The sequence below is a fragment of the Puntigrus tetrazona genome, chromosome 6, assembly GCF_018831695.1.
Source record: "Puntigrus tetrazona isolate hp1 chromosome 6, ASM1883169v1, whole genome shotgun sequence".
Classification (NCBI taxonomy): Eukaryota; Metazoa; Chordata; class Actinopteri; order Cypriniformes; family Cyprinidae; genus Puntigrus; species Puntigrus tetrazona.
The window spans coordinates 11654361-11719933 of record NC_056704.1 but is presented as its reverse complement, the minus strand read 5'-3'; the positions used below and the strand labels follow the sequence as shown (position 1 = coordinate 11719933).

The following is a 65573-nucleotide window of genomic DNA, read 5'->3' as shown; positions in this document are numbered from 1 at the left end:
GTGTTTAATGCATTGGATTTAGTCTTCCTAACAAAACCACAATCCTTGAATGTTTGCATCAACATGCTTAACCCCGAAGCGTTCCTTTCGCTCTTCCAGAACAACGTGAGTTATTAGGCCCACTGCGGAGGATGTTTTCAGCAGTGGTTGATAGCCGCACCGTTGCTGTCAGTAAGCGATGCTGGGCAGTGGTGCTTTGCGGCAGTAAATGGGATGCTTGATTGAAAGATTGGGGCATCTGGCTGGGAGTGGCAGGCCAGAGCTGAGTGGACTCATCTGAAGCCAGGCATCCAAAAGCTTTAGACATCCCTGGTCGGCCAAATGACCCAGGATAGACCCGTATCCAAGAAGATTGCTTTCGGGATGCTCGGGCACGGCCTATGAGGGAGGGAGAGCGCTTATCTGTGGCCAATTACGGTCCCGCACACAATGAACAAAATGAAAGATAGCTCAACAATCTGAGGTCTGGCAAAGTGTAGATAAGCGTGAGCGGATCAGATATTACCAGTCGAGATAGATCTATCTGCAAATATGATGCATGAGGTGTGCGATATTCGTCCTGGTTTAAGGCTTGACAGCTCTTAGATTGAGCTATCTCGGTATAGTCTATGTTTAATTAAGCACTTCAAATCACCTTGGGTAGAATCAGCACCGCTCCTCGCGTGTTTAATCAGGACTACTTGAGGGACGACTTCTGCGATTCAGCCATGTTTGACTGCCGTCTGGCAGTTAAAGCTGCATCTAATCTAATATCTATACAGCATGTGAGGTTCCTAATGGCCACGGGGTCTTTGCGGGCATGACTTCCTCTCTCTGAGGTTGGACATTGTTATTAACTGTACGCCTCAAACAAAAGCCGCCAGTTAAGAGACTGAGATGAGGAACCGGCGTGACCTGAGTGTTTCATTTCAGGATGAGCTTAATTAGAATCGCTCCACGTTTCCCTAAGGGCCAGAATTAGAGCCTATTCCTTTTCATTTTTTGTTGTTGTCTTTGTTATGTTCACATTGTCTCGGTTCATTATTTCCACAGGCATTTAAATTTGTGGTAATGACAGTTTGTGTCCACCGAGAGAGACGGTAGTTTAGGCCAAAATACCACCCTCTCAGTTTAAAAAGGGCAAATGAAAGACACCTATTCTTCAATTTTTTAGATTCATGCCGGAAGCAATTAAAATGAAAAATTCTATAGAGAGCCTTTTCCTAATGTGGATGATGGCGAACGCTGTTATGCGAGCCCAAGGTGTACTGCATTAATGAAAGCATTTGAATTTAATAAAGAAAACACCTTTATCCACCCAATTTAAACATTCCTGTAACAGTTAACTATATCGCTTCATTAGCTGATACCATGTTAAATGCTCGATATCTCATGAAATCGTGAGTTCCTTTTCTAAACCCAAATTACAGAGACTCTGGAGCCATTCAGCAGCGTATCAAAGATGGCAGAGGCAGGGGGGCCTTCTCCACAGGAAGTTCCTGCAAACAGAGTGCACCCACTTTTTAAACCCCATTTGTCTTGTTAATGGGCCCCACTGATTACCTGATTGCACTGGATGACTGTGGAGAAATCTGATTGCGTGAAATTATACAGAGCAAAAACTTTTGATTGGGGAATGGATCTGGGATGCTCGTTGCTACCATTTGACAGGGCCCCTGTGAAATTTGGCCTCATTGATTTCAAATCAGCAAAGTGTAGCGCATAATTGTAATCAGAGCCCATGTTCACTGAGCGGTCTATTTTAAAACCCAACTTCCTTGCTGTGCAAACTTTTGAGCCTTAACAGTATGACAATGGCATTAGACCTTGTTAATTACGTGCCCTTTAAAGAACTATTATGAGGTCTAAACCCTTTCTGCCTGGAAGAACATAGAAAGGATTTTAGCCACGAGGGTCACTGCCTTATACAATACGCTTTTATTAATCATAAGTCAAGCTGATACTTCATATCTATTACCTCAATGTCTAATCAAGCCAGTTCAATCTTTTTAAAATCAGGTAGCCATGGCAAATACAGGGGATTGTCCAAATCCTGCGCCTTTCGTGTCTGACATTTGAATGACAAGCCGTTTTTTCAACCTTAAGCAGTGTTCACTGATCAGATATGGTTATTTTTTTATCAAAAATAGTTATATAGTTATTATATATTTTATATATATATATATATATATATATATATATATATATATATATATATATTTGGGTTTGGCACAGCCAATGAAAATGAATGACCATGACTCTTTTATAAAGGCAATACAATACCCTTTAATTAACTATGATGTAGCAAATGCTTAGTAAAAAGACTATTTGAAAATTGGAGCTTTATTCTCTAATGTGTCCTTTTCTGGTGTAGGCTTGATTGAAAACCCTCTACTAATTTCACATGTGGTATTGCCAAAAACTTGAAAGAGATCATAAATGTTAAGAACAGGCCCATCTCTACTCTTCCTACTCATTTGAATGTCTTTAAAAATATGAAACAAGTTTATCCTGTGCCTCCATTGCGAGTCCATTCCACCAAATGGCTTTAAACTATTCACAAAGAGATACTAATCTCATTTGAAAAATGGGTCTTTACCTAAAGTTTTTAAACAACTTTTATTAATTTTCACACAAATTATTTCACAAGCAGTAAATTTTTGATTCATTAAAAAAAAAAAAATTCTAGTTTTAAATCTTGTTTGTTTTTGTTATTAATATTGGTTAGGATTAAGGTACGATTTAGTGTAGGTGATACATTATTTAAAAAAATGAAACCATTAATATTTTTATTACATTTCATTGTCACAAAATAAGCAATGTATTATAATTTTGTTGACATAACGGTCACCACAGGCAAGTTTCTCAGTTAGCCTGGGTTGGATCTCTCAGGTTTGTCTTTATTTGTATATTAGAGATGAACAAGTCCTATGGGTTTGGACACGAGGTTGATAAATTAATGACAAAATTTGAGCTGAGAGTCATATTCCAGCGTACAGTGCCTTAGCATAAGCTCCAATGAGAGGTGACAAACATGAATTTAACTATGTTGAAGCGTCCCGGATATAATCACAAACCCACCATTTTAAGGCTAAGAAAACCTACAGTATACCTACAGCGTACAGAACTTATCCTATGTTCTACCTCATCCGCTGCAATTATGTTTTATAAAGTTTTATATAATAATATTTTTCTTACACACATTCATCACTTCACTTCAGAGGGCCTTCACCCCAAGCGAAGTACTTTTTACGATGGACGGATGGATTTTTTTGGGCTTCAAAATCTTGGCACCCATTCACTGCTATTATAAAGGAAGAGCCAGGACATTTTTAATATAACTCTCATTGTGTTTATCTTAAAGAAGAAAGTCATATGCACCCAGGATGGCTTGAGGGTGAGTAAATCATGGGAAAATGTTCATTTTTGGGTAAGATATCTTTTAAAGGCTACTTATTTCATCTTTTTATAGCTGCAGTACCTTTTACCTTCTGGTCTAGATGCTTATTTTTTCCTCTGTTCTTTTTTTTAATTAATAAAAGCATGATATTAAAAGAGGTGCAAGCCATAGAGAATCGTGAAAAGAAGCCTCCCTTTGTGCGTTGCAGCAGTATGAAGAACATGTGCTCCATAGGAATCAAGAGCATCTGGCAGTTCTGCTCACTTCATTAATTAACTTTCCATTGATCTGACATTCTGTGCTTTCAAGTCATTGTTTTTGTGCACACTGTTTGCAGTGTCTTTCCTTCGCCACGGTCAAGTTCAGCATCACCATGGTTACAACACTATATGGACATGAATGCATTCACCAAATCAAAACTGACATTTGAATCATGCATTTTATGAATAAAATATAAAGTAGTATACACACATAAAATGTTTTATATAAAAGCATTTTTTGTAAGAGAGTGAAGCTGTACGCATCTTTAATTAAGCATGTTGACTCAGTCACCGCACAAGGAAATTCAGGCCAGTTGGCGTCATCATATTCCCGTCCCACCAAACTTTCAACCACCTGCAAAAACTTCTAATGAAACCATCACCAGTCGGGCAGAGTTTATGAGGGAGGGGAGGAATCGGGGGGGAAAATGTTAACACAGATGTCCAAATAAGAGCGTGAATGATTCATTCTGCCGAGATTAGCCTCCGTCTCCAACAGCAACTTTCCCAGGACTCAGGAACTCTCTGCCTTTCAGTGCAGCACACAGGATTGTCATCAGAAATTGATTTTCCTCCTGAAAGACAAATTGAATCGCATATGAAATACAACAGAAAGAACAAGAAAGCCCTGTCTCCACGTCCTGTCTTTCCTCATTCCCAGTATACCTCTCACCTCCTCTCGCGCCCTTGTTCCTTTCTGTCCATCCCCCTCGTCTCTTGTATCTAAGTGATCTGGAGTGTTCAAACCTAAATTAAGATCTGCGGTGAGATACACGGTTCCCATAGCTACCTCTCAAACAGTGTTGTGATTGCATTATAATCCGACAGTAATCAAATCTAAATGAAACAGGGATGATAAGGATGCTGTTTTCAGTCTGTGTTTGTGAGAGCGAGTGTGTGCATTGCCTTTTCACTTTGTCCTTTTTCACTTTTTATTACCTTCCAATCAGCTCAGCCTTGCAGCGGCTTTTTTCATTACTTTGGGCCATTGTTTTGGACAAACATAGTTGTAATGAGCTGTAAGAAGAGGAGATTAGCTTGGTCAAATGATACGGTCTGACTGAAGGGATTTCACACACAAACACAACGAACGCCCAACATCCTCTGAAATACAACTCCTCTACTAGAACTTAACCACGTTAACCGCACATTTCATATTGGCGCCAAGGAAAACTGGAGGATTTGTGAGAATATACGCTTTCAAATGTTTGTTTCTACGGATGGTGTTGTTTGGAATGGCAAACTAATAATGAGGGGTTGATATATTTTTATGTTGAGGAATTTGGCTTTCATAAGGACACACTTTAAAGACAAAGTCGTTGAAAATGTAAAATATTTAGTGTTGCTCATCCTTTGCGTAGTTACTAGTCATTGGCTTTACTGTAGGAAAACAGCGGTATCGGTTTCATGGATTCATCTCTTCGCTGGCCTTGACCGAGCTGTATAGTAACTGGAGTCCTTTGAACTCTGACAGCACTGTTTCTCAGCAATTCATTTGCAATTAATCTCAATTCAAGTGTGTTCTTACACAAAATGTAACACTCAACAGGCATACGTTTTTGTTTGTTTACATGGCTTTCTTTATGGCAATTATTTTGGACTTGTTTTGCTGACACCTACTGGTGTGGATGTATGAAATAATGTTAATTTATGTTTTCTTCTGTTTTATGTCATATTCTACAGATTTAGGCATTCTCATATTTGATCTTTACAAACATATTGACAGTAAAGACTTTTACGTAGTAAATATAGTTCAGAGAATTTATTATTATTATTATTATTTTTACTTTCTATTCCTTCAAAAATTCTAAACACGTCCACAAAAATATTAAGCAACACAGCTGTTGATGATGATAATAAATGTATGTATTATTTATTTTTTGATGATCGCTTGAAACTGAAAGAAGACTTGAGAAATCATCGCTGAAAATTTCACTTTGGCTAAAGTTTTTGTCAACGATAATAGTAGTAATTTTTACTGTACTTTTTTTTTGTCATGTGAGACTTAATAGAACTACAGTAATTGCTCCTGAAAATTCGGCTTCACTATCACTCAAATAAATTGTATTTTAAAATATATTTTAAGAAACACGTCGCGTTGATCTCTAATAATATTACACATTTTTACTGTATTTTTGTTTAAATAAATGCAGCCTTGGTGAGAATAAGAGACGCCTTTCAAAAACATAAAAAAAATGGTCAAGCATCACAAGCATTGCATCACAAGGTTGGTCATGTGATATAAGCTGCTCAGTGCACACTTCTTTCTTACTGTACACCTGAATGAGCAACATGGTAGTACTGATTCTGAAAGGCCCTTTTTTTTTTTTAAACGTGAGCTTCATTCCGGTGATTTATGGACTAATGTGTGAGTGACTCAGCAAGTCCGGTTCTGTTGGTTTGACATGTCTGCAGGTTGTGTGCATGAGTGGGAGAGGAATCCCGCCGAGCGCACGCCCTTAGGCAGTCGAAAGAACAAACAAGGCTGGTGTGTGTGAGGGGCGCCCTAATGTCCATCATCTTGGCGAAATTATCCCTCCTGTTACAGCCACTGATCTACAGACACATACGCTTGCAGCTAAACCCCCTCACCCCACACGCACACAATGAGACAATACCCTCTTTCATACTGTCCTCATTTTAATCAGCATTAGAGAACTGGGGAAATCACATTTTCTCATCTTTTCCTGAGGTAGAAGCTCCTAATGACAGAAAGAATGGTAATTAGAGTGGATGAGAGGTGAAGCCTGTTGAAGATGTCTTACATGAAAAGGAAGAGAATAGGCATGGAAAATACTTGAGACTTGATACTTTGAGCTTGTTTTAGTTTTTTTTTAAACACCTTAATGTTTTGTTGTGATTGATTGTGACTTTTGAGAATTAATTAACTTAAATGTTTTAATTATTATACATTTAATTTTTAAAGCATGCCTTCAAAAGCTTGTTGTAGACAAGTATATATATATATATATATATATATATATATGTATATGTTTATATAAATATGAACTGCAGTCACTCATGAGTAATTCCACCTATTGGTTTTTACATATACTTTTTAATTGCGTTAATATGTTCAAAATGTTTTTGAACCTTTACGTTTCTTGAGGTCTTCATGTGTCAGCCTATGATAATACGATGGGAACATGACCGAAACGCGATAACCAAGTAAAGCTTCAAACCCAGGTAACCCTTGCTGATCTACAAGCTTTGGTCGCCTTTCTTTTCTCAAAAACCGTGAAATGCTCAGATTCTTGCAGGTATGAGCCGCAAAACATTTTAGACATAAAGGGAGTCTGTGTAAATAAAAGGATAAAAGCAGTCCTTGAATGAAGTGGGGGTACAGCCAAGTGAAATATGCTCCCAATTACTGCGATGGCTGTAGAGGCCTAATAAAGTGAACGTCTCTACAAGACGCTGCACTATAATGGAGCCGGGCTAATTTGCTTTGACTGATGAATTTTCGTCTCCCGTCGCGCTGGGTTGAATAATTATGAAATTTATCACAAGACATAGCGACTCATTAAGGATTAGCGAGCTTTCATTAGAGTGATGTTGTTCGAGGGCCGTGGCTGTTCTGATCAGCATAATTATGGGCCCTACGGAGGGAGGGCCAGGCAATGTGTCTTTTGTGTGTGTGGTCAAGAGGACGTGAACAAGCTGCACCTACACAACACCGTATGGCTCGTAATGAAATATCTCACCAAAAACCATTGTTTTATTTAACTCTGACCCCCTTGGGGATCCCTGCACGTGATCAGTCCTTTTATGAGCTTGTTACTCTTTAAAAAAAAGTTGTAACACAAAAAGGACGCTGAACGCACGTAATAAAAAAAAAAACTTTTGACAATCACGATACTGATAAACATATACATATACACAGAATTGCAAAGTATTCATGCAAACATAATCCGTTATGTCTTAAAGGGATAGTTTACCCAAAAATAAAAATTCTGTCATTAATTGCATTAATTTTTACCAGTTAGCAGTGTTGCCACGGGTTGTTTTTCATGTCCATGGATTGAAGAGACCCCAATAACATGATATGTAGCCCCCGAAATGTGAATTTTACCAGGGGAACCCCACCAAAAACATGTATTTCATTCTGCAAAGCGCGATTGCTACCGAGGGATGCCCCTCAAAACACAGTCGGGCTAGTCTTGAGTAGCAATTGTACAGGTTTTCTCGCGAAAACCTGGCAACCCTGCTGCGGCTCAGCAGTTAGCAACACTTGTTAAGCTACTGTGCTCATATGGGAGTTTGTGTCTTCCTGTCTGTGCAAATAAAAAAGACTCAAATTAAAACCCACACACACGCTACGTTACAAATCACCCATAAGTATGTGTTTCTCCATTACATCAGCTACCAATGACTGGAAATTAAGACACAGTGGGCATCTTACAGCCAGTTTCCCAGATATGATTGTATAATAGTTTTAGTCTAATCTACTAAATGTGTTGTGAGTAGCCAATTATCCAATTGCATGCATGAGGACACAGTTTTATCATTGTTTACAACAATGTAATTACAAAAAAGCTTTGGCAAATAAATTAAAGAGATTAACATATTAGGACCTCTAATTGCATTTAAATGACATGCATAATGTATAAATGTTCGCCAAAGATGGAGAGCTGAATTCTTGATGAAGTTTCCCAAACGTTTAGCTACACAAATGCTCCCCAATTAATTCAGCCGGGTCTGTTTCTCAAGTCCATGCGCTATTTGTTAAGGAATTATCGATTCGTATTTAATTAAGCTCACTTACTTGCTCGCCGCTGACACAAGATTGATCAAAGCAGTCAATAACAGCATATTAAAGAAATGACTTTGAGATTTTTTTTTTTTTATGAGCGCATAGAGCAAACAATCCGTCTCGAAATATGCAATTCAATATTTCTCGGTGTCACGCCACCCATCTAGCCGCTGCAGGCAGGCTACACTCACCTGGGTAAAGTACACATAATGGAAAACGGAGAAGGGTTAGCAACATATCCTCACATAGATGATATGAGAGCAAAGACCTCGGGCACAGTTGAATTCGCATTTGAAAAACCATTTCCAGCCAGTTGACTTTTCATTTCATTTGGCCTCAGATCAGCCCTCAACGAAGGGCAGTCTGCTGATTGGCAACTCCAACATTTTATAAAAGGCATTTGTATTTACCAATCAATAATCCATTATCTCTGTATTAATGCAAGGCCTTGACACGAACGCGTGCGTGTGGGAATGCCGTCTTAGAACGGGACTAACACAGGGTTTCGTCCTATTCCGGTTCCCGTTTCGTATCCGAATCATATCACGTTGTGTTTTATGGATCTAAAATGTCTTAAAGGCCCGTTCGGCCTTTTTTCCCCCCCATTGCTGCGTGATGGAGAGCCTCTAGGTTTAACGGCGTAATAATGTAATATCACGAGGGGTACATTTCTTATTTGAAATGAAGCATCACGGTGAATACTCCACATCTCTTACCGGCTTCAATTGGTTTCCCCCAGAGGATACAAACTTCATTATGAGCTCTTTCTCTCCCTCTGTGGGGGTATCGATACTTCGTACCATCGCTTGCTCCCTCTCTCTGAACGCCGCCGCTCCTCCATTCTGTTTGTAATCGCAACATAGATGCGGAGGATCCGCGATAGGACATCGGGAGATCGGAAACAGGGGCTTGGTGTTGCTCTTTTCCACGGGATCCCCTAAGCACCCCCTCCTCATTATTGTGCGCGACTATCATATTGCAAAAGGAGAAAAGAAAGAAGTATTTTTTCTTGGCCATTTGTGAAAAGCTCATTAAAACAGCCCAAGAACAAACAAAGCTTTTCCTCCGAGGCCCCCATTCAGAGTCATCCCATAATTTCCCACTAGTTTTAATAGTTGAGATAAATTAATTATTCCTTCGTGGAAAATACATTCTTTGCCATCTTTGGCTCATTGTTCTTGTTGGAGAGAATTGAGCCCAATCCTGGGAGAAATAGAGTTGCCTTTCCTGCAGGGAAATCAAACTGCTCGCTGCAATCAGCCAGGACCAACGACAATTAAACCATTAGTATCTGGTATAGGAGACTCTTTGCACAATGTACATCTTACTAATGAATCCAGAGGCAACTCATAATTACACAGTTTTGTCTCGTAAAGATTAGCTGCCCACCGAAACTCAGTAGAACGTCACATAACGTTTCACCCCTTGCTCCTTCTGGCTGGGACGCCGAACGCGGTTTTCAGCGTGACACATGAAAATCAATCGGAAACCATTAGAAAAATATCATTTAAAAAAAACAATAATTAATTTCGTGACAGAAAACAATAGCACACTGCCTTTACACCGTGCAGAGTTACCGTGCGCTTATAAGTAAATATTTAAAGAAATTTACTCTCACTGAGACGAATAGGCCTTTTGGCGGAAAAAAAAAGGATGTTAGGTGGTTTCAGGTTCTTTAATTGTGAAACTACAAACATTTAATCACTTCTATGCAGGAACATGAGCGATATTCGGCCCTAGGTGAGCTAATTAATCTCTGGGTATCTGTGCCCACTGAAATATACAAACAGCCATTTCTCTTATCTGCCTTAGTTGAAAAGGATCTTTTTTTCGTGCTAAATCTGTGGGTGTTGGTGAATTCATATCCTGTAATTAACAGAATATCTCTTTTGTGTTTTAAAATGATGTGACGTATTGTGACGTCTGTCGGTCAGTTAAATTAATGACATTTTTATGGATTTTTTTCAGAGTTTATTCCGGTTACGTGCATCAAGTCTCAGTACAGGAGGAAATCTATTAGTTGTACCAAACTAAATCTATTGTTGTCGTTCTTATTTTGACCAGTGGATGGCGCCACTGTAATAAGGAACATAAGCGTGACTGGCTTATAGTGAATTTTTACCTTGTCCATGAAACCAAATGGACTACTGTATAGTTAGTGCACTGTAGTCAGTAGTATAGTTTCTGCACTGTAGTAAATGAAGCAGGTTATTATTATTATTATTATTATTAGTAGTAGTAGTAGTAGTATTTTTATATGGAAAAACATGTAGATATTATATGTCACTTATACATAAACATAAACAGGTTATGCCATTTCCGTATATCAGTAATTCTAAGGTCCCCCCCTTTTTTGTATTTTTAATTTTTTTATTCCGTCCTGTACGGAATAAAACAATCTAGTAATAGAGTAATAGATTTTATTTATTTTTTTTGCTTTGTTTTATTCCGTCCTGTACGTCTGCTGTTATGAACCAAGGGCTGTCAGCGCATTAAAAATATTCATATTTACTCTCATGATTTCCCTGTAACATGAGACAAACAACATATGCAAGCAACATCTGTTTTGTAGATATTAGAAAAGTTCTCCAGATGCACAATTTGTTTCTGCAGACATTCTTCGTGCCTTAATCTCACTGACTCTCTATTATAGATCAGTGTATTGTTCTCTATTAGTTAAAACTTCAGTTAAAATAGCTTTTTTCCCCCTAAGTAAGAAATATTAATTACATTACTTTTTAGCGGACTTTGCGTTTTAAGCGTGTTGTTGTTTCTTTGTAGTTAATAAAGGCATTTTGTGGTCCTTTGAAAGTTTGCTGAGGCCCCCTAGTGGGACCCGGCCCTCCCGGTTGAGGACCACTGCCCTATCCAACCACAGAAAGCAGAAAGAGCCCACTCAACCGCAATCTTTCCTCCTTTGAACAGTGTGCGTCTAAGTCAATCTCGCCGCCTTCCGATTGGCCGGATTTGTCATTCCGCTTGAATGGGGAGCGCCGCGATTGGTCGCAGCCCGATTGACGTCATCCTGCGAGAGGAGGTTTACTCCGGGTTTTTTTCTGTCACTGACACATGTAGAGCACAAGCGACAGGCAGCGGCGAGACACCAGCTCGGAGGACGGTTACAAACTGAGGCTCTCGCTACATCTATGGAAATTACGGAAGACGTTCCCGAACGCTCGTTTGACAAAACCGCAGCCGATCTTTCCAGTGATAGCCAGAACATCTGAAAAGGTGACGGCAACAGTGGAAATATAATCTGAAAACTCCATTTGCTTCACTCTTTCGCAGCAGTGAGAAGTATTCATGCACGCGCTCCGTCTCTGAGTTTGTTGGACTGACCGCGCGCCTTATTTTTACTGCCTACCGACCAAACAGACTGCTGCACGCTTTTCATTAACCATCAACCATTGCATTTCAAATAGGTGAGTGCATTTTTAACAACACTTTTTTTTTTTTTTATTTCAGGAATGATAGTAATTTCGTATAGCGAGAGGGAGACGGATTTGTGACGGGTGGACGCAAATAATGTCCTGGATTAGCGAAATGTAAGCACGAAGATGTCAGTGATTTTTTTTTTTTTTTTTTTTTTTTTTTTTTTTTTTTTGTGCTGTAAATGCGATTTGCGATTTGCGTTGTCACGCGCGTATCGAATAACGCAATAACCGGACGCCGTGATGTAGTGCGTTTACTCGCGTCAAGACCACACGTTTATCTCTCGATGAGAAAGGCAGGCGTTTTGAGTTTATAATATCAAAACGGTGCAGCAGAAGTGTTCGCGCGCTGTGCACACGGTCAACAAACCATAACATAAGTGCTATTCTGCATCTTCCGCGGCGCGTTGTAGTAAGGAGCAAGCTGTATTTAGGCTCCAGAACTGCGATCTGTATCGCTGGCCACAGGCTGCTGATCTGTTTTATATTTCTGCACATCCCCTCGCTTAAATTGCCTGTCCGTGTAATTACTTGAGTTTGCCCATTTGACTTAAAAGCCACCCCCCCTCTCTTCAAATCTCCCCTCTTCCCTCTTACTGGGAATGAAACTTGACGATGGTCCGATCTTATTTATCTGGGGGAGTCACTTTCGGTCTCTGATTCATCTCCCTTTAGATTTAATCAGCACTAAGGTATTGCTTGTCCCTAAGAGCCTCCACTAATGGGGTTACTGAATGCCTCTCTCTCTCTCTCTCTCTCTCTCTCTCTCTCTCTCTCTCTCTCTCTCTCTCAGTGCAATGTTTTCTACCCCCGCCTCTCTCTTCTCCTCTAATTACCTTTCAACAAAGATTTGGCTTACAGCCTTCCACGAATATATCTTAAATTTTAATCTTTCCCACTTCGGTCCAGCAGTCCTTCTTATGAAACCTGGGAAAGATTAAAATTTCAGATGTATTAGTGGAAGGATGGAGCAGAAGCGCATGCATGCGGTGCTGATGGATCAACAGAGCAAAGTACAGAACTGCAATCATAAATGAGGGTTCGTGGTTAATGTGATTTCTGTCGGAAGCAGATTTTTCTGTGGGCCGGCATTAACTGATTCTCGCATATGCCGAATGATCCGGCGTACCGGGGGTAATTTCACGCGGCAGTGACCAGTCCCCAAAGCGAATGCTGCTGAATGTTCTTCGTGATGTTGGCTGGAAATCCGTCATCTGATAACCTTAGTGAAAGCGAGTGGAATATGTCGACCTCTGAATGGTTCGCACAACTTCAAGGTTCCTCAATTAACTGCCCCAGTTCTGGCCACAGTAGCGCTTGGATTTTTCTCTCTCTCTCTCTCTCTCTCTCTCTCTCGTGTTAACTATCATGAAGGTTGAGGTAAATGTAGTTTAAAAGCAATGTAGACAACCTAACAAAAGCCAGCACCTCTTTAATTGTTCCAGCGGCTTTAATGTTATCAGAGAACAGACATTTATCACAAATGGACCAAAGGAGCTGACTTCAGCACTTAGATAAAGATCAAGGACAGCCTGCCACTTAAAACAATTCTCAGACTTGCTTGCAGGCATTATATGCATTTCAATTATTTCAAAAGAGCTTTTAGGAAGCGTGCCTCTGAAAACATTCGGTGTTTTGGGTCACCGTTCAGGCTCCAGGTGTTTTAGATATTGCTAGGACAAAACTTCTGTCAGAAGTTCAGGAAACTCGAGTGTGCTGACTTTGAAAGATAGGGAGTATTGCTGATGGTATTTGACTACTTTCAGGGGCGCTGTTCCTATTTTTCGTTTTGTATATGCGGGTTGTAGTTATACGGCGTATTTTTGAAGGGTTAAGCAAAAAAACAACTTGTATAAACTTCTTAAGCCTCAATCGACTAGCCGCTTCTAAGCGCTTATCTCGGCTGTCTATTTCTGTTTCTGCAGACACAATGGTGAACCCTGGAGGAAGTGCCCAGCCCCCACCTGTCGGAGCGGGATCTCTGTCGTGGAAGCGCTGCGCGGGATGTGGGGGAAAGATCGCAGACCGTTTTCTCCTGTATGCCATGGACAGCTATTGGCACAGCCGCTGTCTGAAATGTTCCTGCTGCCAGGCCCAGCTCGGAGAGATCGGCACATCCTGCTACACCAAGAGCGGCATGATCCTGTGTAGAAATGACTACATCAGGTTAGCTGCATTTATTAATCACCGAGTCACAATCAGAACCGCCTTCACGTGTCTGAGGGGTGTCTTTTTGTGTTTGTGAAAGGCATTCTTTGAAGTTCCTTCAGATTTCCGTCGCGCTTGTGAAATTCGTTTCAAAAGGGGTCTTTAGTAATATGTTTTGAGGATAGTGTAGTTTTGCTCAGCTCCTTTTTCGTGGTCTTTTGAAGCCAAACTTCAGATAGTTCACACATCTGGACATTATGACAGTCCAAAGAGCACATGAAATGACATTAGGCATGTAATGATTAGATGAAGTGATGGTTGTCAAGAAAAAAAAAGATATTAAGGAAAAAGTTACAAGCCGTCAAGCTTCTCACGGAGCGGAGCGTATTTTCCATTGAGAACATGTGTCTCGGATTGTGCCGTCAGCGGCCCTCGTTAAAACGCGCTGGTTAAACCCTCAACGGGACACTCTTAAAAAAGAGGTCAAGCCACTGACATGTTGACAGAGCAGAAGACGAAGGAGATTCTTTCTCCAGAACATCTGCAAGTCTGTGGCTCGCGCAATATTTCATCCTTAAGCAAAAGGAGCCGCGCTGCTAGGACCGCGTGTGTTTTCTTTACGAGATGCTAGAAAACTCGACTGGTAAGGCAGAGCTGACCTTCGACTCTGCAGGAATTTAAAAGAGTTTTCACATCCTCTCCAGCATGTTTTGTTTATCACAAAGAGACCATTTAATTAGTGAAAAGACCCTTTTTAAATATTTATGCAAGTAAGTCTGACACCCAAAGCGGTGGCGGGGTGACGGCACGGCAAGTCTCGCTGATGTGGATGGCCTGATTTGACAGGCTGATCCTTCAGCGCCTTGACCTCCGCAAGGGCAAACAGAAACTTCTCGCATTGAGATGTTTGCGGTCTTCTTGGATTATTTCTCTGGTTTTTGAGGAATGGAAAAACACTGCGAGAGCGTCACTGATAATGGAACGCCTGTATTTTTCTTATTAAAACAGGCAGAGCAATTTAAAAGTTAATTCATAAAGTGGAGAATCCATGATATATTCGGCTCTTCCTGCCGGAAAAGAGTGTTTTTTGGCAGAAGCGCAGTCATTAGTGAGTATTTACCTTGGCATGTGCTTCGCCCTGGATAATTCAGCGAAGCCTCGCACTGACACTGCTGCTGGCAGGCTGGAACAACAGGTGTCAACCAGAGCAAACCTGAGACGACCAGTCCAAATGTGAAGAGTGCCTTCACTCTTTCCACTCCACCTGATCTGAAGGGATCAAGTCCACAAGACCGGCCTCTAGAATCGGGCCTGGCGAGCCTAATTAAAACGAGCGGGGAGGGAAAAGTAGCTACACCTTTCTCCTTGTAATGAGAGCGCGTCGGGCGGGAGAACGGAGCTAAAACACAGCTCGCGCGAGCCTGTGATCTGAGGAGAGATAAGAGAGAGGGGAAAAATAACATCTGACAGTGAGTCCACACAATTAAAAGCTTTAATTAGAGTCCCCCTCCATTTTCCTTTAGTCCTGATGGGTTTTATCTAATGAGATCTAGTGCCTGGCTCCTATCCGCTTCCAATGACGTGTCCGAAATGAATGAGAGCCACATTGCAAACAAAACATTTAATTAACCAAATTGGCTTTTGAGAGAGCGGGAGAGCAAGGGAGAGCGAGAGAGAGAGAGAAGAGGGGATTATTGCGAAGGCCAGTCCCCTTAGGGGATTTTAAAGGGGCCTCCCTTATTTTTGTAATGGATTATTAAATTGCCCTTGCTGTGTAAATAATGAAGTTACATATCCAGAATTATATTAATACCACTGATGCAAAAAGGCTTAGCGATTGATTGGGATGGCGCGAGCGAAAACGCATCCCATTTTCCCTAATGGCAGATGGGGGGGGAAACGACATGGGATGATAGGTTTCTGATACCGCTCCGCTCGAGGCCGCCAGCGCCGAGCACAAGGGCAACCGCCACGAGTTGTAGATTTCAGCAGTTTTAGCCTCAGAGAAGCAGGAGGGACTCATTGGAAATCATGTTGTCCCTAAGCCATCGCTGATATTTGTGTGAGCCGGAGAGAACTGAGACAGAGAGAGAGAGAGAGGGAATTAATTTGGGGAGAGAGCAATCATGTGACCATTAGGTCGGGGGGAAAAACACTGTCCTTTTAATTGAATAGAGCCAGGTAATTAAATGGCACTTTTCCAATAGAACGTGCTAGGTAAATCTAATAGTTGGTTATTTAATATCACTTTGAAGTCTGCCCACTCAAGCACTATGACAGCACGGGAGCATGTGAACTATTAAGCCAGGAAATACTTGGATCTCAGAAATTAATTAAATCGCATGCAATTTAGGGGAAACGTTTATCTTGATTTGTCATAACAGAATTAATTCAAGGCCTTCAATCCACTTGGGACTAGATCTGTTACTCTGAATTAACCGAGTGTCATTTGGCTGCTTTCAGCCCCCTCCGCCTGCTCGCCCGCTCGCCCGCCGCTCTCTCTGCTGTGAAATCTCCCCCTACTCTTCCCTTCCACCCCACCCACCTTTTCTCTCTCTTTCTCTTTCCCTCTCTCTCTTTCTTTCTCTCTGTTTCTCTCTCACACACACTCCCCCTCTCTCTCTCTCTCTCTCTCTCTCTCTCTAATGTAACATTGCCATTATGCAAAGCCCTGCTTAAGTATCAATATGGCCTGGTGCTTTTAAGGTGCTTTGGCTGCTAATGTTGAGAGGCATTTTTATAATGCACTGTGTTGCAGAAATCATTGTTGTACCAACTTACATCACTCCACTCAAAAGGTTCCGCTTAAGAGGCCGAGCTTCTGCCAGATGGCCCAAAACAGCCCTGCTAGGTTGTATTTTACCTCACAGTCGGTATCCAAATTAAATCCTCTAGACATCGCCTATGGAGCGCAGACAGATTTCTTGTCTTGCTTTCGTAATGAAAGACAGTCGTAGATTGTAGCCCCTCTTTATTCCGAGACGGAGCGAGTCAATAAATCAGCATTCCGCGATGTTTCCGCTGACAAAATCCTCCTCCTCTGATTGATCAAGGGGCTGAATACCTAGAAAGTGGGAAAACAACAAAAGAGAGGGCTGATTTGCGGAGAAGGAAGCCAAAACCGGTGGTGTCATTGCAATTAAAGAGTCCCTTGGCCTTAATTATGGTGACCCGTGATATCGCTCCTCTACGCTCCCCTCGTCAGCACAGAAGTTCAATGGTGAGAGAGACCATTAGAGGTGAGGAGCAGACTGATAGCAACTTAATTGAGCACCTAAAGCCTTCAGGCCTTTAAATCAAATGCTATCAGCAGCCATCCACTGCTAAAATAATTAACCTGCTACGCTACGTATAGAGAGGCAAGAAAATAAAAAAAGGTTGCCTGGAGATTCTTTGCGCCTTTCCTCTGAAAGACACCGGGACAATTAAAAGGGCCCGGATCCCAAATAATGTGTGCTTGTAGGCGAATTCAGGTGCGAGTGCTCGGGGATTGTCGAATCAAGAGCACGTCGTGGCGAGGCAGATTGCTTTCTCAAGGCCGGGGGAAGATGTCATTTTCCAGGTGAATCAAACTGCAGCGTTTAAAGACCTTCCCCCCTGACATTTGCCTAGCATGACTGGCCCATCGACGCCATTGAAGCCGCGCTGTTGTCACAAGCCTACAGCTAATTACGTTTGAAATTGAGTTTTGATTGAGCTGCTCCAATCGATGCCACAGCCAAATTTGTTTTCCCCTCCCCCGCCTCACCCCGCAGCCGCCGCTGAAGAGAAACTCTAAAGCTTCGCTCGCTCGGTAAACGGCACGCGTGTATGCGAGATGTCGCAGGTGACAGCTGTTTCGATGTCGGAACGCGCAGGTTCACGTGCATGCCGTGATGTTATATCGGAATCCGCACAACGCGCGTTTATCGTTTTACAAGTTGGAAGTATCTTGGGGGACGAAATCATCCGTGAACTCTCGGGTTAATCTGTAACTGTGTACACGAGGAACACGCTGTGACACCCAACGTTCCCTTCATTACTTTCCTCTCTATCCTTTTGTGGTCGTTCCCCATTTCCCTCTCTCGATCCTTCTAACGGTCTCTTTCTTTCTTGCTTCCTTCCTCATATTTCCCTCTCTCTCTCTCTCTCTCTCTCTCTCTCTCTCTCTCTCTGGAGCTTGTCAGATGCTGTGGTCTTATTTGATTGCATAGGAAAAGTGCAGTGATAGAGCAAACAGCCAGTGAGATATGATGACAAATGGGTCCAGATCCCAGTAAATTACTTTCTGCTCAAATCGAAATTTCATTCAGTTTGTTGCTCGGCAAGATGAAGTAATCTAAATTGTGGACTCAGAAGGCAGATAGAAAGGAAGCAGGAGCAAGCATTTCATTATCAAGAGACTGAGAGAGAGAGGGAGAGAGAGGGAAGGTTAGAGACGAAAGAGATGAGCAGAAGCAAATCTAAAGTGTTGACACCATGATTGAAAAGGTTAACCCATGCACATTATATATCAACCCGGGTAGCCGAGGGTTTCTAATGGAAAGGCGGCAGTGACTGAGCACTCGCTTGAGTCCTAATGGCAAAAGCGCTGTGTCTCCGCCTAGATGTACAATCAAATATTCTTAGGCCCTGATTGCTTATGTTCTAGGTTATTATTAGGTTGCAAAAAATGAACACCAAAGGTAATACTTAGTCCCAGTGGCAGAGGCTTTTGGAGGACAGGATGCAGGATTTTTTCATTTGGTTTGCCGATATTACTATGATTTTATTTTTCCTACATCAGAATATTGAAGATGTAATTTGTTCTGCATGTGTGCATTTGAGAGAGAGAGACTGAGAGAGAGAGAGAGAGAGAGAAAAGGAGACCCGGGCATGGGATTGGAACGATTTAACCTGTACTTGCAAGGATTTCATTGTTACAGTAAAAGAGGTTAACAAACCTTTTTGAAGCGCAAAAAAGTATTCATTAGTGTCAGTGTTAATAATTACCTTGTGTGATGCATGTCTGTGGTGTTTGCTTTCAAATCGATCTCATTTGCTACCATGCCCCTGCCCTAGTGCTTTAAAGCCTTGAGAATTAAATGTGGAACGCAGATGGAGAAGTTTTGAAAAATGTTACGGACGCTCTCTTCTATACAAAGAGAGTGGACGGTGACCGTGACTGTAAAGCTCCAGGAAGTGTAATAAAACACTATAAAGCATTGTTAAATCAGTCCACATTGCCAATGCACTATATGCAGCACCTTTTAAGGGTTAGGAGTAGTTAGGGTTATTTGTTGTTGTTGTTGAACGAAATGTGTGCTTTAGTTCAGTAAGGACACATTAAATTCATCAACGTTCTTTGAACTTCAGAACATATTCCAGTTTCCACAAAAATGTAAGCAGTTAGTTTACAGATGTGGTCATAAGAAGAAATCGGCTGCAAATCAGCGTACTTCAGAATCATTTTGAAGGATCATTTGACACTGAAGACTTAAATAATGACTGCAATAAATTCAGCATTGCCATTATAGAATTAAATTACATTTTAAAATACGATAAACAGAAAACGATTAAATGGTGACCAAACATTCTGAAGCCATAAAACAGAAGTTTGTTTAAAAATATATTTCATAAACTGCCATTGACTGAAAAAAAAAGTTTAGGGCTTTAGTTATTAATGCGGAAGGATTTTATTTGTTGTCACAGGTCATACAGTGTGAATGAAAATAAATCATGTCAGGGGTCTTCTTTCACGTAATCGTTTCTGCATCTTAAATCATTTTTTTGTTCATGATATTTTCTGCAAGTTTTCGCTGACGATAGTTTCTTTCGTGCTGTAATATTAAGTGTTTTGATTCACCTCTTATTTTGTCGATACTAACACGTCTCTGTTTCTTTTCACAGGTTATTCGGCAACAGTGGGGCGTGCAGTGCGTGTGGTCAGTCCATCCCAGCCAGTGAACTGGTTATGAGGGCACAGGGAAACGTGTACCATCTCAAGGTACCCACAGCTGCTTCATTGGACTACAGAATCCTTACACGCTCTACAGAGTCTGCTTTTGAATGATTGTTTGATGAAAGCCTATTATCGATACCAAATTCAATACCAAAAATATTGTCAGTCTTTTTATCCGTGTTAAATGCCCGTGTAGAACCCCTGTAGGAAATAATGATAATGGGTAATGATTTAACCTGTCTAGAGATTGATCAGAGATTGGATGTATTTGCTGAGAATTGTGGGTAATGGAGTCCTTTCCATTGTCTCCTGCAGTGTTTCACATGTTCTACCTGCCGGAACCGGCTGGTCCCTGGTGACCGGTTTCACTACATCAACGGCAGCTTGTTCTGCGAACACGACAGACCCACAGCACTCATCAACGGCCATTTGAGTTCACTGCAGACTAACCCTCTACTGCCTGACCAGAAAGTGAGTGCCATCAAAGCGTCACACTTTAAATACTATAGGTCCAGGGACACTCTATTCGGTAATCGCTAAACAAAATATTACTTATAACATCAGTTTTATTTAGATTTGTAAAATAACTGTACATCTAATTCTGTGCTCCTAACCCATAGTAAGGTCCAGAGTGCTGGCTGGAATCTTATACATCACAATTAAATGAGTTTATCGCAATTATCGCATGCTTTTTAGTTACAGGGTGGGTGAGGGAGGTGACAATTATTTCCTTAATTATTTTCTTCCAAACCTTAACGCATTCACATTCAACAAAAGATGTTTTCATTTCTTACATCAACGTTTTTTTATAAAAAAAGCTAGCTGGCGTCAAACATTCTGTCCCATTTTCATCTGTTTTCACCGCCACACTCCTGTCTGACTATTTGCTCCTCCGACGCCGCGCAGCAAGCTTTAAATAAACAAAACCAGACGCCAAGCAGGCAAATTATTTACCTAATTCCCCTTCTCGCCTTTGGGACCGTCTGCAATAAGACTTCATTGTGTAGTCAGCCACCAGCCGATTGTATCACTCGGCGGCACTGAAAATAACAGCTCAGTGACACATAATCAGTATTGATATGGAGACAAGGGGGAAGCGAGAGAGATCGGACGGTTGTCGAGTTTCCTAGTGAACATTTATTTCGCCTTCGATGGGAAGAAATAGTTGGAGGAGAGACGTAGCGAGTGGGGAAACGGCTCCATTAAGCTCGCTGCTCCGTTAGAGGCCTTTTAAGGCATCGTCGCTTTTACAAATTAGCTCCAAGAGCATGGTGTGTTTCAAATTGAAAGCCTTTGCATTATCAAGCTTAATTTTAAATGTCTGTTTAAGCCCCCGTCCTTCCATTCCTCCTTCTTCCTCTCCTCTGCTCTCGCTCGGCGGCTGCCGCTGTGTAAATATGAGGCCTCATTGTTTATTTATGTCCCGACATCAATTGTAGTGAAAACAGCTGAATTATTAATGCTAAAATGCAATCTGAATATTGGCCTCGCTGCTTTAATTATAGCGGAGAGAGAGTTCTTAAATACACCCAGGCGCCCCTCTTCGCCGGCAGGAACGGAGAAGGTCCACGTGTCCTCAGGAGATGCTTAAACAGTCGTGTTTTCGCTTGGTACAGAGAGGTTCAGAACATTATCGTGGAAGTTGTTCTTAAAGAAACGGCGTAATTTACGAGATTGCGGTGCAAATTTGAGGTTTGCTGTAATGCTGTTCTGAACCTTTTAGAAATAAGCTGGGAGCCGAAACAAGCCAGTACAGAAAGGAACACGAGAGAGAGAGAGAAAGAGAGAACCGACTGAACGCTTCCCTAGACAGATAGGAGGCCTCGTCCGGCAGCCATTGTTTTTATTATGTGCAATTTCATGGTGACATAATTGGTGCTGTCCGTGTCCACGGCTGAGGACATTTGATGCTCATTTATTAAGTAGCTCCCCGGCTTCTCCCTAATCTCTTTGTTCAGGACAGACAAATTACCTTTCTCATGCTGAGCCTGAACCCAGGGGATCCAAACCTTCACAGCCTCCGTCTCTTTAATTAGCCCTCCAATGCGGGGTGGCGTGGGGGGCTCACAATTACTATTACAGTAGCCTGAAACCCCTTAGTAACTTGAGGCAAGACGGGAAAAGCAAATGGCCCCCCCACTAGAATGTTTTAAAAAAAACAAAAGGAAGGAGAATGTTCGGGGGTAAAAAAAGTTTGCCTCGACTGTCTGTGAAAGCGGAGCGCTGCGCTTGGATATTGGGATAATTGTCTCGGCTGCGCAAGAACTTAGCACCCTGGGGACCGCGGCACATCATTGTTAAAAACGAGACAAAAAGAGACTAACAATTTACAATATGCACTTAAAATGAGGAGGAAATAGGGCGGCAGATGGATTTGAAAGCCTTACTGATCAATAAGTTAAGCGGGGGGCTTTAGCAGAGCTGGCGGCCCCCTCGTTTGACAATGGAAAGGGAGCGTGTTATTTAAGACAACATGCTATTTGTGTGACTCCCATTGAAAGACGTTACTACATTATAAGACGAAGTTGATGGAGTTACTGCTGCTGTAATAGTTTTCATGTTTACGAATTTAATTGTCAAAACTTTAAGCTGAAGTAAAATAGACATTTAGATCGTTTGGATCAGTGACAGTCATACTTCCGCTTACAAGAATATGCATTTTTATAAGCTGAACATGATTAATCGCTGTAGTAAGATTAATTATGAATTTATTGTGTGTATTGATACTTCAACAGAGTGCAAAAAAAAAAAAAGAAGAAACAAATCATAGACGGAATCGAAAAGGTCGATACGTCTCCTAAAATTTAAGATAATTAGACCTTTTCAAGACGGAGCAAAGGAGAATATATTAGTGCCAACAAACGATTAATAAAGGTTTTAGTTTACATAATATTTCTGTGTACTGTGTATGTCTATTATGTGTATATATATATAAATACACACATGCATGTATATATTTAAAAAAATACGGTATGTTTATACATTAAATATTTACGTATGAATATAAATATAAACGTAAATATTTTCAAAATGTACGCTGTATATGTGTGTCTTTATATATGCATAGTAAATATGCACGGTACACACATTTGTATTATGTAAACATAAACTTATTTTGGATACGCCTATTATTTGCCCAAAAAAAAGGATGGAAAACGTTACTAGTTTTAGATTTGATAGTTATACCGTGTGACTTTTTCAATAAATGTAGTCAATACATTTTTTTATTTTTTCTAGTGTATAAATATTTTCAAAGCCATTTCACAATCATATATAATATAATATAATCAACATTTTATATTTTAAAGTATATTTGTTTTTAAAGCACACAGGTTTTTAGCTGCTTCTTTTTCTTTCCAACCCATTTCCTGCTTGTAATTGTCTTGTTGTGTTTAAGTGCGTCTAACCGGTTTCTCTCTTTCCCCTGCAGGTGTGTTAGGATGCCGGTGTTGCTCAAAGCAGGATGTGTGCCTTCATTTCAGCCCCTCGCTCATTGTCACAGAAGACCTTTTCGGATCGGACCCCATCCCACTCCTTTTTCTCGCCGATCTCAGGCTCGAGCTCCACCTTGGCCTGCACCAGCCAGAGCCCACCCCACCCCACCCCTCTCTCTCCCACACACCCTTTCCCGCTCCTTTACTCCTAACTCCTGAATCATGGATGGAAAATACCCATGAGGCCCTGGAGGGGGAATACTGAGGACTCTATGAACTGACCCAGGCGAGACCTCTGATCCTGAGGGACTCAAAGACTGACACAGAAAGAGACCGGCTGGAGGACGTTGTTTTTTGGGTTAAAAAAAAAAAAGAGAGAGAGACAGAAAGGGTGAAATTAAAATGACAAATGAAGCTGATCCACTGCAGCGATTTTTTTTGAATCTGCTTTCATAACACTCGTTTGAAAATGTAGTGGGGGAATACTGACTTTCTTTTTTCCTTTATATTTTTGTCCTACCTTGTCTATTCTCCTTTTCTTCACAACATGGTATCTTCTCTTTCTATATTTTAGATGTTGTAAAGGGAATGTGTTTCATTTCGGATGATATAAAAATCCTGAAGACTGGGTTCGAAGAAGTATCCGTGGCTTTTTTGTGGAAATCAAATCATGAACACTCTTGGTGTATTTGTAAAACTACCATGTACAGTATGTATGCATGTAAATGTTTTTGTCCCATTGTGGCTACCGTACATACTACACACAGCAGCTAACCCCGTTCCCTTTCCCCTCCAACCCCGAAATCACGCAACAAACAAAAAATGAAGCTCATAGCTGTCAACCTATAAATGCAGAATGAGAGAGAATTCTATTTGTGATATTTTCAGAGACATTTGCTCCAATATGGTGTATTTAATTAATAAAAAAATGAGATTAAAAACATCCCTTTTTTTAATCCTATCGAAATCTTTCGCTGCGTTTCTGTGTCCGTATGAAATTTGGCCGGCAGCTGAACTGGAAGTTTGTTTTTTTTTTTATGCTCAATGAAGTATGTGGACTGAATTTAGTCCTAAATCTCTCGCAGGTGTTCTTCTCCGAAATCACTCAATATGAATTATGTACAGTATCTGAAAGAACCAATTTTCCATCAAGAGACCAAAGGATTTGTATGATCTCAATAATTCATCTCGTCTCGAAGGGAGCTCATTAGCAAAACTATGCTTTTTTTTTTTTTTTTTTATGAACCTCCCTAAACGCGGCTCCATCTCTCTGTCCCTTAATTGTGTCTGTCCGTGTTCTTACGCCGTAATTATGAATGCAGATGACGAGGTGGCTAATTGAACATGGATAAACATGTATACTTTCTTCTCTTTTCATACGAACATGCTATTCATTCCACGGCCCTTGTGGCGGACAAGGACAGGGGGTGGAAATACCCCTTTGAAGATTCAATTACCGCAGGGGGAGAGAAAGGTGTTGCAGCTTTTTGGGCCTGCACTGAATGGGCTATTTGCAGAACAAATCGGCGTTTGAAGCTGTTGCTCGACTTAATGGGTATGAAGAGGGCCTGATTTGCATTCCCAGAATGCTCTGCTATAATCCGCACTCAGTTGTCAGACAGGTGGACAGAGAGCATGATGACAATCTTTCATCATATCCATCTTTTTTTTTTTTATAGCATTTTATTACAGCCTCTGGTAAGGTCGGAAACACATCTTTATTAAATTTGGTTTAGTTCATATATTCTTAAAAATTTTGTTTTTTTTTGTTTTTGTTTTATGGTAGTAATGTTCCCTAGAACCCTTTCAGTGAACAATTCTAAAATAATTCTTATTTTAATCTTATTTTATTTATGGTTATTAAAAAAAAAAAAAAATCAAAAAATATATATATATATATATATATATATATATATATATATATATATATATATATATATATATATATAGCCATATGTGTGATAGAACATTTTTGTTTTGAATGAAAACATCCTGCAAAGTCCAAAAGCGTATCCTGTATAAAGTTATTGTTTCTTAAAGAGTTGACTGAATCATTGAAACGAGTTGTTTTTAAAACGAATCTCAAGCCTTTTCGTGCTGACAAACGTGAAACATTAGCCTATTTCTCGCACGCATGTTGCCATTTTTGCGTTGGTCTGAATGAAAATGCTAATTTATTCCTTGCCGCTAGATGGCGCTTTCGGAGTTTCCGCGGTAACGCTGTAAACAAAGTAGCACTGCCTTCACAAAAGTTGACTAATCAGGCTTTACAGGCATGATGAAATGGAAACGATACCGATCGCAGCAGAGTAGTGTTATGCAAAGAAAGGGTTTGGAATAATAAATCGTTGAGCGAATCATTTAGGAGTCTTTGAGCAAGCAAGGAGAAAAAGAAGCTTATTATAAACCAAAACTAATAGATTCACTTTTCAGTATCCATAACAGGGGCACTTTAATAAACCATTAACTACTACTTTTGCCTCAATAAACTAATTTGTTGCGTATTAATAGTTAGGCTGTTTGGGTATTGGGTACAGAATATGTGCTTTACGTGTAGCTCATAAACAGCTATGAGTTAATAATAGGCATAACTGATTATTAGTGAGAACTGGTGTCTAGTGTTATCAGTTTTGACATGAAGTCAAAGATGCCAATAATAACCTTTATTTTTAAGAGTTTAGTTGAGGAGATCTTGATTTTGTTTTGTTTTATCAGTATGCTTACTAAAAAAAAAGTGCATATTTTGGCTCAGTATTCAACTGGGTGTTCATATACAGTACGTTCGTGCCGAGAGACTCCCTCTGATTTTTCGTGTAAAATTTCTGCCAATTTTCTGCCATCTGTTGCTCAAAACGTGTTGAGGGAGATGTTTTAAGAACACCATCGCTGCGGCGCGAGAGCACAAAACATCTCAATGCATCATGTACAGTTATTATCTGGAAATGCACTTTGAATGCCTTTATTAAAGCAACATGGAAAGTGTAGTCATAACAGGTGCAAGGTTTTGCCTTTTTTTTTCTCTCAGTGCATCAGGAATTCAAATTAGCCGGTCTAAATACGCAGCCATCTCCTAAGTGCTTTAGCAGAGTTTGCCTCAGTTGTAAAACTCGAGGAATGTCTTTTGGTCTCTTTTTGTAGACAGAATCGAGCTAAAGTACATTTAAATAACTCTCAACAAAGTGCTTCCAGAGGAAAATCGCGGCCGCTCCAAAGGTCTTTTTCTGTGCGAGATGAAAAGACACGCGGCCCTGTTGTGAAAGGCTAACAGTTGTCTCCTCATCGGTACAAAGGTTCATCTAACCTTCAAGTTTAAAAGTGTCCTCTCAGTTATTTTTACCACGTGCTGCCGCTATAATGTGTAACGGATACAGGATCTCCAGAATACTTTTATGAGCAACAGGTGATTGTAGTCCAACAACAGCTGGGGTGTTGGACAACAGCTCTCCTAATATCAGCAGTTATAGGAACAGTTGCGATAATAATTACGTTGGTCGGGATGAACGTGACGTTTTGTCATTATTTTCAAGTTATATTTAGGCACATGTCAGTATAGTGTGCATTACATCGCTTAGATACTTGAAAGCAGCTCGCTCGTTTCAGTGGAACAAAGGTCAGGCTCACATCTGTTGAAGCAATTTAGTGTTTTAACTGCAAACACGAGGGCCATGTATGTGACAATTATCTGCTAATGTTAAAGCAATTACCGTAGTAAATTGATCCTAATAAACGGAAATGAATTCAAGATTTCTTCAGCATTCATGTTTTTCTAATTAAAATATCCTCATGTGAAAGGGATTTGTTTTGAAATACACACTGACACACACACACACACACACACACACATATATGGTTTATTTAATTTTAGCTTTGCCGCAGTTGCTGCACTTATATATGAATGAGGAATATTAACGTGAAACAAACTCAGTGAATGGCAGATAGTGAGTGACATGTTTCTAAAATGTCATTTTTACGCTCATAATCCATATGTCAGATGTGGCTTTGATGTGGGGCAGAAGAAGGCGAGTTAATGGAGCTAAGCCACCACAATGGAGCCACACAAATGGCTTTGCCGCTCAGGGAGAAACAGGTCATAGAAAGCCTCCCTTTGATTCAAAATGCGTGTTATCTAGAACAGAGGCTAGTGCGGAGACGAAGAGTTTAATAAGCACGCGAAGTCAAATTTTCGGTCAGGAGAGGTTCGCTTCATACATGTAGATGTTTGAACAACCGTGTAGCGGGAGACGACGAAATACATTATTTTCTCGTTGAAAAGATGCATGAATGAGAGCGAGTGACGGGAAGAGAATCTCTTAGCAGCGAATGAATAGGCTTTGGCATGTTTGGGCTTGTAATGCTGTGATATTTGAACAGGTCACAGCTTGCTAGTTGAAGACAGGGTGCATGCAGAATAAAAGAGAAAGGATTAAGAACAGGAAGTAAAAAAAAATTAAAAATCACAGCAGGCCTTTGCTCTGATAGGTGCTGAGAGTGTGATATATTGTTCTGTGAAAAAGAGGTGTGCAGTAGTCCTTTTTGTATCTGCTGCATGGTCATATAAAAGACTTTTGTAGAAAACTGTTCATTTATTTCGCAAAAATGTTCAAATAGAGAGAGAGAGAGAGAAAAAAAATACATAAACATCAGAGAGATATTATGGTATCGTATACCCTCTACATGGAAGTTTACTTAAAACATTTTCTACAGAAATGTATGTCATTAGTGTAGCCTTTTCAAAACTGAGGAGGGCAATTTTTAGTTCCCATCATGCTTTGCAAAAGTTAGTGGAGTGACTAGGCTTGATTTCTGCAAGCAGCAAATGGCAGAAATTTAGCTGGATTGCTTCAGATAGTTCACATAATTTTTTTTTTCCCGTCATTTCCTTACCTCCGTGTTGCCAAGTAACTTTGCTTGTTGTGCGTCACCCGGCTGATCACGATATGAAGAGCCCTCAGTTTATATTAGAGAGCACTGGCACAGGAAGACTATCACTGAAGAACAGTCTCAGCCTATTCCTCAACTATATGATTGTAGGACTCATGATACTTTTTTTTGCTTTTTCTACCATCTCCCCATTTGCGAATTTGTTTGAAGCAACAAGTTGAGTGAAACAAAGTACTCGTTTCACCCAAGCAATTATTTGTTAGTGTTTAATAGTAATAAAAAAGTCTGCATACGAGGATCATTTCTGAAGGGCCATGTGACACCGAAGACTGTAGTAACGAATAAAGAAAATGTAGCATTGACATCACAGAAATACGTTACATGTTTAAATATATTAAAATAGAAAGAATAATTTTAGCTGATGGTTATTTTAAAATGGAATAATGTTTCAAAGTATTGCAGTTTTACTGTATTTTCAGTCAAACAAATGCAGAAAAAGTAAAAAAAAAAAGACACACAACATCAGCGTCTATACAGACAGGATTTATCTGAATAATAGTTGGTAATTAGAGACACTTGTAAAGATTACCAAAGTGGAAAGAAATAAGAGTTTTTTGACATATGGGATGTTTGGTCAGGTGCCGAAGGCTGATGTGTAAATGTGTCAGGATGGGTGTAAACTATGTGCACTTAGCTCTGTCATTATGTAAGTCAACATTTCAGCACTATCAGTGCACTCATCAGGAAGGAATGTGGCACATTTCAAGCCATTTCAGTGATGCACTCAAACTCTTTACGATCATGCAGAGGGTCTTTTTCTGCGGCGCCTCGAACTGACAGAAATGGCAAGATTGTGCCTTCATGATTTTACAAAATACGCATAAGAGCAAAACCAATCTAAAATTGTAACATAATAATTGAAAACTTTCCAGAAATAAGAGAGCCAGAGTAAAAAAAAAGTATGCAATAGTTCCGACGGCTGGGATCCAAGTTTCTCATTAGGCGTAGAGCATCACGGTACTTGAGTGGAGCTGTGTTAAAACAGCCCATATTGCTCTAAAAGGCCTCTTTTTTCCCCAGTCACTCTCCGGGCCGGAGCTCTTTGCGAATCGTACACGCATTTACCATTATGCCCATCCTCATACAACGGAGCTCTCTCAGTCATTAATACAGCTCCAGCCAGCTGGCTGCAGTACTCCGGTATGTCCTTTTAAAAGACATTCTCTGGAAAATATTATCTCTCCCACTCCAGCCACGTACTCATATTATGGACATGAATAATTAACCCACAGGTTCAATAATTAAACACGCGTGAACATTGTCTTCTCTTTCGACCGTGTTTAAACACGTAACCCTCCGCAAGGTATCGATGTCCGGTCTGTCAAAAGGTCAACACTAATCAAGGATGCCACCTTGTGAAATATTGTATCGGGTAGACATGCGAGCCAATGAAGGGACCCGCGGGTGAAACCGAGACATCTGAAAGACGTGTTAAATCTGGTTAGTAATTGTACTGTTTCAACTGCCTTTCCGTGGCATCTGCAAACAACCTAAAATAGAGCAGGGGCGGAGGTGCTCGGTTACTTAGCGGGGTGTTCGATAACACGAAGAGGGACATGCAAATATTGGTAAGGCAATTAAGGCTAGTCTTGTTTGCCCTAAAGTAAAGGGGTAACCCAATCCCGGCCATTATGAGTGCGCTGCTAACGCACTTGTGAACGGCTCCAGAAGGGCACGGTTTCTCTCGGCTAAAAGGGTTAGCTCCCGACGACGAGAGGGCTCACTTTTCGTAAACGGCCTTCCTGTCCGTCATGTAAATGCTCGTGTAATGCGATGAGATTGAAAGCACCACCCTTTTCGCTCTGTCCCGCTATCCCCCAGGGGCGGACAATGGACTCTCGGAAAAGCGCATTTAAAGGATACTTCATTTTTCCGCTACACAAAAAAAGAAGAGACTCACCTCCATTAGTAACTCTGCTCCCTTTTACTCTCGGAAAGTCTCGACTCACCTTGACGAGAGCCGCACTAAACACGCGGAGCCGCGCACAAACAAGCACACACATACACGCTATTAGGTTTTATCTTCCAAAGTGCAAAAGCGTTTAACCAAAAGGTTAATGGTGTCATTTGAAAATGATTCAACCATATATTTTTGGATTGAATTTCACTTGTGCCGCAGCGTTCTTTTAAAAATAGATGTTCACTTCAAAATACTCTCAATATTGACTCGCTTGTAAACGTTGCTCTTGAAGGAGACATTTTGAGTAACGCACTCGTCGCTTATTTACACAAAATGATGCTCAATCATTAAGACATTTTGCTAACACTTTAAGGTGTCCTCGTTACAGTTCAATTATAGGTTAAGATGTGTTTTGGTGGGTAATTTGTGACTTCAAGACAACAAGAATGTTGTACGTGTGTGTGGTTGAGTTTGAAAATAATGAAAATCAAAAAAAAAATTGTGTTCTTACAATATGGGTAAGATTTATTATTATTTTTTATAATTATTATGATTTATTATGATTTATTATTATTATTATTATTAATATGTCTTAAAAGGACACCTTAAAGTGTTACAGAAACTTCAGCCTGATTTCAGGGCAATTCGTAGATATTTTAGTACGAGGTGGATGGTTTGTACGACCTCACTTGTACAAATTCATAAGAATTTTTTTGCAAAAATCATATTTTTTTTTTTACAAGTTTCCAATACATATGAATTTGCACAAATGACCTACACCCCACAGCTAAACCTTCCCATCAGTTTATATAAATCGTACAAAACATTGAGGTCTCGTACGAATCAGCCACCTCATAAAATAAAAAAATTAAATAAAACGTTTGACTCAATGATTCAATGATCTGGTCCAAGCGATGAGTCTACTGGAGGGAATGGTCAGTATTTATTTTGCCTGAAGTTTTAAGCTGTTTCCTTGAACGGTATATTTGTAAAAATATAGTAAAATATGACATACGAACCTCTTTTATGAAATTATGATACTTCTGGCAGTTTCAAAGGCTTTGCCTTTTCAAAGCTTAAAAGCCAACAATGATAATTATAAGAACCCGACACTTCATTTCACTCTAAAAGCTGGAGTAACAACTTGAAGTTTGTCATCACAAATTCAATTTTAACATTTTAAACAGAAAACGGTTATTTTATTGAACACATATACCGTATCAGAAGGTCTAAATTCGTTCAGCTGTTTTGTCCAGCTTCAGTGTTCTGAAAGACCTCCGCCTCTTTCCCACTTCAGGGGGGAATGAGCAAAAAAGAAAAACCATGACCAATCCATACCCAAGCCCAATTCAGCTATTTATGGCAGTGTGTTTTCTCAGACTGGGCTTCTGAAAAGCCTTTCTGAGCCTTCACTCCCTTTGGAGCATTCAGTGAGGGAATGTGGTAACAATAATAATGCATTAAGCCAGTCGTGGCTCGCGACAACACTCAGTGCGCCATCTCTTAAGTGCTGGGCTGGTCGGTCAGCCCCTGAAAGCAGGCCGACTGCAGACAGACTCCTACAGCGAGACCAAAGACACACTCACAATACGTTCACAATGAAAAGGTTTCATAACCGCCATCGCTATGCAGGGACTAAACCGAAAATGCCAGTGTAAAGTGGGATCATTTGAAGTTTAAACTTCCTCTGGGTGTTTTTTTTCTTCTGTGTATGTGTATGTGGGTGTGTTCATCAATCAGATCCCCACTGAGGGAAATAAATACACTGGTGTTTCTGATAGATTTTTCACTGCGCTTCGGTGGGTAACTGCATGTGTACGTCTCCCTGATGAAGCGCAAGAAAGGCCCAGGCTGAGAAGCCTAATCCGAAAACCTCAGCAGCAGGGCTGCCTCGCGACACATTTACCCAAGATCTTTTCATCTGCTGCTACCCGCTAATTTCACCAATTAGCAAACACCACCCAGAAAATTAAAATACCAAGCTGCTGCGGGATCACATAGCAGTTGTATTAGCATTAGAGGAACTCATTTAAGTGCAGCGCGACAGAAGAGGGAAGTAACCAAGTTGTTAAACAAATGCTTATTGTTTTTAAATAGCTCAACTCGTTACGAAACAGGGTGCGAATAAAGAGCGTTTAAGTAATAATTCGGAAGACGTAAAAAATCGAACGAGTCTCGGTGTGGCTGACGGAGGTCTCTCTTCCGAGGAGGGACGGGGGCCAGAGCCCCCGAGCAGAGGGCTGAACCTTCCATACGAGCAGCAAAAGGTCACCAAATGCTTTCATTAATCAGCCAAAGTCAGCCTAGATGTCGAAAAGACCCCTCGTTAGAGATTCTGCAAGTCTTCTCGTCTCTGAGGGCGCTAGAGGATTTCTGAACAGCGATTCAACTCCCAGTTCAGGTCTCCACATTAAGAGCAAAGGGCCTATACATTTACGCTTCTTTTTTATTGTCACGTGAATGTTTCATTTCATACATAAAATCTGAATGTACTATGCATTCTTTATAACTAAATATTCTTCATGAATGTCAATATTCATATCATTATGCCAAAAAGTGTTGAGACAGAGGTTTTTACATATGGCTGTTTGTGCATTTCGGGTAATTCAGATAAGTAAACCAATAAATGAGAAGGTCACACCCCTTAATCTTACTGGGCTACAAGCAGATTGCACAAAGATGTATAAATGATCTTTAAACATGATCTTAGCCGCTAATTCGGTAGATACAAACTGAGAGTGCCTGGAAACAGGTTGTTAATGAGGAGGAAGAAACGGGAAATGGAGCGAAGATGTTGCAGGTCAGACTCAAACATACATTACCTAGAACAGATGCTGCGGTACAGCTTCGGGATGGGCTGCTTTTAAGTAGGCAGAAAGTGTAAGGGAGGCCCAAAGTGAACGGAAACATATGGGAGAGAGAATTGAAGATCATATAGCAAATTAATTCTCTGCTTCAACAAGCAAATTAATGCTGTGCCTTAACAAGGCATTATTTTAGCCAGCTTTTTCAAGCTCGCACAAAAAGGAAGAGTGGAGGAAAGGACAGATAAAAGGAGAGAGAAAAAAGAATAATTATCTCTTTACCTATTAATAAAGCATTTGAAATCAGTTCGCTTGGGTTTCTTTCTGAAACACTGCGGCTGAGAGAGTGTGTTAGCAATGACTAATGTTTCACATTGTTAAATATATCTATTAATGATTTTTGTAGAAGGCTTTGAAGTTGAGACCATTAAAGAGCTGTAAATCACCAAACTGTCTGCCCAAGAGGCTGCATGAGTTCCTTATCTCTGCAATTACACGAAGAGGAGCGGGATCTGCTTAGGATCTGTCTGTCCATTCCCATCTCATCCCACATACACCTCTTAGTCTCCGACCTGTAACTTATATCCATTTCTCTTTGGATGCCAGAACTTGACCCTGCCTGAATTCCTTAACCCATAATGGTTTTTCCCAGTGATTAGCGATAACATAGTGGAGCATATATAATGCCCTGGAAACTACCATCTCATTCTGTTCGGTCTATCTGACTATAAACGCAATATATTGTTCACTGAGATATTTACAAGCAAATGTTCGGACACACCTACCCATTCCTTTCTGTTTTTAATTACTATTTGCAACATTTTAGAATAATAAAAAGGTCACTGAAACATTAAATGATACAAATGGGAATTATATAGTGACTCCAGTTGAAAGCATCTTATATTTTAGTTTCTTTAGTTGTATGCTATATCCATGCTGTTTAGTGTTGACCAAAAAATTAAATCATAATAAAAAAAACGCTCATCCATCTATTTTTTCAAATGCCTTCTTATAGGGTTGCAAACAAAACAAAAAATTTCCCCTTTTTAAAATCTGAATTGTAATGACTATCGCAAATCAACGTTATCCGCAAAACAAATTTAACAAAAGTCGTTAGATCAAAAGGTTAAGATTGATGAATTAAGTCGGTGTATGTGTCTTGGGAGCTAAAAATGTGGGGTTGTTGTATGTCAGTGCGAGTCACAGGTCACAGTAAGACATGACCTGATTTAAGGTGCATCTGTGCAGCAAATATTCATCATTTCCTTCAACAGAGGAAAGAGCGGATCTAGTCTAGCTGAAAGTTGAGCTGACGTCTGCAGTTTGTGACAGCACGGAAACAGACCAGTATCTTACTGAAGAAAAACCTTGAATTAACAAAATCATAAGGGTGAATGTCATAATATACATATACATGCTCCTTCCGAATGTTTCTTCCCAATTTGATTAAAATTCTAAGTGTAAGTGCAATTTCTGCACTAATACCACCAGAATTATAAAATTGAGCAGGTTTTCTTGAAATACATTCCTTTGTCTCTCATTGGTCCACAAATCAGCGCTGGTATGTTGAGCTGGTCGAGATGCTGTAACGACTTGAAGGCTGATACCTGGAAATATCTATTTATTTCTATATCTAGTTTTTGATGAAATGCCCAAATAAAGTTTGTGTTGAAATTTAGCTTGATTAATTTCATGCTAAAACTGGCTAAATGGAACTAAGGTGAAGGTAAACTCATCTATCCACTGGTTCACTTTATAGCCTCGATGTGTTGCTAATCACGGTCATGAAAACGATTTGCTTAACTCAAACTTTCAGGGAAAATAGTTTTAAAATAAGTAGCTGTTGAAAGCTTAGTGACGTTGAAGTCATCCGATATGGTTTATGGATTATGTAACGCCTATGCATGTCTTCTTACATCCGCGTTTTTGTTGAGGGAACCGAGGTTAAGCTAACTTCCGGGTTGGCCTACAAAAACACATCATCACTTCAGCGCTCACAGAAACACATTGTTCCCAATTCTCAGGGAAAACGCTTCTGGGCATCGCTGCGTATTAAAGACGGATAAGAGAAAGTACTTTAAAATGAAAAAAAAAGAAAATCAGAAAATCACACACTACCTTTAAGGACTTTCAGGCAGTAAATGCACAAGGAGCTATCTCGGGTTGATTGTCTGTCTGAGTTACCAAGTGCTTTTAATTCTGTGGGATGCAGCTGTGGGTGATGGATGTTAGCTGAGTGTGCACTAAAAGAAGAGACCGTCATTAGGCAGAAAACAGAGCCTTAACCACAGCCCCTCTGTCTGGCATTTCTTCCCTTTCACTCCTCCTGACCTTTACATATAATTAAACATGTAGTTCAAGCAGCCTCAAATGGACCCCAAAGAGGTTTCTCTTTTGCCTGTGGCTTATCCCCTTAGATCTCGCGCCTATATATTTATTTTCTTCTGTGAGAGTTTGCAAGCTGGTTAACTGGCGCAACTATTTCACAGAGGAGTCGGAACGGCGGAGCGTGATCTGGAAGCTGGGAAGCAGGTTTGTTTAGGTGCACAAAGGCAGACTGCAGCCTCTCTCTCGTAATGAATGCAGTCATAAATATATGCATGCCTCTAATTAGCCACTATGTCATAGAGGGGCTGGCGATGCCGCTGGTGGTGGGAGGAGAGGAGGGGGAGGCAGAATTAGCAAGAGGCCCAGGATGGAGCTTGCATGCCGGGGTTTGTGAGGCGGCGCTGGCCCTGGGTGGAGGGAGATGGCCTTTGAGCAGATGCTACTCCTGGTGTCAACTGGCTGGGCCCTGATCGGCAGCCTTCTGTTACTTAATCTATTAAGCCCTGTCTCGCTGGGGCCTGCTGGGCATGGGATCGACAGGGTCGACCTAAAAAATAATAATTAGCAAACTTCACAAAGACATGATATTATTATCCGTCTGTTTTTGAAATGTATTTGACACTAACATTCATGCACTTATTTATTAATTATATACAGCAACTTATTTCGAATCTTTGAGTTCAAAAGGCAGCTGTTTTGTTATACAGTTAAGGCAAAGTATAATGGATCGTGTGGGTGTTTTTTTAAACAGTTTGTGCTTCTAGCCCTGTAGATGTTTGGAAATAAACTTTCTTAAAATACTTTTTTACTTCTCACTTATTTCTATTAATTAATTTGTGCAGTAATGTAAAAAAATATTTCTACCACAGTGTGAAACTTAATAGATTTCTCCACAAAGATTTTTGCAGAGGGTTCGAGTTTATTCTCTTTATTTAGCTACGGAAAGTTTCTTGGTTTAAAAGCGACATTTGTCACAGTAAAAAGTTAGCAGATAATAATCAGACAGTCTACTTATACTCTAATGAAAGTTAATGACATGTAGATGCAAAGCTACTTATTGTCAAAAGAAAGTTCATAAAGGGCCATCAAAATAAAGCGCTGCCCCAAAAAGATACTCTTGTAGCTTCGTAACATTACGCCGAATCACTGATGTCACATGGACTACTTTAACAATGTCCTCACTACATTTATGGGTTGTAACATTATTGTCTATGCAGGGTAAAAAAGCTCTCGGATTTCATCAAAAAGTAAAAAAAGTTGGGTGAGTAATTAATGAGAGAATTTTTGGGTGAACTATACCTTTAAGGCTAAATGAAGACTAATTCAAAAACTAACATGTGATGTATCCTATAAATGCATACAGTTAAATAATACATTCACTTTATATCACAAATTACAGATTTGAAAATTATATGAAATCTGTTTACATGTGACATTCACCTTGATCACCTATGGTTTTTGTTTGAATTGGTCATCATGGTGGAAATGATGCTGAGGAACCGCACCTCCTGAAACTCCTGAGCTCTATGTGTTCCTGGGTCAACAAATTTAGCTGACCCTAGAACAACATCTTAATCCAAAAATGTCATTTTGACCATTTTTGCTACACCTAAACCTAACCTTACCCGTGAGTAATGCCTAAAGTCAGAAGAAACGATGAATGACACTAATGTACGAGCACCAAACACTGACTGTAAGCCTAAACTTAAACAAAAACTACAAACTGGTTCTTCGGATCTGATTGGTTAATCACAATGTTGTTTCAGGGACAACAAAGATGTTGACCTAGGAACATGTCACAATCAGGTTCTGCCTGAGGAACTGCGAGCAGTTCTATAATCTGTGTACATTGACAATGAATTTGACTCTTATCAATTCAGATCATCGTAGCTTTTAAAATTGAATATAGGCAATTTTAAGGGTTGGATGTTAAACATCTGGCTCCAAACAGGGCAAACCAGTCAAATCTATACACAGAAAAGTGTAAATGTGACCTACATGCAACCAAAAGAAAAAAAAAAAGTTGAACACTGGTTGTTTTAATAAAAATCCACCCCAGGGACGTAAAGTACCTGGAGTTGAAGAAACACCTATGCACTATATTACAGAAACACCTGCATAGATATTTATATGCAAAATAATACTATTTAATTAATGCAGTGTTCATTTGCACCTTGATCGTGCAACTGCTAAAATGTAACTTTGACAAAACCCAGTATAAGCGTTCAAGCATACCTGAAGCATATCATGGTGTGCACACATACGTAGTCCCCCAGGTGTTAATTCAGCATAAACTGCCTAATAAGTCCATCACAAAGAGTTCTGAGAGCGAGAGACAGCAGTGCTGCTGGGCCTTCTTCTTCCCTCTGGCTTCACGCCAGAGCACAACTCAATCTCGTCCTGCCCAACTCACACCAAACTACACGGCCAACACTTACATAGACGAGGAGCAATTACAATGATTACCAAACATCTCACACAGGTATAATAGTCCCAAACTTGTGATTAAATCTGAAAATGTGCCTGATTAGGATTTAGAGTTTCTAGTATTAGAGAAAAAAAAAAAATCACTGGTTATGGATATGAGTGAGACTGTGACTACATTAGTGACAGTAATTAACTACTTTAGCCATTAGTTGGGATCATCTGATGGTGGCCGACCCAGTGAGGTCACATTTTTTGAGATGAAATTATAAAGTGCTTCCCCCTTAATCAAATGAGACGCAACACATACTGCCCATGCCTCGTGGCAACAGGATTTATTTATAGTCCCCCAAACCCAAATGACCAGTTGGTTTAATTTAATAGCAGCCAACAGGATTATACACAGAAACAAATTACCTAAGTGGTGCTATTGGGCAACCGAAATCTTTAACAATAATGGAAACCATGGACATGATGTCTGGCTGTATTATTTCATTACTGCACTTGGCCTCTGCATCTGTTGGGCGGTTACCAAGAGGACATGATGTGTAGCTCGACATGCAGTTGTTGGCCCAGAGGGACAAATGGCTCTTCCCAGAAGCGAACAGGCATGCGTAGATCCTCAATTAGCCGGTCGGATCCGGGTCCTGATGGGGGGGGTGGGAGTGAGGGTGGACATTCGGACCCCCCTGAGGGACTCCAGACGTCTGTTTGTTGGCAGCTTCTGTTGAGGAATTTGCTGGCTCTTGGTTCGCCGACACCAAAAGTGCCAAAGTGTTCAGAACCACCATGAACATTTCGTCTGTTGACGGCTTACAAGGATTGATGAAAAGTGATCGGAGTGCTTTCTTCTGCTAAGAACACGTGTGATATTACACGAGCGAGAGAGAGAAAAGCACAGAAGAGCGCAAACATACCTTTCGTAGAGCGCCGCCCAGACATACATGACTGAATTTAATAACGTTTAATCTCAGAACTGCGTGTGTGTGTGTGTGTGTCATTACTCGAGCGACCGATCGCAGGTTTGAGAGTGTGGTCAGCGGGTCGGGGGGGGTATGTGGAAAAAGGGGCTCCTCTCACTTGAGCGATTCTGCAGCATTTAATCAGATATCGGCGAGAGGGCCACGGAATGCTAATAGACGTAGCTCTAAATTATTTTCCTCTTTAAAAGAGTTGCGCTTGTGACATGTTGTTTTTATCAAGGAATGCAATTATACTTCAGCCTTAATATCTCAGCGCTTGTCACAGCCCGGCAATGCTTGCCAACTGCAATCAGAAATAACTCTGTCCCTTCAACTTAATGAATAACAAGTACTAGGCCATAAACTTGTAGTCATCCTCTATCCAATCACATTGTCTTGAGTAATTAAAATGATTAGCTTAATTAGCTTAATTAACTAAATTTGACTACAGGACATGGCCATATGGTGGAGCAAAACAAAGATGGGAGCTAATTAAAGTTAAAATAATGCAGGTTTTAATTAACTCAACCCTTAGGCATCAACATTTTCAAATTTATCCAAGCTGATAATTAAAAAGTCCTCTTGCCCAAGCAACATTTCTTCTCTGAGCTAATTAAATCTGGAAATGAATTAGCAACATGACGCTCCAAATATTAATTCCTGCTAGAAGATGACTTCACTTTCTAATGAAATTAATTAGGTGCACTGGACTTTCAATCCGACTCAGGCTGTGTCCATGAGCGCAGACCCCATGTAATCAAGTACTGGGCTACGGGCCCCAGGGCGGAAATTTACAATTGTAATGAACACTCTTTAACTGTGTGCCTCTCTTAATATACCAAATGAACATGTAGATCTATTTATGCCAAGGGCATCCTCGTGTTGTGCCAGAGCGGTGGTAGCAGTTAGTTAAAATAGCTTTTTTGAAAAGCCGTTCTCTTTTCTCTCGTCGTGAACGTGTATGTGCACCAGATGTACCGTCGAGTTTGCTACTGTGTCACGTCTGTGTATACGAGAGGCCCATCGGAATGCGAAAACACACACGACAAGGCAATAAAAAGGTGTTTTATAAAATCTCCTTTATCTGCCTGTCGTTTCCGTGCGCTCAATTTATATACTCTGGCATATCTGTAAAACAAACTTCATTAGCTCACCAATAAAGGAGCTAATTAAACACAGTGCATTGTTCTCTGGGCTCTTTCTATCTTTAAAAAAAAAAAAAAAAAAAAAAAAAAAAAGCGGCATGCGAAGAAGCCATCAAGCTCGAGACGTCTCCTTTGGAAGGGCATCATCAAATGCAAATGCTCCTGTTTGCGAAGGGGTGACTTTTACAAGCGCGGGCATGAATAAACTATTTGATGGCGCCATATTCCAGCGCAAGGCATCAGCTGCTCTGTTTCTTGCCTCTTTCACAGCTTCAGACCACAGATTTGCATAGATACAATCTCCAGATTCAAATTACAATTTAGACTCATTCCGGAAAGCCGTCACTGTATCTGGCATTGCTTATCTCTGCGGCGAGGCTCCGAGAGGACAAAGTGGATGTCTCTCAAGGATTCCTTTGAATTTATCACCCTTTTTTGAGTGTTGTTTTATTACATTTGCCATCAGTTGAACCGTGAATCAATTTAGCGACACAATGCGCACACCCAGCTGCTAAAGCAAATAGCTAGATGACAAGACAATATTTACTCAAGATTGTGCATGATTTATGGAAGGCCTTTGTGTTTTTCACCTAAGCTTATGTCTAATAATTGTCTGCATTCTTGGTCAATTGTGAGCTAGCTCATCTAGGTGTTATCCATCACTGTGGCAGACACACAATTGCAGTGCCCAACACAAAGAGCGTGACCCCCTTAATGTGCTTTGTCAAAGCAATCAGCCTCGAAATAATGGAGACCTGCTTATCCATCCCTTGAAATGTTATCTAGGGACAACCTACTGGGAGATCTTGTTTTGTAGTTCCACTGACCACAGGAACTGTACGACTTAGAAACATGGTTTGGCGTTCATGTCTTGAAACTAAATATTTTTATATCATTTCTTTTGCTCATGGACCTTTAAGGTCCTCAAAGTTGTATTATTTTATCTATTAATTTAATTGATTATTTTTGTATATATTTGACAACATGTGAAATTTATATATGTAATGAGACATTTAAAAATGTTATTATGAATTCAACTGTAAACCGCGTAATGGTTTATTGCACCCAACGTTAACCCTGTAGATCCTCATGACTTGTGTCAATAAGTAAATACCAAATAATTTGACATTTTTATGAAATGCGACTCCTCAAAAACTTTGATATTTATGAAGTAATAACCATAAAAAGAACCTAAAATCCTTTTTTAAACAATAATTAAGATGTGTGCACAGATGTACACTTGAAAGATGCACCACATCGCATTTTTAGCTTCATTACGTTTTAGTCTAAAAGTTTTTCAAAACTGCACGAAACCAACATGATTAGAAACCAACCAAAACCAACTTTATCGTGGACACTTTTTTGTACGTCGTTGACCCTAAGACATTTACGAAATTGAAATAATTGTGTTTACAGGATCTTCCACCACTGCTCAGTCAACACAAACATCAAACATTTTGAAGAGCGACCGCTGTTTGATTTTGTGATTTTGAATTTTTAATGCATTCTGGTGGCAAATTTGATCCGCTGTGCAAATAATTTCAAATACCATTATGCCGCGTGTTGACAAGCGTAGCGACAATCCCAGAACTTGCTTTCACGCTGAGCACTGTGAAGCCCAGAACACGCGAGAGCAAAAAAAAAATCAGATGAGACTTACAACAAGCTAATAAGATCACCCTTAATGTTATCTAGTTCGAGACATTAGTGAATTTCAAATTAAAGGTACAGCTGGCGCAACTTGCTATGCGCCCCACACAAATAGAATACTTACATCAATCAGGCTGCATGTGAAGTGCCATTGGAAGCGAGTTTGATGCTTGTTAGGCCCCACATCAAAGACATATCGCATGCCCAAAAGCCATTTAGGTCCCAGGGAGCCAGTCCCTCTCACATCTCCTCTGCTCACTCTCATGTAGTTTCCCCTGCTTAAAAACCATTAAAATGGAAAATATCGTCTAGATGCCCTCTCTGTTCAGTTTTCATTATTTAAGAGACTCGCACACTAAAACCAGAGAGGGATGGTTTGCTGGTCTCAGAACTCGGTAAACAAGAGCTTCACTTTACTTGAGAAAACAAGAGTATCCACCGTAATTATCGGGGCCAAATGGGGTCTGAATGTCAACAAGGTGTTTTTTCAGACTTCCAGACAAAAGCCTCGAAAAAGCAAAAGGGCTTTTGATTATGTTTCTGTTTACAGTGTGACATTTCCAGTGATCTTTGGTCATCACTCAGGGTATGTTTAGGCCTCTGCGGATCTGCGGCAACTCCACAAAGGCACAAAGGATTAATCAGAACCAATGCCAGTGCATGCAGATTCCTGCTGGGAGTGAACGGAGGCTACTTGCACATTAATGCAATGTTAGAGAAAGAAAAATAGATTAGAGGCATCACAGTTCGGCTCGTTCAATCAAATATTTAGCTTGGCTCAAGTTAAAGGGGGTGGGTGATGAGGGGGGGCGAGAAACAACTCGTGAAATTATGGGGTCCAAATTAAAAGCCTGATTCATACGCACTGTTTGTGTGGCTGTCTTCTGTGTTTAGATCTGAGGTTTGATTGTGCCGTTCCTTCGTGACGCTCTCTGCTCTAACACTTTTAAGTATGACTAAGATCAGGTGGAATGGACCACGGCAGTGCATTTCTCCAGCGATTCCTTTTGAGACAGTTCAATAGAGCATGTGCTTGCGTTGAACTTTAAAAGGGCATTAAAAATGGCTTGGGGCTCTCCTGTGGTGAAGCCTTGTTGAATATTTCTAAGTGATGCTTTTGGAAATGGAAGAGCTACATCAGCTCTCGCGCGCTAGCCCCGTGAATCCGTCCTTTGCTTTAATAAGATCGGATAGCACAAAGCGCTCATTCTCCAGAAGCATCATCGCACATACCTGACTGGAGAGAGGTTCGTGATGCAGCTCTTCGGGGGAAGTAGGCTAAATTAATATTAGCATTAGTCTTTAGCTGAAACCCTTCCGCCCTCAGGCAGCAAAGTTCAGTACATGATGGGGGTTAAAAATGTAAAAAACGTCCTAGTCCAACTTCGCACCTCTATAATTACCAAAAGAGTGACTGCACAAACGGAGCGAGAATGTGGTGTGAGGAAATATACAGCATATAAAAAAGTCTTTCTCAAAGCAGAAGATAAGTTCTTATCTTAATCTGCCGAGTCCACTAGCTTAATTCGTCAGACTGGACTTGCTGAGGAGGAGAGAAAACCAGGTTACTGGTTGCCAGTGTTAATAGGGACATCTTTTAAGTCTTGGAGATGGTTTGCGCGGGTTATGGTTGGGAGGAGGCGGGGGTACGTTGGTCCTTCGAACGTTTGGCAACAACGCCAATGTGAGTTGCGTTCCTAGCAAGTGGTATTCCTGCTAAGAGCCACTAATTAGCGCCTTATCACCCGCCAAATAGCTGTGCGCCACAGACAGAACCGGCCAGTTAGAGTATTTATAGTGTTGGTGCTGTGACTGAACATTAAGAGTCTTCAGAAAGTGTTCAGCCTGTGCCATGTTTTGTAGGGTAATGAGAATTGTGGTGCACATTGTGGTAGTTCAGACCCCTGAAAACCCTTAGCCAGAAGAATTTGCCAGGTTGAATGTCACAAGCATTCGTGAAATATGTTGAGTGTCTTAAAGAAATTACTTCAAATCGTGTGTTCATTTTCTATTAAATACATAAATAAATAAATGAATACAGTTATAGTGAGATACTTAATATGACCACTGCTTGGTGACGTAAAAAGCAGAAATATCCCTCTATCAATCTGTACACAGTGAGATACAATAAGAATATATATTTGCAATTAATTGCATCGAAAATGAAAAAATTTGTTTACATAATATGTTTGTGTATATTTATTTGTATATTTATTTTGTATGAATAAAAGTCTATATAATATATACTAATCTTGTGGCTGCATCCATATGATCAAACTTATTATTATGTCACAAACCAGTATGAAACCTGGAATATCTCTTCAAAAACAATGAGTCACAACACTTTTAAAGGTACAGATGCAGTATTGCAGCTGGCGAGACAACAAAGTGCTCTGCTACATTCAAATGTACTGAAAAAAACAAAACCATCTTCACAGGAAGACAACATAATTAAAAGAAGATTTCGGTCAAGAACGCAACAAATTCAAGGATCTTATTCTTCTCAATCTCTAATGAGAATCGCTGTTTTAGGGGAGAGCAGATTTGCTTTGACCTCCCTCACCTCTCAGCATTTGCTCTACACCAGAGCCAATTAAAATCACACCAAAGACACACTTTCTCATAGCACCTTCCCCCTTAGCAACAATTACTTCCTGAAAGTAAATAATACAACTCTGTTCACACCCCGAAGCACGGCCAAACAAATGTTCCTCTGTCTGTCCAACTATTTAGCTCATGGTAGGCTTGTTTTTTTTTCTAAACGCGCTGACTAACTGAGCTTAAGATCTCGCGCACACAGTCTGTCTAATTTGCAGCACTATGAATTACATTGGTGACATAATGAGACCAGCTGCGTCTCTGTCAGTCCAGAACGTCCACAAACACACAGTCCAAAGCCGTTGCTGGACCAATACTGAAGAGATTAAACGAGGAAGAATTTCGAAAGAAGAAAAAGAACTGAGAAACGTTCTGCTTCGGTTGACAAAAGAGGTGAAAAAAATGTGCGAGGGCAAATCTCTTAAGATTAATTTGAAGCTCGCTGGATTGTGATTCAGTTTTTTTAATTAATTTTAGAATTATTTTAACTGCTTTGTTAATGCATTCCTAAAGGGATTGAGCTGCTAGCTATTTTTTTTCTCTTTTCTTCCTTTTTTTTTTTTCCAAGCAGTGAACAAAAGCTCTACACATCTCTCTTGACATTCACACAACTCTAAATTTGCCGGTGTCGGCGTGCAATCGTTCATGTCGGGTGAAATTTGTCTCGCAAGAACACCGTGTTACTTGGAGATGATTTCTGTGTTCGGGTGAGACAACTTGACAGAAAATCTTTGAGATTTCGGGAATAATAATGATGGAAGCAGAATTAAGTGAGGGGTGTTGGAGACTACATCCCAGCACTTTGAGATACTTTTAACATATAAATTGCTCTTCATCCATCCACCCGCTCTGTTAAATCCATCAAAGCCGCCTGCAAAATGACACTGAGTTTGTGAAGACGTAAAAAAAAAGAGAAAAAAAATCAAAGAAACCACAATTTTACAATCACCTCCACTTTTTAAAGGATTCATCCAGAATGTGCAGCACCCTGCAGTGGTCCGAGTCATTGTTGTTTCAGAGGTGATATTATAGCAGGTGAGAAATATCGCCACTCAAAGTCAGCGTAAAAGCATTTTTCAGGGTTTAAGCCCATCATGTGTCTGTGTTAGTGACGATATAGGGGTAGAAGCCGTAGGACCAATAGGCTGATCCTCTTTCCCTCTAATGTGTTTTGAAAGGGCAGTTGAGCTCCATGCTGGAATGAGAGTGACATTTAGTTTCAGTCCCTCAGACACATGTTTTTGTCAGATGGCCCACACAGCGAAGCTCCTGAAAAACTAGACCATGCTGCTAAAGGTACAAAAATGGAAATAAAACAGGCTAGATGCTTTTAAGGCGCTTCCAAAACCGGCTCTATGGATTTGTGGAACTTAGAAATTAAAATAAAAATGCAAAAGGACCCCACAAGTATAAATCGATTGCACAAAAAGACCACTGTAAGTGTGAAAAGCTTTTGAAAGAGATATTGAAAAAGTATTTTGTCTTAATTTATGAAATTTTAACACAATTTTTTATTTTGAAAAATGTTGCAAAATATACAATATTGTAATAAATACAATGATTTTTGTATTGTAGAAAATATACCATATTCCCTACACCTAGACCTAACCCTCACAGAAAACATTCAGGGCCCTGGTTTAACAATCTAAGCGTATGGTCTAAAGCACATTGCGCAGACGCACGTTTCCGAATCCACTTTTGTTAGTATAATGATGGGAAAAATGCGCCACGCTCCCAGTGCATGGTCTAAAGGGTTGTCCCTTTTCTCTTAATGAGTTATGGGTTTGTTTTTGCGCATAACATGCAATAAACCAATCGGATTCTCATCTCTCATTCCCTTTAAGAGAGAGTTGCATTCATGGCAATTTTTTATATTCATGTTTGTGTGCTGTGGTGCATCCCTGTGTGTAATTTTCTTCAGATTTTTCAAGAAACATTCTCATTGCTCATGCAGAAAGAAACTCCAGTGTATTTAGTTATCAGACACGACTGGAACTTCAAATGGGACTGGCTTCTATGGACAGATGAAAAAAAAAATTGCTTTTTAGCAGCAAACAATCAAGATGGGTTTGGTGAACACCCATCCAAACCCATAAAAAGTAACCCATGTGTACAATGAAATATACTGTTGTATTTGTGATGTTGTGGGCCATCATCTATGCTGGACGTCTTGGACATCTTGTTTAGACACATTTCATTGTGGATTCTGTCAAATACCTATAGATAAATACTTCAATCAATAAGTGGCTGAAATCTTACAATGGGCCATGTTTGGATTCTCCAACTGTATAATAATCCAAATGTACCCTGTAGAAAATGAGTGAGATCAACTGAAGACACTCCAACATGTAGCTGAGAATCTCTGGATGAAGGAATGGTCTCTTTCAGGTGTTCTCTAACTTCATTAGGCATTATAGGAAAGAAACTGGCAAATGGAAGTATTAGATTAATAGGCTGCTTTTAATTGCTTGGCCAATGTGTATTAGAGAAAAATATTTCAGAATAATATTTCCCCCCATTTGAAATTATTACTGTGAATTTGTAAAATAAAAGATCAAAACGATTAACAACGCAGAGTACTCTTCACAGCCTTTGATCATATTTACCAAGGGTGCCAATATTTTTGACCATAACTGTATAAATACAAAAAAACATATAATATTAAAACAAAAACTTGTATACACGTAGACTGAAGCTATTACTATAAAATGATTATTGCAATGATATTGTGTGCAAGTATACTGAAACTATATAATAGCTTTCTGTGAGGAACAGCCCCCGTGATGTTTGAAGAGTGAATAGTGAAATAACTAGTTTTGCCCTGGTGCAATGCTCACTGTGAGTGCATATTGTATATGAATCTTAAGTCATATGTGATCATTAATTACGGTCCAACCCTTGGCGTTAGCCTGGTTTAGCTTTGAGTTGAAAACAAGACTTCACCTTCCATGGAGGGTAAACCAAAGAAAAAACACACATGGTTTTAAAATGGGATAAAAGAGCGATCTTAGAGCATCACATTACCAGCATACAGCGATTCCCCATCCAGGCCTGTCCTGCATGATGTACGTAACACGGCCGTATCTTCCCCCAGCAGAGCTCTGATTGTTTTGATACTTTTATTAACGTGTCCTCAATCATAAATCACCAGCAGGGGCTGCAGCCAACTGCAGCTCTCTGCATCAGATTACAGGTGAAAGACAAAGTTCTCTTCTCTGGCTCATGCAGCCATGCCTAACCCACAACACCCAAGAGGTGACTTGGTAATATTTAACGTACAAACACGCAGTGAAAAACTGTATTGAATTGTAATCCATCAAGTTTTTTTTTTTTTTAGATACAAATATATAAAAATGCGCTGAGCTGAGGAGGATTTTTGCGTCTGCGATGATTCAATGACATGCTTGCCCTCCGAGCTTCATCTGTTTTTATCAAACTCAGAGACAAAACCAAGGGGACAGGCAGCAAGGACTTTCTGCAACGTCAGGCCTCAGTGTCATATTGCTTTAAATGACCTCTACGGACATCAGCCCCTGTTACCGTGGATCTCCTGATGGTATCTGGGCAAGCTGCGCATCATTTTAGAACGGTTTAAATCGCAATGACGCATCTATTTGCATCACAATAAAACTACAGTGTGCTCTCGAGTTCATCCGGAGAGCAATGAGAGCTCAGGAAATTAAATTTGGGATTTTGGACCATAAAATCTGGTTATTTTGGCTACTCCTTTGGTAAAAAATATTTTTTTTGCTAATATGCTTTAGTAACTCTAAACTAAACTAAAATATGAAGTACTTATTTTAAAATGATACATAAATATATTTGTTAATTTTATCTATTTTTTAATCCAAAAAAACGTTCGAACATCATTGACTATGTATTTTTAATTATTTCTTAAATGATTTTTTTTTTTCATTTTTAATATAATAGCTAAACACCATTCTGGATCATTACAGCTTAATCTAACCCTTGCGCACAGCTATTCTCGCTTTTATATTACAGCGAGTCAATCCAATAAGCTAATCTAACCACATATTTCATAGCGCTCAGATAAAATCTGTAATTCCTCTAACGCTGGGCCGTGCAGACATGCTATCACTGCAATAATAGCATGGCCACACAGCCTCATATGCCTCTGTACTCAAACAGACACTGGTAATTTGTTTAATTTACTCATACTGGACAGAGGGCCGAGAACAGACTGCTGGAAATATCACGTTGTCTTCCATTTGCATATATCAAGCAACAATATGCCATGCACGTCACAGTAAAAGGTCAATAATGATGATTTTGTGGCCACTCATACACGCACACATTAACAGAGATAATGATACACATTTAACTCTATTACAGTAAATAGTTTTGGATGGCAAGCCCAGTTATAGCAGCGATCCTCTTCGACTTTCGTAGCGCTGGACATCGGTTTCTCTTAAATTTAAAAAGAGAACTTATATTAGAGAAAATGACACATTTCATGAGAGGAATAATTGACTCTGGGCTGTTGAAATATTAGAAAACAATGCAAAGCGTTTTTAATAATAATAATAATAATAATAATACACCATCAGTTACTCCTTAAATATAATAAAATCTAATATAAATTGTATATTTATAAATTGTTACTATTATATTATTTTCAAAAATAAATCTGCCCTGAGAAATATTCGTTACAATAAAAAATTCGATTCTGCCCTGTAAGGGCCGTATTCAAAAGATGTGTTCATTTGTCACGCGTCAGAAAGCATTTCATTCATCATCCCGTGAAACGTAATTATCTAAACCTTTTTGATTTGAAATGACATCGTAAACAGAGGGCATAAACAGACTTTCTTCTTTTTTTAACTATTGTGTGGGTTTTACGGATACCTTAGCGGATCTTTCATCCTTCTTACTTTGTTTTTCGGAGATCTAGGGAGCTTGTCTGAGAGGATCTTCAAACACGTCAAACAGAATGATGGGATGCTCTTTAGAAAATCACTCACTTTATTTTAGTGCTGTGAGGAGGTTTTTGCTGTCAAGCCAAGCGGCAGGTCATTTGACTGAGATAGCCACAGGGTTTTACACATCAAATGCAAATGCTATCTGGCTTTTGTTTAATCCGCCTCATCAGGTAGCTGAGCACAGTGCAGATCAAAACTCCCCCACTGCCCTGGACATTTGGCACCGAGGACCCCTCTGCCAAATCTGCACTGGAGCTTCAAAGCGACCTGCTATGTCACCTGTGGTTTAAACACAGTGTGTTTGTCCACCTGGACCTCACAGGCTGTGCCGAGGTGGCTCTATCTGTTTATCACTGATAAACCCAGCTTAATTAGCCTTAAAAGACTAAAGTTTGCACACTGCTAAGAGCTAAATTACTTTGAATAGTTGTCCGTATCACTGAACTTCTTTTGCATAGCAAATCAGGCTTCGGTTATTGTTGTTGATTCTGTTTTATCATGCCATCTTTTATTATCAAACATTTAAATAAAGGCAAGTGACTCATTTGACTCATCCTAAAAGTTGGATGTGAATTTTAATATACCTAATAAATGTACACAGTATGCAAACATATATTATGTAAAGCAAAACGTTTTATATTGCATACATTTAAGTGTAGTTAATCATTTGACAGCCCTAATTTATATATAATTTATAATAATTTTTTTTTTTTTATATATATATATATATATATATATATATATATATATATATATATATATATATATATTTATTTATTTATTTTATTTTATTTTTTTAGACACATTTTTAATATAAATAATTTATATAAGCTCTTTTTGCTCTATATGAATTTATTGTAATTGCATGAGAAATGTCATGTGGGTTTGAGATGTGGTGGACTATAATGACAGATTTTCTTTTTGAGTGGTCTATCTCTATAATCAGAATTCTCCTTATAATATTCAGTTTTATAATTGTGAGTTTGTAATTTGACGGAGTTGCGTAGACGTGAAAGATAAGAAAAGAAAGAGAGGAAGGGAGAAGAAAAACAAGAGGTTCTCTACTCGTCGCGCAAGAGATTGTCATCTGTGGGTTAACAGCTAGTTATGATGTCTGAGCCCATCCAAGACCCAAGCTGATTACATATTTGACCTGCAGTTTAATGGTGAGAGCATTTTTGTTACATTTCCAAGAGGAGAGTCTGCACTCCATGGAAATTGAAAAGCACTTGAGCCACATGACCAGTTTATCTCACCAGTAATGGAGGGGAATGACAATGCGGGTCATCCCGCAGAATTGGCCAAGAGACAATACATATCAAGCATGCTCCATCCTGGACACAAACAAGCTGTATGCCGCACATGTTCTATTTAATTATGATTCCTACAAATCACATTATCTGTTGTAGTACACACTTCACCAGAGGCAGTTTTGGCTTAATAAGTTGATTGCACAAAATTAAATTATATGGTGTATCAAAGTGAATGTATTGTTTTAGGAGTCAGAGTTTTGTAATGATTGTAGAACTGTAGCGTTCAGTTATTTATTCTCTGTGCGTGTGTGTGTGTGTGTATAAAAAGAGTTCCTTTGCAAAAACGTATTTTTTAACAGTTTTAAAAAATCTACTTATTTATTTTTTCATTGTGAATTTCAATCAAACTGCAGTAGTTTTTTTTTTGATGAGGTGTAATATAAAAATACTAGCTAACTAACACAATAAAAAATCATGATAACAATAAAAAAACATGATTTCTGAGAAAAAGAAACTGACAAGTTACCTGTTTTTGCAAATATACTCAATATACACACTGTATATATATATACATATATATATATATATATATATATATATATATATATATATTTTTATATTTTTTTTTTTTTTTTTTTTTTTTTTTTTTCAAAATCTAAACTACATTTTCACTTAAAAAATCCATTCTGTGACACAAAGATTTTTGTACAATTCTAAAAAAATCGTTCAAAATTTACCGCTTTACGCCATTAATAAAGGAACGTGTCCGTAATCAGAAGAATTAAAACATCACTTTAAAAAAACACGAAATACTGTTCCTTGATCTGAGAACATCAAGGAGGTCGAAGGCCTGCTTGTTTAACTCAGAAATAGTTAGGTTACCTCTATATAAATGGCAGAGTGCTTTGCACCGGTCCTGCGGCTGTAGTGGGGACATGTGACCTTTTCATTTGGCATTTGTGCCAGTGCCCTGCTGGAGAACACGGCTGTCATATAGGCATCCTTGAAGAGGGGGTGGCAGCGCCCCGGCCGCCAGCCTCTCTCTCCCGCCGTACTCTGCTGTGCCATGTGGAGACCCAGATGTAGCAGGCAGAGTAATCCACGCTCACACACTCATGAAAGTGCCCATCTGGTCCTGTACGTGCACACTAAGCCCTGGGAGTAGACACACACAAAGCACGGGCGGACGGGAGACCACCATGATATTGCTGGGTATTCAGTGGCATTTACTGACCTCTGTAAGATGCCTTTCTGATGGAAGTGTACGTATACAACATGACATATACATACACATTTGCATTACTGCATACATAACAAGACTGCACATGGCCAAAAATGTGTAGACCCCGAAGACTCCATTAGAACTCTTTTAGAACGGCTTTGGATGCTGGAACATAAATGTGGAGATATGATCCAGACATGTGGATCAGTGAGGTCAGGCGATGGGGTCTGGATTGCGTCCGGCATTCCAGTTCATCCCAAAGGTGTTCAGGTTTGGGCTTTATCTACAGTAGGTCAAGTCCCACACCAGCTGCGGTACTGCTGGAGGAGAAAACGTTGCCACAAAGTTAAAAGCAAAACATTTTCTAGAATGTCACTGTATGCAGTAGAGTTGAAGTTACTTATTATGGGAATTATGGGGTATAGATGAACCTGCTAAACAGGAGGGAACCTCAACATGCTTGTAGTCTTGTGTATAGTGTGTGTATAGTGTATAGTGAACAAGTTTGTGGGAATTTACATATATTAAAGTATATTTAATTTTTTGGCTATTTGTACAAATTCATTTATTACATTTTTATTTACATTTTATTCAATAACATTTATATTTTTATTTATTTATTCTTTAATTTGGTTCTCTTTTATATTAATTACTGGCACATTATTACTTTTGTTATTTTTATATATCATTTTTAATTGTTTAATTTTAATGCTTTGGCATTTGTGTGTACACTGCTATTCAAAAGTTTGGTTTTTGAAAGAAATTCATATTTTTATTCAGCAAGGACGTAAATACCATAAGTTGTTTTCCACAAGTTGTACGGTTTGTTAGAATAGGACAATATTTGGCTCAAATACAGGGTCCCAAAAAATGTAAACACTGAGAAAATCACCTTTGAAGTAGTCCAAATGAAGTCTTTAGCTATGCATATTGCCAATCAAACAATAATTTTTAATATATTTATGGTAGGAGAAAACAGAATACCTTCATGCATGATATTTACTTAACATGCTAATGATTTTTGGTACAAAAAAAAAAAGCAATCATTATCAAATATACCCATGTAGTTTAAGGTTTTGTGGTGCAGGATCACATATTAATAATGATTTCTGAAGCACCATATGGCTTTGCAATCACAAGCATGTTTTAAAATATGCTGAACTTACAAAGTTATTTTTAATTTTAATAATCTGTATCATTATTTTTTACAGCATTGCTGTAATTTTGATCAAATCCATGCCTTCATGGTGAGCGCTCAAAAAAGACACTCTGGCCTACAGTACAAAACAAAAGATCAGGTACAAAAACACGAGCTGGAATTTTGGTGAGTCACATTATACTGGTCTTTCAGAGCCAAGCAAAGGAGAAAGCCCTGTGAGATAGGAAGAACCGGGAGATAACCAATAAAGAGCGTCCATTTAAATGACACACTCTGCCGATAAAGAAAAGAGATCACTAACTGCTCCCACTCAGCTCTCAGCACTTTTATTAACATGCGGGAGTACAGTAACTGAAGTACAGCGCACCACCTTTCCTTTTATGAACAAGCTCAACACCTGTTACCATGGTCTCAATCCTCATTAGTCTTGTCATTAGAATATTGCTACATTATTCAGTGCTGCAAGCATAGTTTAAGAGCGTAACACTTGTTCTGAGTGCAAAGGTGAAGAACAAACAAGAAACGGAAGAAAAAAAATCTTTATACATTTCGTTAAAATGATTATGCGGACATAAGCACTGCTTGCACTGGCAATTACTGGATCATTAAGTTTGTTCCTGGAAAGGTGAAAAAAAAGAGATATTTTCATACCTATATGCTGGTGAAGTAATATAAAAGCAATCCAAAAAAAACAACAAGAAATGGATTGCTTAAAAAATGTTTACTGAATAAAAAATACTTTTTATATTTGGATTGTATCAGCGCTGTTTATGAAAGGGCTTGACAAATGGACTCAGAAGTTTTCGAAAAAGTCAGCCCAAATAAAAAGTGACATGTGCAATGAATTATATAAAACTATTTTATGACAAAAGTGCTTTAGGATATTGATAAAGTAAACTGATAAAGCTTTGTACCAACCCAGCTGTACTGATTAAACACTGTTTTGATCAAAACATCAAGAGCAATAGAGTATCCTTTCTTTTTCAATCCATTTCAGTTTTACGCTGGGTTTCGTCTGCTCGAACTCTGTATCTCTCAGTATCTCTCCAGACATTTAAATAAGTCAGTCTTTTTTTTTCTTTTTCTTCTTGCACCACAGGTCCTATCCCCTCTGGTCATTTTTAACAGTGGAAGCCCTGATCATGTCCTTTCAGAGCTTACAACCAAGTGGTTCCTCTCTTCCGCAATGTCTGTGAGTCCTAACCTTTGACCCCAGCTGTGGCACACTGCTTCAGATTGGTTTGTACTTCATTCTCCTCAGATCTGCGAGGCTGGAGGCTAAAGGAGCTCTGCTCTGCTTGCTGGAGTCGGTGGCTAAAGTAACTGAACAAGCACCTATGGGGGAAAAAAGAAAAAGAAAACAAGTTAACTACATATTCAAAAATCAAACTTAAAGTCTTAGTTCACCCCAAAATGAAAATTACCAGTGTTTTATTTGTGTTGGAGGCATTCAAACCAGTTGGAGTTATGTTAAAAAATGTCCGGGCCCCTCCGAGCCTTATAATGAGGATAAACAGGTGGTTGCTGTTTACTGTTTGGAAGACGTCAAATAAAGTGCACATATTTGTTTGGGTGTACTAACCTTTTAACATTTCTGCTTGGTTTTAGATACACACTACTGCTCAGAAGATTGGAAGAAGGCTCTTATGCAGCATTTTGGAGAGCATCACATACATAAACAGCTTATTCAATGTATCAAAGCTTCGCAAAGTGATGGTCACATGGATTATTTCAATGATGTCCTCACTACCTTTCTGGACCTTGATTGTGTAAGGATCCCTGTTGAGTGTGCAGGCTGTTAAGACATCTGAAGGTGAGTAATTGAAAAGAAATGAATGTTCATTTCTGAGTAAACTATCTCTTTAACAAGGCTGCACGTACTGTTTTTGATAAAACAGTAAAACCAGCAATACTGTGAAGTAATAATGCAATTTAAAATGTCTAATATGTTATAATGTATTTTAAAATGTAATTTATTCCATTACTTCAGTCTTCAGTGTCACATGATCCTTCAGATTTGCATGAAGCTAAAACTAGAGGTAATGAAGAACGGATGTGGTTCAGTAACATATACAGTAACTGGCATAGCATGTTTAAGGAACCCTAATCTCATTATTACCCAATTTGCCTTCCCTCTCTCTTACAGGTCCCACGGGAGCCCTGAAAAATCCTCTTGAGATCCATAAATGATCAGATATGCCTTTCTACAACAATTTATTCTCCGCTTCCTTACCTCAGGCAGAATATAGCATCTTGGAAGCAATCATCTTCAAAAGACATATTGCGGACCTCTAAGTGAAATATCACCCAAACTGTCACTCTGCCACTTTTAAGTAGCTGTATAATTACAGAAACAGTTTAGAAAGTGTTGAGGAGAGATAATAAGAAAGGTAGCAAAAGCTAAAAGAATCTCCTCAGAACACCTTCAAAGTGAGACGCACATTTATGAAGTGCTATCAAAGTGCCAATTACTACAATGCTTGGATGACTCCAGTTACCCTGCAAACTCAAATATTTGAAAGTGCGATAAGTGAATGGTACGTGCGAGGCTGTTTCTATCACGTTATACCTCTCTTATTTTCAGTGTGATCTCATCACGCTAAGTTCTTGGTCAAAAAAAGAACGAAACATATGGGGTCGCCATGCCACGTATCGTCATAAAACAAGTCACCTTGCAGTCTCTGAGCCCTCAAGGGTGGTGACAACTAAAAAACATACAGAGAAGCATTCTGAGATTCATTTCAACAGTCACTCAGCTCAACAATCAAGGGCCTCTCCATCTGAAGAGCCGGGCCACTCACATGTTGCCAGGCAACCTCAAAGAAGGAGTGGAAGTGTCACACTCGAGAAGAGTCATTTAGACACGATCACTCCCAGGTTACAGTGCACTTCAAAAGCTTTGATAAAGTGTTTACTTCATCTGAAATCGTAATTAATAGAGTGTCAATTTGTTATTCGATCATTCTTGACCCTGAAGAAAACGCCGCAGTCGCATTACAATGTCTCTTTTCCCATACCCGTCCCTTGAGTAACGAAATCCACAGGGAAATTCACAAATGGCGAGCCACATTTGAATAGAATCTACAGATGCCATGTCATAATTAGCACACATTAATTCACCCTGGCAAAATAAGGTAGAAAACGAAGAAATATGTTGCTGCATTTGAACGTCCATCTGTGTATGCGGATATTTGTCCTTTAAAAGGCGACATTGAAGCTCTCGAACAGAACTTTAATTGTTTCGCACATTTCTGTTGAAAAGTACCCGGCAAACTTTGTAGCCAATAAATAATCCGAATCACAGACCAAATCAAGCGTTCTTCCAAACTCATTTTCAAGGCCAGTTATTTGAGAGTTATCAGGTCCGATCGCACAATCCCGTAATGCAGGTCTATGGGGACAAAGAAGAGCTCCATTCTCACTGAATTGAAAAACACATTTCTTGTTCTTAACGGTAACTAAGCTGTCAACAGATAAGGAAGTTCACAGTATCGCCTCCCTAGTAATCCATCTCGTGATCGCTCCCCTTGTATTTTCTTTCTAAACAGCTTGGAAATATGGTTTGAGGCCTTTGCCAAATGTCACTCCAAATGTTTCCTCCAAATGCTCCCACAATGAAAGATTTAAAATTGTGGAATGAAAACTGGAGCACACAGAAGGAGCAAAGGAACACAATGTAACTATATGCAAATGTCTGCCATGCCCGTGTTGTCACATTTGTCCCAAAATATCTCAACAGCTCTTAGCAAATTTGTTCCTATACTGTAGCGAATCCCAACTGCTTGATTATTGATATGGTAACGAAACTAAACACAGCTACGTTATCAACCAGAAACGTATATAACATATATAACGTTGGTTTCTCTAGGACTACTTAACTTTATCTGTATACAGCACACCCTAGGACAAAGATCTTATGGGTTCGGAAGAACACGAGGGTGAGTAATTAACGGTAGAATTTAAATTGTTAGGTGAAGTATAACTTTTGCATTGTCAAATGACTCCATATAACATTTACATGCAATAAATATTAACTACTCTAAGCTTGTTTCTTCCACATGGCTTGCATGATCAATAGTGGTGGACTTGGAATAAACTGAAAATAAATGTCTGTATCGTTCTGTATATCAGACGCCACCCTGTCAAATATAATACCTTAAGAGTAATTTATTCAAGTAAACAACATCAATCCCCCCCCCTTCCCACCCCCGAGCACACATGCTTGCACACAGGCAGATCCGACACCAACCCTCCCCCTAGTTTGTCAGCTCCCCCCTCTAAACCACAAATGCTCACCGCATTATCTGTCAATGCTGATTAAATAATGTAATTAATGACTTAATTAACATTTCTATAATCTATTTTAATAAATCTCAGGCGGCGTAATGAGAGATTTTAACCTCCGGGCTCTGAGTATGAAAATGTGCAGCGCCGGTTTGGAGTGGTCGGGAGAGTTTTCCTGCATGACAGAGAGACGGTGGGACTGAGAGGGGGGCACACGAGCAGAGCTCAAGGCCAGTGTCATCAGACTTGCTGTCTGTGCAAGATGAGAAACCTGTGGCAGCACCCTGTCCTCACTCATCACGGCTGACACAGAGGCCTCCCTCATGTGAAGTAAAACCTGTATCACCAAACCTCAAGCAGCATCATTTCTACCATGGTGTAATAGCGTTTGAGCTCATCTAAACAGTTTGTGCTGAATTATCTGTATTTTTCACTGTGGAGGACTGACAGCTGTCAGAAACACTCCCATACATGTATAATTGTCAACAAACATCCTGTACAAATGCATTCGAAACATATCTATCCATCAATCTACGTATATTTGTAGCAATAGCCAAGAAATGATACATTTCTCTTTTATTCCAAAACCTATTAGGAGATTAAGAAAAGATCATGTTCCATGAAGATATTTAGTACATTTCTTTCCATAAATACACCAAAACTTTGTTAAGGACTTCACTTGGACTACTGTAAAGGCGATTTTCTCAATTATTATTAATTTCTCTCTTCTCTCTCTCTCTCTCTCTCTCTCTCTCTCTCTCTCTGTATATATATATATATATATATATATATATATATATATATATATATATATATATTATATATTATTATATTATTATTATTATTATTTTATTTTTATTTATTTATTTTTTTACACAAGTAAAATCATATAAATAAATATTACATAAGTGAAATCAATATTATATATTCCCATGTACACTATAGAAGTTTAGGTTCGCATAATTATAACCTAATGCAGTAGTAGTAGTAGTAGGAACTATACAATGACATAAACTGTATCTGATGCTCCAATCAAAACATTGTATAATTTTGTTTAAATGACATAATAATGCAGTTCATTTGTATACTGACCACATTGTGAAAAATGTGTCTGACTCATTTTCAACCACTGCTGATAGAAACCTGTACTGAAAACAGTCACTATGCACGTACAGTTCCATTAGGTGACAAAAATCCACATTACACACTTCAACTAAGGTTTTGCAATGCGGACAAATTATTGTTGCTAGCCTCGTTTTTTTCTTGAAGATTGATGTGGGTTCAAAGAGTGAAGAGAGGGTTGGAAAAGCCTCGGCCCCTTCAACCGGACCCTGACCATAACCCTGAGTAATTGGTCGTGATAAAGATCTGACTCTACTTGTTCACAGCCTGGGGACTCACAAGAACCTTATTGTTTATCTCTTAGTGCTGCCTGATCCTAACAGACCATCAGCGAATGCATTACAATTACAGGCCTTGCTCGAACAACATGTAGATACAGTGCAATGCAGCATGTGTTTGTTCAGTTTTACGAGGTGGAATTTAATCACCCTGATCTCGAGATATTTTCTTTTATCATACGTAAGGGCTATATTACATGTTGGAGGATCAAACAGAAGAAGTGGCCTCAAGCCTGGGGTTAATCTGTATCAGTTAAGACAATAGAATCAAACAACCTTTGTTATGCAGAAAGTCCAAGACACCGTTGATCCTAGACCAGAGATTACAGTAGATCATTCAGGTCAAACAATCCTGACTGTTACATCCCCATATAAAGTCTTTCTGGATGTCTTTAATGTGACTGAAATTTTATTCTGCTTCGGTTACTACTACACTACACCGCCCAACATTAATAAGCTATCGTGATAAATAAATAAGCAGTTTCCTAAAATGAGATGAACATAACATGGAAAGGTCAAGAGACGTGCAGAGAAGAGGGTTTTTTTTTCTTTTGTTTTCCTAAACGGTTGTCTCCGAGCGCTTTTCCAAAGGTTAAGATGACAGAAGCTCAGATGAGACGCTGAGGGTGGGCAGGAGGGGCCGGTCCCTAAGCGGGGCCTCCAGTCCCCCAAGGGTCCTTGCTGACTGAGACGCACCCTGACAGTAGGCAGCAGGACACTGGCACACCGCGGGCAGCATGGGCACCACGGGGCAAATCCCCTTCTCTGTGCCTCTCTTGCACACACACACACACACACACACATGCACAACACATCTCCCAACTGTAGGCACAGTATGGAAAAAAAGACCGAAAATGAGAATATAATTGTGGGGGAATGGCATAAAAATCCGAAATGACCAAGACGGGAAGAGTGCCAATGAGTGAAAGTTAAGGAGAGAAACAGATTGTGACAGTGTATCATAACCCAATAAAAGAGTGCCATTACACAGCCATCGGGAACATTATGAGGCCTGTTCCAGCGCCTTCCTGCTTGCAGCACGCATTCTGATGTCTAATTCAGCTCGATTGTTTGATGATGATTAGTTGACTGGAGTTTCATTTTCATACCGCAAGAGAAAGCTTAAAGTCATCCCGGAGTTTCCTAGAAATGGAAGTGCTCTAGAGCAGTGGGTTGTGACCCAAAAATGAGTTGCAGGGCAGCGGGAAAAATAACAATGATAAATGCAAATAATAAAAAGCAACTAACCATATAATTGTGTATAATTAGGACAGGCTTATGGGGTTTTAAAAAGGATGAGAAAATGCTTCCAGTACCTTTTGTTGTTGACACTGAAGGCCATATGTCTGATAAAACTCTGCAGTGCATCTGTCACTTCCACAATTTAGGTAAATGGGTCAATGGTGTGATAACTATCTATTAATTAATTTTTTTACATTTTTTTGTAGTAAAATTAATTATTCGATTGAAATGTTAAGGTTATACAGCTGTCCTGATATTACAATTATAAAATATTTATATATATATATATATATATATATATATATATATATATATATATATATATATATATATATATATATATATATAACAGAATTAAGCAATTATTAATTTACTTTAATTAAAGTAATTATTCTAATTATTATTTTTGACTCGGTCGGTTCCTCCTCATGACTCACGAACAACACAAACCTAGATGGTATTTAATACAGGCTACATTTTTATTTGGTGTTAGGTTGGTTCCAATTTCCCAGAGCTCCAATGACAATAAACGCAAGAATAATATGTATCCAGAAACACCGCACGCTCAGCCAGTAGAAAGATCTGTGGACACTTCAAGTTCCCAAAATAGGGGGCTCTTGCTCCACACAACATCCTTTATGCAAGCTGCACTTAATGAGATGGGATGTCAACTTGTTACACAAGGCTGATCTTACACAAGATATCAGATAGCTTTTTGGTAATAAATAACTCCCATGCAATTATTAAGAGGTGGAATTCGTTATACGAACGTGCTACAATTGTCTGCTCATTTGCATAGATTGCACCTGGGGTGCAATGCATCAAAATGGCACTCCTTCTGCCCTGCTGGTAATCACATACATATGCACGTGCAGACTGGTGCACACATATAGAAATATGATTGCAAGAGAAACATTCTACAATTACGCATGTTGTGTTTTACATACGGGTACAAACATAACTTTTGAAATGCGGTTTTCTTTTGAAATGTGTCCAAGCTGACATAACGGGTAAGAAAAGTATGTATTTTATTTTGTTGTATTGAATTGTTCTTTAGCTTATTTTATTGAGATTGATATATTGATATATTTTATAAGTATTACCGCATTCATTCTAATTATTTATGTCATGTTATGAATGCATTTAATGAAAATAACTGTTTAAAAGTAGAAAATGCACCCCTTTTGCGGGTTAAGCGACTACAAGTTATTCGTGTTTTGCCCGGCTCTTCAGCATGAACTCGTGCACTTTCAAAAAGAATAGCCGTAACATAAACAAAGAGAGATGAATATTGGTAAACGATATCTTTTGAGAAGAAACTTTGGAAGAGTCTTACTTTGTTGCTTTGAAAAATTCATGTTAAAAAGATAACAGGAATTAGACCAAGCTGACATTCGAGATTACAACATAATAAAGAGATCATTTTGAAAACAATAATCCAAAGTTTAGTATTAAATGATTATTATTTTATAGAATGCATGTATTGACAGTATTCCAAGTGCATGCTCGAAATGTAATAAATATAGCGCTCTGTATCACTGTAATGAGGTGACATCCTGCTTTATGTCAGAGACACATTCTTTAGTTCCAGTTCTTTTAAAATCAAAATCTCTTTTTATTTCTACTTATAGAAAACACATTAAGTAAACTGAATGTCGCTAGTTTGAAAGAATGATAGACCTACAGTGAGCGTGCTGAAAGAAATGGTAATTCATATGTCAGTGGAGAAGATCTATACATTACACTGTGAGATACATAAAAGATATACGCGGTTTGTGAATGTCTTAATTAAATTTCTTTGATATGTTTGATAAAAGAAGGTATCAAGGTTGGAGCATATGTAGTCTAGACAACTTAAAAAGTTTGTCTGCATTTACTTATATTTTATGCACTAATACATATTTAATACGTCAATTATTCCTTTGATTCAGTGTGATGTGATCATAAAAACAGTTGCTTATATTTTGTGGAAATGTTTATTTTGTTTTCGTTTCTTTGAAATACGTCTTTATTGTCAGCGGTTTCTTACGCTCCTGTATAGTTATACTATTTTACACAAAAAAGGTTCACAAGCTGTCATTGGCATGCTATTTTTTTAAATGTTTCTACTAAAGGTTATATTATATTGGCTATAAACTGTGCTATTCAGTACACTTTATACTCTCTTTACCAACACAATATAATACAGTTTACGTACAAGTAAGCAAAAAAGTACAAAAGCATACCCCGGTGAAAGCTTTGTACCTTTCTTTTCTTGAGAATGTACATATACTAGCTCTTCAATCTTCACATTTTCTCCAAAAGTTTGATTTTGCTGTTGGTATTTCTCACACAGGTTGTTGATAATACATGACAAGCATTCAACGCCTCTAAGGTATAGCTACTGTATTTGCTTTATTATTATAGCAGCAATATGCATCCAACATGGAAAAAAAGGCTATAAAATCTAAACGTGCAGGCTATTTGCAAATATACGCCGTAGAACAAATGAACAGTAATGTGTGCAGAAGGTTTGTTCCGGCCTAGCGGTGGCTACATATGCGACTACTTAGTGTGCTTATGAATATGACAAATATTTGATAACACCATAGTACAAACACGGTCCCTCGTCGTAAACCTGAACTTAAAACAACATCATAACGTATTTCACAAAAGCTTTCCTGGGCTAAAACTAGGTGAGATATGTAAAGCAATGCAGCACTTCAGCCTGATGCTTCTCTCTAACAACTTAATGTGTTGTTTAAACATAAACCAATTTCCCGTTGTAAAATTACAGCTCATTACTAGTGTGGATAACGGCTGGAACAACAGTATAATGGCGCGAGAGCAAATTACCAGCCCAGCCGCAATATTAATTACCAGTTCACAAGGCACATTCCACGCTGAAAAAGTGTTTAATAAGAAAACCTATGAGCCTTATTTCCTTGATTACAAACAGCCCTGAATTTTCTTCTATTTTTTTTTTTACAATAAAGAAAAAAAAACAATAAAGAGGGAGGGGGCGTGCAGGAACAATTACTGTACATATCACAAAATTGAATTTACCTCATTATTCTAAAAAGGCACCCGAGGTGATTTTGCATTTGCATCACTGTTTCCACGAATATCATCTTAAACGTACACATTTCGCTCAATGACTTGACTCAATCGTGGAGTTCAGGCAACATTATTTTTTCCATTATGGGTACAGAGCAGTGTTGATCATGTTTATTTCAGGAGTTTAATGCATTATTTACAAGTCGGATGCTAATAAAAGCAGACTGCTCATTTACTAATGACTTGAAGCACCCGGAGCATTTTTCCAATTACTTATATTAAAACTGAAAAACACTCTTATAAAACCTAGCAGGATAAAGAGAGAGAGAGAAAGCGAGAGGGGGAGAGAAAGCATGCGTATCCTGTTTTTCGCTTTAATTGAAACAGTTCAAAGATTATTTCGCTGTATTAAACAGACAAACCTGAAGGAATCGAATACAAATGCGATAAATGAAGGCTTGTCTTCGAACAAAAGCGGAATGAACACGATGCCGAGGAGCGACAGGATGAAGCCGGTTCTTTTCACCAACGCCCGGGCTCTCTTTATGACCTGTTTATTTCAGATCTTTATAAAGCGATTGAGAAACAAGCAAGAGAGCAGTTGTCATAAGTTAGAAATGAATGTATTTTATGAACCTGTTCTCTGAGGAAAATAACACTTCAGATTAAATTTGTTTTCTTGTCAGTTGTTGACAGGACGAGTCCAGCAACTTATTACGGTTCGATCTGAAAATAGGCTTAGATATAAATTACAGTAATTTTTTTCAGGGAGAATGAAAGACATTACAGGAGTACAAACAGTGGATAGTCAGATAATTAGACATGAAAAAGCTATCGGATTATGGATTTGTCACATGTTTTTTTGGAATCGGAGTGGAAGCATGTGGACAGTCTCGCAGCCGTACTTCCCATTCGGCTGAAACATAACAAATGCATTTTTATTATCGTTGCAGCTTTTATAGTAATGGATGCTACTCTCTAGGTTTGATTGATTGTGCGAATCGTTCTGTTTTCTCTTTTGATTCTTCAAAAGAATAAAACATCGGTTTCATTTCTCCCTAGGTTTTCGGCCGGAGAGCAACACAAAACGCTCCTCGTTCAAAGACCTTATGCGATGAGAAAGTTCGTTTCCCGTCATTATTTTCAGACCGATCCTTTAGTAGCATCAGCTTATGACACACTAGTTGTGACACATCCCATGTGGAGAGGAAACGCCATGCTATCTGAACATATTCAGATAGTTAAGGAAAGCAATGCTGTAATGCGTTATTATCAAAATGTTGCATTAGTATTTTTTGACATGCTTAAAAGCGCTTATTGAACGGGCTCAGATTCCTTGTGAGCTGGATGTGTCGTGTACTTCATCTAATGGCTTGTCATTACCGATAACGTCTAAATGAGTTACCTATTAACTTCAAATGCTACACTCATTGGAAAATACAGGAAAATTAGTTAAGCTTGGCTATTGAGTTGCCATATATATATGTATAACAAATGAACGAAGGCAAAATGCGATCAATATAGCTTTTAATTTTACACCTCATTGATCATGTCAATATCTCACGCACCTTCAGCAATCAGTAGCAAAACTGACTTTTCCCAGACTAGATTTCCAAGCTGACTGTGTATAACCTCTCAGAAGGCATATCCAAGAACGCATATCTCCTTTAAAAGAAATAAAGATTGTACGCTCATGCAATGATAATTTGGCTCTATAATGCTAATAGACAACAGCCGAAAACACACTCAGGGACCTCGTGCGATCTCATTTCCCTTACAGTTGGCTTATTGCTTTACTGATTAGAATGGTAAACATAGAGAAGTAAATTAAGAGCGAGATAGTAAAGGGCTGATTGAAATCTAATCAAATTGATCTCAACTTTAATCAAGCATTAGTAATGACTTGAGGCAGCAGTGGCCTGTAACAAATAGGACGCGCACACGCGCAAGTATACATGCACACATACATATAACAGTCTGAGAAGCCATCTGGTCATGATGAAATATGAAAAGGCTTGTTTAATCCAACACGCACTCACTTTTAACACACACACACACACACACACACATACACACACAGAGATATGAATTGTTTGAGAAGAGCAAATGTGTTAGCTGGAACAAATAAAACAGCGGTGGTCTCGATCTCCCCTACTCATTCTCTGATGTCACGAGGTAGTTAGAGTTTGCAAATGGTGTCACATGGTTTATTGTTATTTCTATAATTAGACAGCCACAGATGTGCACACCTCCTGCCAACTCTGAGCCTCAATTCCTAAATTAATTTTAGTCTCCCTATTCATCTCTAAAACAGGTTGAACCGGAATAGGGAGGGTTTTTTTTTTTTTTTTTAACTGAGAACATTATCACTCAGGTGTTTAGCCACAAGACAGGTATCAACAAAGCCCAGGCGTACTCACTTGATCAACAGGGCTTCACTAAGCAGGCCAAAGCCGATTGCAGCTAACTTGAAGAGCGAGTGTGGCGGGGGATTGTCAAAAGCAGTCATCATCCGGTACACCACGTATGGCACCAGAGACAGCAGGAGAACAGCGATGGCTAGAACGGGCCAGGTCTGCCACTGAGAGGCCACGGTGCGCCAGGGTGCACATCTCTGCAGCTGATACTGAGGGAGACACGGAGAGGAGGAGGAGTTTAGAGAGTGGAAAAGGAAACGTGGCATTTTTAGATGAGTAATATGTAGATATGCATATTCCCCTAAATATCGTATTGTAAATATTTTTTAATCATTAAAAGCAGCAGAAAAGTATCACGGTTTTCACAAACATATTAGGTAGTACAACTGTTTTCAAAAATAAAATACGATAAAATGAAAATGAAAGAAAAGAAAAAGAAAAAAAAATATTATTCACTTAACACTAAATCAGCATATTGGAATGAATTTTAAAAGATCAAGTGACACTGAAGATTAGAATAATGGGTGCTAAAAATTTAGCTTT

At 39.2% G+C, this 65573-nt stretch overlaps 1 protein-coding gene and 1 long non-coding RNA gene across 4 annotated transcripts; one reads left to right on the top strand and one right to left on the bottom strand.

Moving 5' to 3' along the window:
- The first annotated feature begins 11453 nt into the window (after positions 1–11453).
- lmo4b (LIM domain only 4b) lies at positions 11454–24286 on the top strand. Of its 3 annotated transcripts, XM_043242735.1 has the most exons (6): positions 11454–11623; positions 11858–11937; positions 13749–13989; positions 19840–19936; positions 20207–20362; positions 23322–24286. In XM_043242735.1, the coding sequence occupies exons 3-6, from the start codon at positions 13754–13756 to the stop codon at positions 23328–23330; spliced, it is 498 nt and encodes a 165-aa protein (XP_043098670.1). In that variant the 5' UTR covers positions 11454–11623; positions 11858–11937; positions 13749–13753; the 3' UTR covers positions 23331–24286. The 3 variants fall into 3 exon arrangements, with proteins under 3 accessions (XP_043098670.1, XP_043098671.1, XP_043098668.1); XM_043242736.1 differs by lacking the exon at positions 11858–11937; XM_043242733.1 differs by lacking the exon at positions 11858–11937 and having other exon boundaries at positions 11455–11814.
- Positions 14008–30242, bottom strand: LOC122347449. Its single transcript, XR_006251221.1, has 3 exons — positions 30167–30242; positions 16753–17035; positions 14008–15399 (listed from the first exon to the last, which is right to left on the bottom strand). It is a non-coding gene; the product is annotated as an uncharacterized LOC122347449 (long non-coding RNA).
- Positions 30243–65573: the final 35331 nt, after the last annotated feature.

Coding starts and splice junctions, on each gene's coding strand:
- lmo4b (XM_043242736.1), top strand. CDS start 13,754: ATGGTGAACCCTGGAGGAAGTGCCCAGCCCCCACCTGTCGGAGCGGGA. Junction 13,990..19,839: donor TGTAGAAATGACTACATCAG/GTTAGCTGCATT, acceptor TTCTTTTCACAG/GTTATTCGGCAACAGTGGGG. Junction 19,937..20,206: donor GAAACGTGTACCATCTCAAG/GTACCCACAGCT, acceptor TGTCTCCTGCAG/TGTTTCACATGTTCTACCTG.